The sequence below is a fragment of the Myzus persicae genome, unplaced genomic scaffold, assembly GCF_001856785.1.
Source record: "Myzus persicae strain clone G006 unplaced genomic scaffold, MPER_G0061.0, whole genome shotgun sequence".
Taxonomy (NCBI): Eukaryota; Metazoa; Arthropoda; class Insecta; order Hemiptera; family Aphididae; genus Myzus; species Myzus persicae.
The window spans coordinates 1,490-65,867 of record NW_019104018.1 but is presented as its reverse complement, the minus strand read 5'-3'; the positions used below and the strand labels follow the sequence as shown (position 1 = coordinate 65,867).

Below are 64,378 nucleotides of genomic sequence, written 5' to 3'. Positions count from 1 at the left end.
GGTGCCCCATTCGAAATTCTGCCAAAAACAAACACACACGTGTTCCCCCCTACCGTTCCAAAAAATATACAATACAAACTACAATACAAATCCTACTACAGCTAATGGCCTCAGTTGCCGAAGCTTAAGTTCAATAAAAAAAAAAATAATAATAATAATAAATCGATGAGTGATAATCGATAAAGATAACCAAAACAATTATCTATTATTATAATAGATACTTATTTTTGGTATTTAATAGAAATATTAAAATACTCGTTTTTCTATTTCCGATTTTATAATTTAAATGCAATAAAAATATAAGGTAAATATTTTTCTTAAACAGGTACTAATTAAACCATCATATTCCAAAACAGGAAATGTACATAAAAAAAATTACTCGTAATTTTAGAACCTATCATATACTCATAGATACCAGTAGAAAAGGAAAAATCAAGTACCTATATAATATAATACACCTTTCTAGTTAAATCCAATTATAATAACACAGATCAATCATTGAACCTAGTTACAAAAACTATACGTATTCACCCTATTTTTTCATTGATGTACTGACAATTGTTTGAATATAATTACTTAATGATTTCAGATTTCCAATGTATTTATTTAGTTGTTTGTTTATGTATATAAACTAAAAAATATTATAATTTTATATAACATAAAGGAACAAATATCATTTACATTTTATTCGAAAATCGTGGAGGCATCTATACGCACCTACCTATATTATGATGCATTCACAAATCACAAGCAGGTGGTCCCGTATTAATTCAAGTGTTCAAAAAGGTTCCAGATAAAGAGCCTGGAGCGATATTTTAATAATGTTATTATCATAATTATTTCACAAGTACCCACCTATATACAGAAGATATGTATACAAAAAATACATTATGTATTATAATCATGTTGACGATAGCCTACTATTAAAGTACCAAAATTATTACAATATACTGTTGTTTTTTTTCTTGACTGTATATAAAGGTATTAGGTACCTATTTAATTAGGGGACAGTAGTTGTTTTTCAATTATAGTTACGTTGATGAACCGACTATAAGATATATTGATAGCTAGAACAAAACTAAATGCAACTATTGTTAAAACCCTAAAAAAGTAAAAACACATCATTTTCGTTTTTAATTTTATAAATTATAATTAATAATTGTTATAAACTGTATTAGTGTTTTATAAATTGTTAATGAATAAATCGAAATGCACTTATCTATACTAGGTATACATTATAAGCGTAATAGTATACAAATTGGTTTTAAGATTATTTATGTAAAATGTAATTATATTTTGTTGGACGAGTGTAGACGTAGAGTTGTATATATTTTAATAAATTTTAGAAAAACATAATATAATATTTTAAAAATATTGTTAAAGTGTGGCTCTATGGTTGGCCTCAGCCACTAATGTGTTCTGGATCAAGTATCAACCAGCGCCACTAGTTCCCGGATGGGTGACCACCCAGATTTTTAATGATGAATCCTCGACCCCACTTACAACCCTCGTACAAAATGCCAATGCCCGTAATTGCAAATGCTTAAGATCAATACAAAAACAATTTAATTAAAATATTTACTTCATATTTTTTAGTTTAAGTTTTTTTACATGCATAAAATAACAATTTAATATAATCCATATTTAGTTGTAATTTTTCATGTCTAAATGTTTAAATTGTTTAAAACATAACATATTTTATTCTTTCTTCTTACTATAGCAACCAGCTATAAGCTAATTCCCAAAAAAAAAAAATAATAACAAGAGTGAATTAAATAAATAAAGCTTTAAAATATTATTACAAACAAAAAGCCATTCAAAAATATTTTATTTGGGTGTGGTTTTTTTTGTACCTATACCAGGTATAATTAAAAAATTGTGATTAACTGAAGTACTTAAATATAGAATTGCTAGAATCAATCATTGTTTTGTCTTGTACTTATTTACACATAATTTTTATATGCCTTATATATTGAACACAGAACGATAAGAAATTAAAAATAGTAAAAAAAACTTGTAGATAATATTATATACATATAATCATTATTGACTATTGTAACTATATAAATTATTATAAAGTTTCTGAAAATTACGTAAATTTTAAAATGTCAATGGATAAAAATAACTAGTGGGATATATTATTACCTATAGGTAAAATATATTATACATATATTACTTCCAAAACGTATTTTCTCTTATAGCTTACTCGAGGGCGTACTATGAAATAATTAGGTATCCTAGCTCAACTTTTATATTTTTAATCTATAGGTCGTACCTACAGTTATATGTTAGTCTTATAATATCGTATACATATAGGTACTACATACTACAAAAATATTATCTTAAAATAAATTAACCACAATATTATCTTTCAGTTACTTTTATAATTCCTATAAACTCAGCAAAATTTAGTTGACATAAAATATTATTAAGTATTATTAATTATGTAAATTGAACGATTTGTGGCACTTATTAAGAACAAAATGTAAGCATAATGTTACAGGACGAGGCTGATAGTGGCAAGACACAAAAAGATAGTACAATCTATGTACTATGTTCAAAAGAATATTGAAACATTCATCTTGCTAGCACGCAACTTGCAAGTCATGTTATAGATAAAAATCAATTAAAAATAAACCAAAGTAGTCGATCTGCTATATAGTTGGTCTTAAGAGTAGGTACCTCGTCATTGAGTATAACTCAGTTACAGTCAATACTCAGTTTGATAATATATGTGTTCAATTTGAATTCAATGATAGATAAATGATAATTATTATTGTATATAAAAAAACGATGCTGAGACATTGCGTGTCAACCTAGCTCTACAGTCTTTATTCCTAAAAGTATTTTATATTTTATTTATATTACTATTAGTAATTTCATGTATCTATTAGGTTGAAAAGTTGGATTAAACTTTGCCAAAAACAAATCAGATAGGTTGTTTTAAAAGTAAGTATACTTACTAACAATAATAATAGTATTATTTATTGTTTCATATAATTTAAATATAATATTTTAGCTGTATAAAGCATGAAATGCAATACCAATAACGTACCTTATAATAACGTACTAATAAGTGTCTATGTGCCGTATTATATTTGAAAATGGTTCATTGTAAATGCAATGAAAATAACTATGTAAGTAATGGTGAAACGTTTCAATACGTTTACCATCATCAAACCTATTTTAAATTTTTAAATCTACACAACATTCCTTCTACAGAAATAAAAAAAAAATGCACTGAGAGTAACAACATGTTTTACCATTCCTCTTGTAAAGACAAAATAAATATAAAATAAATAATAAATATTATCAAATATTAAAAATAAAGTTTCAATCATGCAAAATGTGTTTAAAAAAAATACAATTGATTTACAAATGGGTACCCACCGTGCAACTTTTGGAATTTATCATTCCCAAAAAAAACATTTGAATTCTGTGCTATAAATATCTGCAAAATGAAAAATTTTAAATACATTAATATTTATCATGGGGAACCTGGCGACCTTTTAAAGTAAGTATGTACTTATAGTTTCATCAGATAGTATAAATTCTTCTGAATTCTGGCTTTCTAAATATCTAAGTTGAGTGCTTCGGCACTTTCCAGAATATAGCTAGAAAATTAAAAACCTATACACCAAATATGTCTGTATATTATACAATGTACTCTGATATCATACAGAACTCTGCGGCGAGGCAAACAAAAGTAATGCAAAACACGTACGTACAATAGGTGCCCGGTACTCGTTTATGTGAAACCTTATTTACTTTGTGATTATGGATTTTGTGACGCCATTTTGTGGTAAGGTGTAAACTGAGTCGCATTATAATGCTATGCGCCGAATACAAATTCTAATGCAACCTAACATACAAGGCTTCTAAAACCACCACGGTCTTATGAAAAACAGTCACCTGGCTCTGGTCACCCGACTTCACACCCTCAAAATATAAGCCAAAGTATTTTTAAATATTAAAAACCTTTATTATGCTAGTATGATTAAATAATTACTATACAATCAAGATAAGCTGTGATACCGAATAAAGCTGTAAAGGTTTGTGAGTTCACACACCACAAAAACAATTAGTCCATGATTTATTAAATTTGATTATTTATACAAGTATGCTAGGATGACATGACGACATGACGTCTCCACTCAGAATCACTTTTCGTATTTATTGGTTTTTATTTATCATTGAATTCAAAAATAACACATCCATTACAATGGCATCGACGTACTCACTATATGTAGCAGAGCGATCTCACTTTTCACCTATTTTCCACTCGTGTATCTGTACTTGAATACTTTTCATAAGTAGGTACCTATTGGCTATTATATCTGTTACAAGACTTGAAGATCGATGCTTCAACTTCGTTCATAGTTTTTATTACACAGCGTATATTTATAATAAGTTATTATTTTAAATCTCTTAAAGCTCTAAGATTTTAGATAGGTAGCTAATAATTATTACAATAATAATAATACCTATTACTATTGAATTTAATACCTAATAAAAAGGTTTGATTTGAATATTATATTATAAAAATGTATTAATATATTAATTTTTACTTAATAAGTACATAATTTATCATAACTACTAAAATGTTTGTATTTTTAGGTGCCTAGTAGTAGTACAGTAGGTAGTACCTACCCAAACGGATTAATATTAAATGTTTAGGGAATTTGATTATTAAGTTAAGAGCCTGTCCCTAACTCACAAACACTTTAGTATGTAATAAATAAATAAATAACATATACCTAAGTACCTGGTTACACTTATATAGTTATAGAACTCTTCTATAATACGTTAAAAACCCATATTAAAAATTAAAATTACCATAACTAATAAATGAATAGAATGTATAGTCATGTTAAATACCTGGTTTGTGTCGTCCACGCTTCTTCACGACTCCACACTCCATAGTCGACATTCACGAGTGAAATAATAGTTATTAATATTAATCCCTTAAAACTTTAAGTAGTCCTGTAAACTTAGCTTCGACCATAATAGTATACATATACTTATGTGAAGATCTAAACATTTAAAGTTTAAATAACATTCCATTAATCCATTGATTAACGTTTAACGTTTCAAATTGTATCATGGTATAAACTCATTTTAATTTGACGAGGTTGGCAACACCATAGTTGTAGAATAACCATAATATTTAACCGCCCTATAACCACTCTTATCATTTTTCAGCTACAACTACCATGATTCTCTTTACTGCATCACCCTACTAACTGCAAAAGTGCAAAAGATAATATGGATGTTCCCTTCCGTGTTCCGTCTAAAAGTATACTAAGGCTGTATTGTAATTTATGCATAAAAAAACCTTATCAAAAACCATCCACGACTATAATCTTTATCAATTTATCGAATATTTATCAGTGGCCTTGTATATAAGACTGTGTATCGGTCGGTGTATGTTAGTAGTGTAATATTATAAATTATTACTATTATTATAATTAATTTTACTTACTGCGATTTTTGACATTCGGGTGCTGTCGTTGTTACCCTTTTTTTCTACGCGTATGTACGGCCGTGCGCTTGGCCGATATTGTTCGTGGCGCGACAATGATGTTACGTTAGGGCGGACGAAAGCGGAAGCGTTGGTAGTGTCTGACCCACTAAGTCGGTCATGTCCATAGTTTAGGCGGCAGACGACATGAACTGCCATCAAATACTGAGTGGTGCCTGTAATGCTGGCGACCGGTGTTTCGCCGTCGGCAGCGTGGAAGGCGTTCCATTCACCGTGAGTATTCCACTTCTGAACCAGAGAATGGCCCACAACACATCACTCATCGTCTGTCTGTGTTTAGGCTTATGCGGCTGGATGCAATATTGTGATATTGGCCAGCACATTTGAACGGGTGCAAATCATCCCTGGTGCGATACACAACTACATCCGCATTAGTTGTTTGGACTGTTCAACAGATACGGGCAAGATAGCAGCCGCTTATGATAATCAGATATGTGTCTTTGAGCCGACGCCATTGGTTTGCAAAAATTCACCCCATGCAAGTTCACTTTTAGTATTATTATATATTGTTGTTACATGTTTCCCCTAGACACACCCATATTCATTAATAACCGATAAAAGTTTTTCCTCTAAGGTTTATATTTAAATTAAACCCTTTTGTTATCAGTAGAATAATGAATTAATATTTCCCTTAAGTTACAATGCACATACCTAAATAATAATTTTTTTCTAAAGATTTATTTTAAGTTTTTTTTAAAAATATTATACACAATATGTTTTTGTATACCAGTAACATACTTATATAAATTATTTAAATATTTTTATTGATTAAAAATATTAAGTACAATATATTATTGTTATAATTGATAGTATATAATAGATAGTTTACCCATACATAAACAGTAAGTACATTATATAAAATAAAATATTATAGATAAGCCTTCGAAGAATATACAAGAATAAAATAATGATCAGACCTAAACTTATATGTCATTTATTAAATTTATTTGCCATCCACTTACAGTATTTCGTACTTAAATAACAGTGGAACATATTTCAAGCATGTTTAAACTAACTTACAGCATGAATCTTCTCAAAAGTACCTGTCACTAATTTTTAATTTTTAAACCTTTGTTTACTAACAACTCTGAAGATTTTATAAACTATACTAATATATAATTATGCTTTGATAAAAATAATGTTGATCTAATCTACTAGTATTAATTTTATAAATTAATATGATTTTATTCATATTTAATTATTTTGAATTTCAAAATGATTTAGATAGGTACTTCCTTTTCTAACATTAAAAGGTATAAACTAACTATAACAACTTATTGTTAATCATTGCTTGTGTATTTATTTACAACATAGATACACAATATACAAGATTTTATCAAACTAAATACACATTTTAACATAAGTTCAAGATTTATGAATGATTTAAAAACTTAAAATTAAATTTTCTCATATTTATATTTACAGTTAATTTTCAATATTCATGTTTACCTATTGATACAATGCATAGTATTTACATAACATATTCCTAATTTATCTGTGTATGTAATGTTATGATACTTTTAATAAACTGCATTATATGTATTTATGACTTAATTATTAAATAATAATATTAAGGCACTTTAAAATTAATCATTGATAGTTAATCCACTTGAAATTTTGTTTATCTTTATGTTGTACCATAGGTATAATAAGTAATTTCTTTGCAGGAAAAAATAGTAAATAAACTTTAATTTTTCTTAGTTAGAATAAATCATCTTAATGAAATATTACATATTACATACCCATTAGCAAAAAATGTGAATATTAAACATTAGTGGTGGCTTGGTGAGGTGTGGTCATACGCTCAATCTGCGGTAACTTTCTGAGCGTATGTACTGCCCGTCGTTTTTAGCACTTGGGTGGGTGACCACTCGGTTGTTTAGCAACACAATCTTTCCACACATACTAACATGTGTTTCAAATTGACCGTTTCTCCCTTCAAACAGCTAATAGTTGCCGGACTTAAGATCAATAAAAAAATTTAAAAAAACATTAGTGTTGCATTATCTAACTATATATTAGGTACATATAACATATGTTCTAAATATTTAATAAAAAAGCATAATATGTTGGTTTCCTTATTAAAAAATAATATTTTTATACATATTTAAAAAATATATGTTCTTAATATTTATACATACTCCTTAAATTTTCAATAAAATTAATTTATACTATTTACCCTTTGCCTAAATATTTAATTTATTTCATTGTTCTTTTGTAATTTCAGCAATTGGATTATAAATGGGTGGAGACTGCTAGTTGGAGAACTGCTTGTCGTATTAGCTGTTTGTCATGGAATTTAGAAGGCACTCGGTTGCTTACAGGGGGCACTGTCTTACAGCTTTGGCATCAACAATTACCTGATGAGCCCTTAGAAGAAAATACTGGTAAATAGTATTATTAATGTAATTTTTATACCTAATTAGTGACATATATTTTCATATTTTTAAAATAAAGTAAATATATTTCGTTATTTTTGTGTACACTTTAAAATCATCAAAATGTACATAAATAACTTAAAACCCCAATTAAATTCTGTATTTTTTTGAATTTATAAACTATTAACCCAAGTTTATAAAAAAATGTCTTTGTAATTATTAATTCTTTGGTTTTATTCTGTTATTAATTATATACTATCTTTGTTTTATATTAAGCATCTATTATTATTTGTTATTTTTACTTATATTCCTTTTTAATACAGGTACTATATAAGTATACCATACATTTTTGTAAATAATGTATTACCCTTTCTATTAGATTATGTCAATAATTAAGATCCATAAAATATCTATAAGAAACTAAATTTGCTCTACTTTTTTAACCCTGTAACAATATTTATGTTTTGTATAGGAATGACAAGTGATGGAGTAACATTTGAAATTGGCGAAGAAGCAATACCAATGTCATTAACAACATCATATAACTGTGAAGTCCGTGGATGGGAATGTGTTTGGCAAAAAGAAACTGCCACTCCGGTAGTACACATTGCATTTTCACCAGATGGAACATTATTTGCTACAGCTGGTAAAGATGACAGACTAGTCAAAATTTGGTTTGAAAATAAACAATGTGAGTATGATGAGTTATAATTACGGTTGTTGAAGTGCTATATTATAAAAAAATAGTTATGTGCCAACAAAATATATGCATACTTCATAGATAGAACCTACATTTTTATAATGTATGTAATCAAAAATGTTTTCTTCCAAATGGTCCTTAAACAAGAATAATAAACAAATTAACTGGAAACTTACCCGTGTTAGGACCACATGTTATGTGGATTTCCTAAAGTCTTAAACATTATTGTAAATTCTATAAAAAAAGAGAAGGCAATTTATATATTACCCACACTCAAATTAGCTACAGTGCTGAGGTGTATAATATTTTTTATTTGATATGTTGCTGCTAATAATTATTATGATGACCATTTATTTCTTATTTCAATTCTGTCATAATGCTGCTTACATCGTTGATTTGTAAAATTAAATAATAATTGATATTGATAGAATTTTTGTGAAGTCAGAACTTAAAACTTCAGATACTTATATCAGATTTTAACTATGAAATTTAATTTACCCTGTAGTGTTTTATTGATTATTGATACTAATATTCTTATTAATATTTGATCAAAGCAATAGATTTACAATAGTTCAATACATTTATTTTACTTAGAAATAAAATTCAAATTTTACTTGATGCTAATATTTATTAATAATTAATATAGTACTTTTTCCATCAAAAAGCGTTGATCAGAATTACTCAATGAGTGCTATTTCAAATTTTGGCGAGCCAAATTACGGTTTTGTGTACATAGCTCATCCTCGAGCTGTAACACAACTATCGTGGAGAAAAACTAGCAAATACATGCCAAAGTAATTTGTTCTTATTTACCTATTTGATAATATTGTAATTAAAATAAACTTTCTTTTTAGGGGATCTGTTTCTAATATGCTAGTAACATCGTGTCGGGATAATATTTGTCGATTATGGTCAGAAACTGTTTTACCAGACGATGGTTTAGTAAATATGAGCCATTTTGATCCATTAGCTGCTCATAATCCACGATTTCGAACACATAGACATAAGCATAGGCTTCTTCAACGTCTCAAACACATGAAGTAATTAAAAATTAGAATACTACTTAAACCATGAAACAAGATAAAATTATTTAACTTTCTTTTTTAAATTTTGATAGAGCTTGTTTTCATATACGAAGACATGCTAAACATCAGGGAGATCTTGGAACTGGTATGGCTGGTAGTACAAGTTCTACAATACCAACATTACCATCTACTTTCAGCGTTCATGATTTTCATAGTTACGGTTTTCATGGTACTGGAATTATTCCCGGACTTCATTTTCATTTAGCAGCTAGCATAAATGCCGAAACTGGTAATTTCAACAATTTTATTTAAAAAAACATATGCATAAATAATATATATTAAATTCACCTTTTTTCTTCAGACATTCCATTAGTGCCTAGTTTATCAAGCACTGACCCTGAAAGAGAACCAAATTTTGTTCTTCATTGGCTCAACAACAAAGAAATGCATTTTTCACTCCAGGCAGAAGCAATACTAAATGTAAATTAATTCATAACTTTTATGTAATAACTAGGGCTTAAAACTTAGTGCACTAAACAACAATGCAATATGTGCATACATAAACACTGACAAAATCTTCAATATGTATTATCATATTTGATTATATTTTTTATAAAATACTCATTATTTGTAGGTAATTCACATAAAAATTTATAATTATTCAAAAAGTATTATAAATTTATGATACTCCAAAAATAGTTTTGCACTATATTCGTTCATAATTATTAATTAATTAAAAACCAATTTATATTTTTAATTTAATTTTGAATATAGGTATTTACTGTAAAAAATATTTATTGAATCTATAATATGCTTCAAATATTGATTACCATACTAACCAAAGGGGTGCACAAGGGTGAAGATTTTTTAACAATTGAATTATTTTTCATCTTTTTTACAAAATATTTGTCAATGTACATAGAATCATTAAATATGCTAAACCTCTTAAACTTAATGAAAAATGTAACATACATTTTTGGATTTAAGTTGTATTATGATGCAAATTTGTGTCAAATCAGATTTTTTATACATAGATTTCTATTTCTTAAGAAATGCAAAACCTAATGCAAATGCATGAAGTTCTGAGCCCTAGAAATATCAAATTAAACTGTTATTATTAATATGTAAAATATTTGTTTAGGAATTAACCAAAAAAGTAGTTGAAAAAGATGATATGCTTATAAATGAACAATTTTTAATATCAGAACATCATGATGTTGAGTATAGTGATTCTAAACGTAAACCGAATAAGCTTGGTAAAAGTACATCACAAGATGAAAGTGTTAGTGATGAACACAGTTGTCCATCCACTCATCCTACACTGAGGTGATTTATATTCAATTTAATATTTACTGATATAAATAACAATGTTTTGTTATTTTTGTACTTTAGCAATACAACATCTGTAAATTCGTTTACTACTGATACAAATCATATAACCACTGATTCTCTTGATAATAAAATTGAATGTCTACTCCGTGACTGGCACCACAGTCCTGATTTGTTATTTGCTGTCCATCCTATTGATGGTAGTTATTTAATTTGGGTAGTTGATTGGTTGGATGAATACCATCCTGGTTCATTTAGACAAGCCCAAGTTTCTTTTTCTACTAGAATACCCAATGCCTTCCCTCTTGGAGATGCTACCACAATGTCTCATAATGTTTGCTTATATCATACATCTGGATCAAGTTTACAGCTAGCTTTCAGAGATGTAGTTAAAACTGCTGCTGCAGCACCAAGCAGATCACCGAGTGATGTTCATGGTTAGTTAATTATTTGTGTTTTTATACACTGCATACAGTAAACATTTTTTTTCTTAGGTATAAATGGAGATTTTGGTGATTCAAGTCTTCCTAGAGTTTTGGAAGAAGATGGTGACTCTTTAGCAGGTGACATTGATTTACACCATCAGAATGAATCAGTTGAACCATCATCATTGACTGAAAATGGAAAACCTAATCGAGCCAATTCAAATATGGGTGAAGATTCCGGAACATTTAACGATATAATATCTGCCCCGCCATGTCCTACTTTGTCAATGGTTACCAAACATACTAATGGAACTCTAAACTTGTGGCAACTAACATTTGCTGATAAATCTAAATTTTCTCAAGTCTTAAGTATTGGTCATGCATCACGAGCTTCTGGTCATCGGTTCCGTGTAAATGACGTGACCTGTCATCCTGTATTACCATTATTGTTGACTACTTCCCATCACAATTTACCTGATCAAGAAACTCCAGCTTCTCCTTTATCACCTAATCCACCTCCTATTGCTCAACCCCCATCAGTAAGTTTTATATAAATTTAAAATAAAATAATATTTTACAATTGTCTACAATAAATGCTTTTTTGCAGGGATTTTGTAGTGAACTTATATTATGGAGAGTTGATGCAGTTGGACCACTTTCTAAATCTGGTGGTGTTTCTGAACTTGCTCGTATAAATTCACTTCAAATATCAGCATTTTCAAATGTTGCTTGGATTCCCACCTTATTACCAAGGTTCTTCAAAAACTAATTTTTTCATTTGTATTGTTTGATTAATTTGATCTAAAATATCTAATTGATTTTTATTAGTACTACATTGGGGACATTATCAAATTCTCCGAGTGCTTGTTTTGTGGCATCAGATGGAGAATGTTTACGTGTTTACCAAGCTGTTATAGATGCGAGGACATTGTTGGCCGAAGTATCCAGTTCTGAACACCGGAGTCGAATGGCTGCAGTAAGAAATATAATTTTGGTGTACTTTTTTTTTAGTTATAATTTTAATAAATTATTGTAGGACTCGATGGTGAGTTTGTCAACCGATGTTTCTTCTGAAAATGATTTGAAACATAATTCACTGCACGATCGTATAAAAATTGTTTCTCAGCAATCTACTGCTAGACCAGGATGCATTATTCAATTGGATGCTATATCTGATGCTACACATGTAAATTGTTATTTAATTATATTTTCAACTATGAATAAGCCAACATTTAACCATTAATAATTATTTTCATTATAGGATTGGCAGAATACTCAATTTTTACATGTATTCCAAGAACAGTTGATGACTGGAGAAAGAGCTTCTGGTAGAGGCTTAGTGGACGCTATACCAGGTTTAGACAGTGAAGAACCCGATGATGATTTTGAAGAACCATTTTATTTAGTGGTACTTGAACGAACTGTTCAAGGTACAACTGTACATATGTGGCGTTTAATAATAGCCTCTCAGCCTGAAAATAATCGTATGTTTAATTTAGTTTTTAATTTCAATATATCACTATCATATATTTTTATTTTATAAATAGCTTTAAGTGAAAGTATGATGTATGTGCCTGATAGTCAATTGGTACAAGATGATGATGATATGGATAATTCGGGAAAATTAGGTGCAACAAATTTAGGTGGGGAAGAAACGACTCAACCAACATTGTCAGCTTTTGCCCCTCATGTTTCAATATCAACCACAAAGGTAAGTTTATACAATATGTGATTCTTATAATTACTTTTGTATTAACATACACATTTTAATAGTTTAATAAGATAGAAAAAATAAAAACGAACAATTTTTATAGTTAATTTACTTTTTTGTGAAGTCATCCATATAAAGTTGTTTGCTATTTAATTTTTAATACTGTTATCATTTAATTTTAGATTTGTACACAAGAATTAAATTTACCTGATGGTGTAGATGTGATTCATGCATCTCCTGCTGGAGGGCATTTAAGTTCAGCTTCCATTTACCCAGCTTGTTTTGCGCCATATGTATTTGTAACCGCGTGTTCAGATAGCACACTACGGTTTTGGAAATGTAAAATTTCAAAAACAGCTGATGAAGTTAATTACCAGTGGGTTGAATGGGAAATGATAAGAAAAGATCGCAAATCCATGATTGAAATATCAGGTAGGATTTCATCTACTATTAAATACCCAGCAAATCTTGATTAATATTTATTTTTATTTTTAGGTCAACCATTAAATATAAGTGCAGCATATAGTGGTCGTATTGCTTGTGCGTATAAATATGGAAAATCGTTTACTCGACCATCTAAAAAAGACCCTGAATCGAGGTATGTGAATTTATGTGTGGCAATTTATGAGTGCGAAAGTACTGGTGGTTCAGAATGGTTACTTGAAGACACAATACACATGAAAAATATTCACTTGCCCAAACTTCATATTGATCCTAGTGTTGATATGACGTATTTACATGATCAAACAATACTGTCATCTAAAAAACATAAGTTACAGTCTACAGTTTTAAAAGCCTTATCGTCAGAAGACTTGGATGGAACTTCTGGAAGATGTAATGGTAGAAATGGAGAAAATGAAACTAATTTAGTCAAAAGTAGTCATGGTATGTTAATTGTGTAAATATCTCATGAATAGTAGTACAAGAATTTATCAACTTTACACTTTTCAGGTTTACTCGCTGTTCCTAGTTTTAGTACTCTTCAATCATTAAGAAAATCTATTATTGAGAATGGTAATACTTGTCCACTAACTCAAAAACATATTGTTCAATTGGATTGGGTGTCAAAGGAAGATGGTTCTCATATACTGACTGTTGCTGTTGGTAGCAAGGTAAATTATTTTATGATGATATGTAGATAAAATGATAATTATATTTGTATTTTGAAAGATGATTAATTTTTGTTCTGTTCTTTGTTTATAGATAATGTTGTTCACGCCAGTATCTAGTGATTTAGCTCAAGCAAATATGAAAGCAATGAAAGAGTCCCAATCAGTAAACCGTCCAATATTACGAAAAGCTTCATCACTAGCTTCTCCCAATTTTGTTGATGAAATAAGGTGAATTTAAACTACAAATATTAACTACTATCTACATGATTTATTTAACATTAAACTCTCATTAATTCAAAATTTAATAAAGTTTTTGGAAAAAAATTATAATATTTTACAATTTTTTTTGTTATCAATTTTAAGTTTTTACTTTTTTTGAAAGACAAAATTCATTTTTAATTTAATATTTCAAAGCAGAATTTTATCTGGATTTCTTCAATACAATATAAAAATCAAATTTTGTTTGAGTAGTTAATTAATAATTAGTTATAACTTTATAAGTAGGTATTTAACATTAAAAATAGTGGAGTTATGACAACAATTTGATAAGGTACATCTATTAGAATGCGTAAGTTCTAACAGATGAACTACTCCGCTTATCTAATTTTTAAATTCTTATAGTTAGTAGTTACTCTTCCAATTATGAATTTTTATATATCCGAAATTCCCCAGAACTCCAAAAAATATTCTGCTTTGTATTAAGGAATGTGTATTTTCTTTAAAAAAAAAGTAGAAATTATAACAATAAACATATTAAAAATATCCTTTAGTATTTTAAATTTCCAAAAAAAAAAAAAACGTTGATAGCTTTTGAAATAATAAGTATTCTTTGATATCATATTTATCACTTCAATGCCAAATGTCATTAAGTAAACATCATATGCAATATGTAATGCATGTTTATCAAAGATATAATGATTAATATTATATTGATTACCTAAATTAAATTTTTTAGATGGATGAAACTCAGAAAAATTGATCTTACTACAGCAGATGGTTTGCCTCCACTTCCAATGCAAATATCTTGGGTTCGTGATGGTATATTAGTTGTCGGCATGGACAGTGAAATGCATGTATATTCACAATGGAAACCAAATACATGTAAGTAGTTTAGAGAATTATGTATCAACAATATCTTAAGCTATTTAAGTAATAATTTAATGTATGACTTAAATGTAAACTACTTTTAGATGTGATACAAAAGAATGCTTTGTTGTGTTGCAAGTTAATACATCAAGAATCTGATGAGCTTCAAGATACTAGAAATCTAAGAGATGAAGATCTTAGAACATTGGCACATGTAATTTCACATATTTAATTAATAAATAACTAAAAAAAGTATTTTATTTTGTATTGTTATCATACATAGGAAACATCCCAAAGAAGACTGGCTAATGTAAGTTCAATGCCTCATTTGTCTCGTGTTAGCTCAATCAATTTAAATATGTTAACTGCTGAGACAAAAAAAAAGAAATTGGGTATTCAGAATGGGGACTCTTCAAATAATATTCAAGATTCTTATATGCCAGATTATGGACTATTTGAAGCTAGTCGTATAGCATGTCCAGTTCTTCCTCAATATCACCCTAAACAACTAATGGAACTCTTGAATTCTGGAAAAATTCGTTGGGTGAAAGCGATTCTTGCACATCTTGTCCGGTAAGTCAAACATATTAGCTAAAAATTATTATACATTTTATTTTACAAATATGAAATTAAAAACATTTGTAGGTGTATTTCAACAACATGCAGTGTAAGACAAGGTGCTGTTGTGTGTTCATATTCAGAAGAAGATAATTTAACTCGTCAAAGAGGGTGGTCAAGATCAAGAACATTATCTGTGAGCTATGCTGGAGCTGGTAAGATACATAATAAAAATATTTTGATGGTATTAATTTGTTTATAAATATTATTATTATCATTATTAGCTACAAGTCCAATGGAACCCAGAGGATCCACTACAGCAATTCCAGAGGAACTGATGTTGGATTATGCAGAAATCACTTCAATTCCGCCTTTACCTTTATGGACACTATTGGCTGCTGATAAAGAAAATGCCAGTACTGCTCTTAAGTTAGCTGAAGATGAAAAAGATTATAACGAATTATTTAATGGAAACATTTCAACATCAGAAGACAATCTGGATGACATATTGAATGATGAATCAGAACCAGAAAGCCCTCGTAGGTGTGAGCGACAATCTAATGCAACTGAAAAACAACAATGTCTACTTTCTCATTTTGGGCCAAAACAAGGTCAACTCTTGTCTCGTTTGTTAACTCATACACATTTGCCTGGTTTATCAAGTTTAGATCAAATGCACTTGCTAGCCCTTGCCGATACTGTATCTACATGTAACACAGATTTTGCTGATAGGTTTGTTGATAAAACACAATTTGCTAAAGATAGTTCAGCTCCACATGAAGGTGAAGTGTGTTCAGGTTAGTTTGCGAGAGACAAAGTTTATGGTATACAAATTAATTATTATTATCAAAATTTTAGATTCATTGGATGACTGTGGTCTTAGATTTTTGTTGGCCATGAAGCATTACAATTATTTATTAAGATGTTTGGGTGTAGCTCAGCGTACTCAATTTCAAAAAAGAGGTATGTGTTCAGCAGATATTGCATGGGCATTCCACTCTGAAAGCGAAGAAGAACTATTACAATTAACACCTTCTTATGTCCGAGGTACTCCACGTTGGTCAGCATTAAAAGAATTAGGTGTTGGGTGGTGGCTCAGAAATCAAACATTATTGAGAACGTGTATTGAGAAAGTAAGTTTTTGTTTCAAGATATTAGTTTAAAACTAATTGTTATTGATTAAAATAAAATTTGTCTTAGATTGCAAAAGCAGCATATCAGACAAACCAAGATCCTTTAGATGCTGCTATATTTTATCTTGCTATGAAAAAGAAGTCTTTAGTTTGGGGATTATTTAGGTCTAAAAGAGATGAGCGAATGACTCAATTTTTTTCCAATAACTTTGCTGAAGATCGTTGGCGAAAGGCAGCACTTAAAAATGCATTTGCATTACTTGGAAAACAACGATTTGAACACGCTGCTGCATTTTTCCTTTTAGCTGGAGCTCTTAGAGATGCAATTGAAGTAATTATTTCATATTTTAAAATGCATTAAATATTTAAATATACATAATTTTATTATAAAACTTGTTATTTAGGTATGCTTAAATAAATTAGATGACTTACAATTAGCTATGGTGATAGCTCGGTTATATGAAGGTGAAATTGATTCTACACCACCCAGTCTTAAACGGCTTTTATATGAGGTATATTTCCAACTAACTGAATGCATTTTTATTGTTAATTAAAACACTGATTAGCTGATTAACTGAATTATGTTCATTCTTAATTTAACTTACATTTTGTAGGAAATACTTGGTTGTGATCAAAATGGTGAAAATCAAAAATTATCTATGGCTAATCCTGACCCATTCTTACGTTCTATGGCGCTTTGGATACTTAAAGATTCTACTGGAAGTCTTAATACATTAGTTCAAATGAATGTAGGTACAATGCATCCACAATATAATGACGAGGAAAAACAAGAAACTTCAGCTGGTATGTTCAAAAGTTTTAAGTACAATAAATATTTCTAAAAATATTTCATTCATTATTATATATAATATATACATATTATTTGTAGCGAATCCAAATGTGTTCAATTTCTATGTTTATCTTCGTACCCATCCATTACTGATAAGACACTATTTGGCATCCACTTATCAAGATAAAAAGAATCATACTGTAGTATTAGCTGGTTTTAGCTACGGTTCTGATGCTAGATGTAGAGAAACTTCTGATCGACAAGTAATTAAAAAACTTCATTTGAATTTGAAATTTGATGTTGATATGTGCCATTTTTTCAGTTAATGTTAGAAGATTCAATTTCTCCATTAGAAAGACAACTATATTTCAAAACTGCACATGCTCATTTTAAAGCAGGATGTCCTGCACTTGCTCTTGAAGTTTTATCAAAGTTACCTAGTAAAATAATGGATCCATCTACAGAACAATCTAATAGTAAGTACATTTATGTTAAATTCATATTATTAAATCATTTAACCCATTTAATCCGCAGTCAATCGCTCCGTGTTCAAAACAACTGTACTCTTTTTAATATATTTTACATTATAAACATTGATACTCAATATAACTTTAAAAAATAATATAATACTATTCTCAATACATTAAATTATAGAATTAATGAGATACTATTCATAATATACCTACAAATTTAAATAAATTCACATATTCCTATTTTTTATAAATATTATCCATTTGATGTATAAAGGAGTAACTTCTTGTAACAGTTCATTTTTTGTCATTGTAAAAAATATTAATTTGTTTTAATAGAATACAAAAAAATGTGCATGGTGAGTACATTTTTGTGTATACCCTCCCTAATAAAGTTTCATTTCAATAATAAAAATAAAATACACGTCTTTTATACTTAAAAATTATAATGCAGTCAAAAAGATCACAATGCGATTGAGGGCATTTTATATACTGATATACTAGTGCGACACATTAGGTTAAAAAAGTGGTCATTTTATTTTTTACCACAATACTACAATATCATATCAAATTTTCAGCTAAAATTAGAGAAAAATCTTTTTATTACTTAAAATTTGTATAAGTAACTTGGTATAAATTAAAAAAGTATAAGCATAATGTTTTATCTACCAGTAGTTAATTGATGAATATCATATAAACATTAAAATCTATATACTATTTCACGACACACCAATGTATAAAAAAATAATGTAGGAGGTATTTACTTTTATTTGGCTGAGATTGTCGATTATATTAAGAAATTATTAGAAATAGATGTTTAAATTATTTTATGAACCAGATAAAACCTAAGGTTTTGGAATATTTTTTGTCTACTCATCAAAGACGTTTAATTCTTTGAGTAAAGAGTTTAATTTTTGAATTGCTATTATGTTTGCTGTAATTAACTAGATGTATATAAATCATTTTATGAATGTTTGATTATTAAGAATATTTAATATGATTATTATAAAATTATATTTTCTAAAAATCAAAATATACCAACATATTTATGAATAATTATGGATGATAATTATCATATTAAATATTCATAAATATGTTGGTATATTTTGATTTTTAAAACTTTTTATTTTGAAAACTTATAAGATTGGAAAAAAATTGATTGTAAAAATGTGTGAAGTAAGATTAGGTTAGGTTACATTTTCCTGTATGTATTTATGTATATTTGTTATACTCTTTATGTTTTCCATAACTATGTCATTGAGCTCAACAATGCTACCCACTAGTGGATAAATACCAATCCTGCTTAGTGCACCAAAATATAAGGTCTCTCAAAATCAAATGTGGGCAGAAATGTTTTAATTAAATTCAATTTTTTCAAAACAATTTCATAATTATTGTATTTTTCATTTTGTGTATATTTGTATTATTTCTATCTGGTTGAATTTGCCTCTCATACTATCTCCAAGTACATATTTTATGTACATTCAATATTGAATACAATTATTATGAAATAACGTAATATTTCATTTTTATTAAAGTTTGGAATAAAGATTCGTAATTATTATTATTATTTTTTTTTATTTAAACAAAAATTTTTAAAAAAATATAGTTAAATGACACTTAACCTCCTCAATTTATAAATTTGAGACCCCTTTTGTTACAATATAAAAATGCATTACAATAAATAATAACATAACAGCTAAATGTTCATTGAAACAATAAAACATTGTGATCAATAATAAGTTACAATATCTTTTATGGTACCTATGGATTTAAATTGTTTGAAAGAAATAATTAAGTTAGAAAAATATTTATTTGAAATAAGTTTAATCAATGCTTAAATTTTTAAAAGAATGTATTTCATCCTTGTCATCTTCGCCAACTGTTGTGTCTACTTCATCTTTAACACTACCATTTCTAAATTTTTCTTCATCCAAAAAGTAATCGCGATTATCCAATAATTTTTGTTTTAAGATTTCTGTAAATATAAAACAATATATGTCAATCAAAAATGTCCTCACTATTTATGCAAACTTGAATTTACCATTGGTTTCGCTCATAATTGGCGCAAGACCACCATAGTCCTTAGGCACGACTGTTTGTGGCAATGTTTTTATAAATTCACTAGTCTTTGAAACTGATTTTATTATAACCTGCAATAAAAAATTGTATTGTCATACAAAATTATTGTATATTAGGTAAGGTGTATATTTTACTTTATTTATTAATGAAGAGCTCATGAACGGTTTCATCGTTGAGAATACTCTTTCAGTTCCCGAGGTGACGTTGAGAATATAAATTTTATCAATCACAAAAGGTGTACCTTCCTAAAAAATATATGTATACGTTTTACAGGTATATTGTGGTGTCTGGTAGTGTGCTTAAAAAAAATCAGTCGAATTTTACCTGAACGTATAACATTAAATTTCTTGCGTTTGATAGGGAGTAACGTAATGCATGACTTAAGCTAAAATGATTCGAATCCAGTACCATTCTGTACCCCGACTTAGTACCACATTCAACTTGATCGAGTTCGATTGCCATAAAAGTTAGTTTAGACGCCACAGTGGGATAATATTGTGATGCATCCACGATTTTTAACTGTGACCATATATAACTGTAGCAATTTTCTTCGTCCGGAATTATGTTTATATTACTGAACAAACGCATTTTGATTATTATTCGTATAAATTACAAAAATAAAACAGTTCACGTAAAACAATTATATTTATACATGCTTACACAACATCCAATTGTTTTTGATTGAAAGGATGTGCAGGGTCTCTTGCCGAAAAAAAGGGAGTGCACTTCTTAGCCCTTAAATTATAGCACTGACGTATTACCTTTTTCGTATATTCTTTATCGTAGTTACATGCGTGCAAAAACATTATAATCTGAAGATCTGTAGAAAATAATATGTTAATTTTTTTTAATTTATGTATTTATATGAAATATTAAAAAAATCTAATGCCTGTTTAAAGGATAAAAGCAAAATAATATATCTAGGTATAGTAGATTAAACAATATTTAGCGATTTATTTATGTTTTCTGGACCATAAATACATAATAAATATTCACAGAAAATAAGCTTGCAATAACAGTGCAAGGGTTTTTAGTTTTATATTATTGAAAATTCGAACTAATACTCAAAAAAGAAATCGCTGATTAAATCGAAATTACACATGAATATAAGTACGTGTCATAAATAGTATTTACTAAAATTACAAAATAAGTGATAGTTGTTTAAAATTTCCTTTGAAATATTTAGTAGAGTACATTATGGTAAATTGTACGTGTTAAAATGTTATTATATCAATTTTGCCATAATGTTATGATATGGAAAAATGTGTTTTACATAAAAAAATATTCATGAGTACTATAAAATATTAATTACATTATTGTATACAAAATGGAAAGACTTTTATTATGTAAGCTATGTATGATTTTTTTCTCACCTAAAGTTTACTGTTAAAAAATTCGTTGTTGACCTTAACCTAATAGTTAAAAATTGATTTTTTTTATAGATTTTTTCAATGAATTTTTGATGATTTATTACGACTTTACTTAAAAAAACTTGTTTAAAATATAGGTTAAAAATAATTATAATATATTAAAATCGGTGTATATTCTAAATTGAATAAGACACTCACCAATCAATTTCCCATATAAATTTATATTTTCGTCACTCCATTTTAGAAGTTCTTCTACATCTGTGGCAGATAATTGTGGATTTTTTTCATACTCTTGCTGAGCAGTAACTTTATAATATTTTTCTAAAGTTTCCATTATTGTTTAAAAAAAATTAAAATATTGCGGATTTTTTTACTAAAAATGTTAAGTATACAACGCACAAGTTAAACTAAATATTAAATTATTTGATTAATATTACATATATGTACATCATATTAGAGAGTGGCTGTTCACCGTTCGACCTCGTTTGTGTGACTACCTCTGGAAGTCAACTCTACGTGTCTTCTATACTACATTGTCCTTGAATAAAACTGGTCTTGCGTACCTCGTGCTCTGACGTATATGATTTGTTTTTAAATTTTAAAAATTTAACGATTGATAATAAATCGAGGTTTTTGGTGATTATTTCCTATCGTAAAAAGCAATGAATTTCTCTTAATAACCCATCAGTTTTAGTATTCTGTATTTTAATTTCTCTAGCTTATAGCATATTAGTATCTTACATTTCTATAATTGTTCAGATTAAATTAATTGAATTACATCTCTAAAAATTAAAGTAATCCTGTATCATAATATATATAATATACAAGTAGTCCCATTTATTTTGGATTTTAACAATTCGCTATCAATAGTTGTTGGACCAGGAATTTGTTATAAATGTATTAACTACTAACTAGTGATAAATATAAGATCACATACCTCATATAATATTTATATGATGCACTGTTGACCAATAAAGTGCTTAATGTGGTCGTATCAAACAATTTTTTTATTTGATTATTAATTATATAATAACAATTATTAACATATAATTAGATTTTACGAAACGTATAGTAATTTATTAATTACAACAAATCTCTCGTGTATAACCTTGTTGGTGATGTAGCCAATTACTGAATTCTTAATAGTGACTAGTTTCATTTGGAAGGAAAACTACTGCAATTCTATATTATTTGGTTAAAACTCGTATCGTTGAAAGTTATACGTAGTTTATGTATTAGCGCACTATTTGTTTTCCCTCTCTGGCCCACGCGCACACAAATTTGCGTTCAACAGAACCAGTATTGTTTTGTGTTGTTACCTGTTATACGACAATGAATCGCCATACTATATGACTTAAATGTTACATTATATGTGTTTTTACTTTTACTTTTTAATGATATTTCAATTTTTCTGAATTATACCTTTGAGCGTCTTTAAATCGTAATTTTCACTTACTCGTAATCTGCATAAATATTAAAATTTCAAGTACAAACATAGATAATATTCCTAAATTTATATTTAACTATAGGAAAATTATCTGTAATATTAAAGTTAATAACACGTAATTGGTTCTACAGAACACAAATTTTCTGTGATACGCGTTGGTCAAAAAAAGAAAACAAATAGTAGGTACTCTGTCATTCTCCTAACTGTGAAAGTGTGAAGTATGTTGTAAGATTAATTCAAAAGTTAAAACTGGCCATATACAAACTAATAATTTATTTATTAGTTTGGTTTTTTAGTGGTATGGTTACTATATGTTAATTAATGATAAACTTAACAGACCATGATTATGTGTAACAATTTCGGCATGAGTCAGTTTAGGTATGAACACTGAATTATTATGGTCTCCCTCGAGTACCAAATATCATAAATAATAATATATATATTACTAGTATATATATTATATACTACCCTAAACCATTATCAATATCATTTTTGTTAGGGAGCGCATTCACTCTGTATTGTTATTTAGCTACCTATTATTTGTATTTTATAGTATAATATATATAAAAAGTTTTCCCTCCTCCATATACATATTCGAATATCTCGCTTATGAATAAACTCGTTCATACCCGAACAATTTTAACATAACTTTTAATTTATAAAACATTAATACTATTAACATTAATGTTTGTCATTACATTATTTCTTTTAAAGTTGATATACTTACCAACTAATATATATTAATGATTAGTAAGCTATGTTAAAATGTTTAATTAAACCCGACATTTGGAGGAGGGGCGTGACCCAGATGCCTCCTCCTGTGTACGTCACTGACTTTTAAACATGATATTATATTATATGAAAATTCAAAATAAATTAAAATGAATTGTGCAAAAACGTTTATGAAATAATAATAGGTACTGACCAGGTCTGTACTAACAATATGTCATAAAAAAAACTTGGTAAATTGTAAATAGCACAAATAATGATGAGATACATATAAAAATATTTTACACTATTATTTTGAGTTTTATAATTTTTGTAAGTTGTATGGGGATATACTTATACAAACAACGAATTATTATAATGGTGGAATATGAATTTTCATTAAAAACTAACTTACCTACGCCTACTTTCCTGTATGCGTATTATTATTCATATCATTGTTACGTCTTTTAATTATTTAACTTTCCATCATTAACTATTAGTCACTAGTCACTACTAAAACAAAAATAATCTTTTATCATTAAAATAAAATAAATTAAATTAATGTTTAGGTAAATAATTATTATATTTATAACGGTAAGTTTTTTAGGTACAAACGATAACCGTAATTTAATGTATTAAATAAAAATATATAAAACGAATTTTATCAATAAAATTATGTTCAGTAATAGCATTGGTTTTAAATACCATATTATATTATTTATTACTGGTATTTGTAATTATCAATAGTGGCGATAACAATAATTTGTCATTGTGACAATTCTGTTATTAACTATTGTTCTGAAAAAAAATGCTGAACACAAATCGACTGTACAATAACTTATTATTACTTGGTATATCTCAAATGTAATACCCTGCTTAAAGTATTGCTAGAAATTTTTTTCTTTGAGATTATATGATAAATACCTACCATAATTTATTTATCGCAGTATTTCATAAGATTATAATATTATACTCAAACTGGCACGATAGTTACAGCTGCCTATAATACTATAATTATTAGTTTTATTACGAAATATAAAATCGATATTATCATAGGTATTATTTATTTTAAACGCTTTGAAAGATACTTCATAATAATATACGTGTATCGATATCTCATTTTATTTATCGTTAAAATAGCGTATAACTGTATCAGTTAAAATGTTTTCTCTGTCTTATACTGTGCTGTATTTAAAACAAAGTAAAGTCTTATCTTCGTGCCTAGTTATTAGTAATTACGTAATTTAATAATATATTAACTTATACCTAATATTATAAATGTATAAAGTTCTTACTCCTTATATTTCGTTAAAAAGCTAATTTCATTAATATTTTTTTAATTCTGTAATAAGCACTTATGGTAAACTATGTTCAAATCTGAGCTATAAAATGTTTATGCATTTAACTCCAAAATAATTGGCAAATACTCGGGATCATATCAACAGAAAAACTGCCAATACATTTTCGATATTTTTTAGTTGCTTAAAGTTGCTTATGACTTCTGAGAAACCTACTACGTTTTCAAGATTTTTGACGTACCTAGACAAAAAAATGTAAACAATTTTTCCCGAATATTTTGAAAAATATTGGATATTATTTCATCAAGGTTAAAGACTGATCTTTTCATAAAAAACTGAGAATTTTTTCTGCTTCTTTCCTAAAGACGATGGCAGAAACAAAAAACCCATCTTTGTGGAACCATACCAATATACGATTCTAATGGGCCAGTTTAGAATCTAAAACTAATTACAGCAGCAATAACTTAATTACTGCAGTATGCTACGATTACACAATAGGCAAACTACTGATTCGCAAATATAAAAGGTTTTTAATAATTTACAACTAATTGCTGTGATTAAATGTATCCCGACATCATTCTATATTCTTATATTCATATCCGTCATTTGCCGTAAGTCAGTACTCAGTGGTACCAATATAATATATTTAATTCGAAATTAAAAACCATTTTTATAATATGTATCTACCAAGTATAATACAGGCATGAAGTAGGTCTGAAGAATGCTTTTTTAAATTGTTTAGTTATAGTAGTAGCTTACGTAGGATTCTATTGATTCTGGAGATGTCACTACAACCTATGTCACTGTAATGTCAATACAGTCCGTAGAAATTGTTCAAACATAATATTAAACAGGCATACAGCGGTGATCCAAGTGCTTGTAGTCACTGATCATTAAATACGATACGTCATAATAATTTTTCTTAACTAATGCGTTGAAACAAAAAGAAAGATTCATCAACCACGGTGACAGTAAATCAGTAACCTCTATAATTGTAGTCGCTATATCTTCATTAATCTCATTATATACTCCGCGCTATTCCACTATTCATTCGGTTGATTTCAATTACTATTCCTCAAACATAATCTCAGAACAAATACGTTGGTACTTAAATGTCCTATATTATGTTGGGTAATAATTTATCGTAGTAACGTGCGAAGAAGTTCGTGAAGACCGAAGCCCCTCCCCGTGCGTCTCATTTTTCCATCGAATATAACTGGGAATCTCCCCCCCTCCCCTGCCAAGATAATGACCTAATGACCCATAGTGTAGGATCATTAATTTGACAACTATATACATTTTATTGTTTATTTTTTACCATATTAGTAATTTGTATATGAATATGATCAATATCTACAAAACAACTACAAAAAAAGTAAATACTCGCAAATGAGTTTTAGCCCCGTTTTGCTTGTACTGTTGGTGACTAGGGGGGTCAATAATGATATAAAATCATTGTAAACAAAAAACGATTCTGAGCAAAGACAGACGCTGAAGGTAAACCCTCATAAATAATGAATTTGACTTTCATGTAAACAAAAAAATTTTCGATATAAAAAGAAAATGTTGATATATTTCTAACTATATCAATTTTGACCTTTCAAAAGTACCAATTAGATTCGCTTTCAAAGCATGATTTTGACCACTTATCTTGTATACATCTAAACATTATAAACAAATATTTGTACAAACACATTATAGTATAATCAATACATTCTTCGCTCAGCTCAGAAGTCAAAATCTAAAATACTAGAAATAATAATTTATATTTTCATAAACAGCATATGACCGAAATGTAGGACGAGTTACGATATCAATCTTATCTAATGACAATTTTGGTATGCAACTAGGTTATAAAAAAGGTATACTGGGTCGCGTAAGTAGGCTATGACCTATTTTTGACTTTTTTGATCAGGATGCAATTTACCTATAAAATCAAATCTGATAAGACGCAAGTATAGTATGCACTAAAGTTTTCACGAAAAAATATGTAGACTTGATTTAATCTGTGTAACTGTGAGAGTTTCAGCCAAACACACTTAAAAAATACAGAAATAGCGAAGCATAAAGTAATAAAAACATGGCTTACTATTAAAAAAACAAATTATTTTATGATTACAACATAACTGTTATTTTAATATTAAATACCTACACAATATTTACCTACCATAATTTTTATGTATTATTTAATATTTGAATAAAATAATTTTGAAGGTGGTGGGAATCGTCCCCTTGCCGGTGTGTCCTCTGTATAATGTAATATTCAAGTTAGCTAGTAGGTACACATTTATAATTTACACGCCTTCAATCAATCGATTATGCCCTTAAGCATTCTCTTGACTCTTCTGTGCAACAATCAGTCCATGACAATACAATTAACAATGTTAATATAATACCTATACAAATGTTACTGAAATGTACTATACAAAATATTAAAAAATACTTTTAAATTATTTGTCATTGTTATGTATTGTCAAATTATTTACAATTTTCCAATATTTTATCAAGGTTTGGTCAGCACACCTACCCGAAGTCGTGATATTCGCATAGATACTGGTATCTTCATGAATTATGACATAGAACAAAAACCTGTAGAAGCCGTCAATCTAGATATAGTTGTGAACAATGCCGTAAGTGCTGGAGAAATAGATTGGTCTACACCGGTAATGAAACCTAAAGACGAGCTTGTACTGGACTGGAGCGATAAAGAAGACGACGACGACGACGACGACGATGACGATGAAATAACAGTGGAAGAACCAAAGAAAATTGCCAAACAAGAATCTGTGGAAAGTGAAAAATCAAAATCCGATTCAAAAGCATGCAATCTCGATGTAATGGCACAACAGCTAAAATTTGTTGCTTGCCTGAAAATACTTATGGAAGAACTATCTACTTTAGCTACTGGGTACGAGGTAGATGGCGGAGAGCTAAGATATCATCTATACTTGTGGCTCGAGAGAGAAGTTGATGCTTTGAGACACTTATGCAACTATAGTTCTAAAGATTCGATGATTGTTCAATGTAAGTATACAGTATGCAATTTATCATGATTTGCTCACATGTTTATCAATAAATTAATGTTAACAATGTTTTATTTCATATAGACGAGGGAGGCCTTGAAACATCAATCTTGGATAACCGGGAGTTTACGTCAACACCTACACTAAAGAATTCTGTTGACAAACCAACCTTGCATGATATTTTACTTGCTGAGAAAATTGATTTTGAAGCAAAGGTTCAAAGAGCAGCAAGAAGAAAAAAATGGCTCAAGGGTATTATAAATTAGTTATTTAGTTACAAATTAAAAATTTGACATATATTGTTTAAATTTTTAACACAGAAAACGAAACTCTTTTGCGAACATTACTAAGCTATTGTAGTTTGCATGGAGCTGGAGGTGGTGGTTTGGCATCAGTTCGGATGGAACTAGTACTTCTATTACAAGAATTACAACAAGAAAAAACTCAACAACAATTACTCTCTCCGTTGCCATTCCCCACTACTTTGCCGTTATTGTCAGCAAGTGTTGCTTGTAACAAAACTGTGATAGCAGATCCTGTTCGATACCTTCAGGTAAATTATTCAATATAGTTTTGAAAAGAATTTTTTTTTGTAATTTGTTAATATTTGAATAGTAAAATATGGTCACTTATTTTTATTTAGGCTCAAGCACACGATATGTTACAAACGGTCATTGATATTCGATGCCCTCCTTTGTTGACACGAATGGATCTTAGTTATTTGTTTGTTCTAAGGGATCTGTCAGTGGCTTTGTCAGCTTGCTTTTATCAATCTCTCTGCGATAGTGACACAATTGCTGAAAGTTATCAATCGGGTGCTGACAATCCAACCTATTGTAGCCATCTCATTGCAGCCAAAAATAGAAAACGTCGCTACAGTATAGATGAGCCAATTAAAGTGACCACTCCACCTTCAAAATGGCCTGGAGTTTCAAGCCTACGGGCATTATTGGCACATGATAAAGATGAGGACGCACCAAAGTTAAACACTTTGTTATGTGAAGCTTTTGTTGCTACTTATATGGGTTTATTAGTCTATGCATTTGCCACATGTGACTGTCACATATTATACCGATTAGTAGGACAGAAATTTTCTGAAAATACATGGAGCACTCTTTTTGGAGGTGGCGTTAAAAAACTTTTAAAAGTTGCACCTACAGCTCCCAAAAGTCGAGTAAGTAAAATTTGTAATTTTTATGATTCAGATGTTTAATTTAATCTATATTATTTGTGGTATTATAAAAATTGTATAGCCTAATAGCTTAGAACGAGAGAATAGTGCTAGCAGTGATACCGGTGTATGGACAGCAGTTACTAGCTTAACTAAACAAAAAGTACGTTTAAATATGAAACTTCTTGGTCAATTTGTCGGTTCTCCTGGTACGCCTACTATAAAAGAAGATAAACCAACTTACAGAGAACATTTTGTACCTCCTGAAATGTCCATGATATCATATTTTTTGAACAAAGTAAACAAACATATTATATTTATCTTATTTGGTTTTTGTCATCTATATTGTATGTTTCGCCAAATTTTTAGCCAAATTTGGCAAGTGAAGTACAAGATGTAGATTATGATTCGGCAGACAGTGCTGTTTCTGATTTGTCAGAAGATGAAGATGAAGAATGCGACATTTTTGACAATACTCAAGACAACAAAAGCAAAACTGGTAAAACTGAAAATACTGAACACTCAAATCCTTACAGTTATGCTTGGATGGTAATGCGATTAGCCATAATGCAGTTGGTCCAGGAGCAGTTGCATGCATTTCTTACAGTTGCAGCCATTGATCTCCAAGGTAATAAAAAATATAAATAAAACTGAATATTCCAAATCACTTTTTATTTTTTATTTGAATTAATTTATTCTACTAATCAAATGACTGCTAATTATGACCAATTATTTAAAATGTAAAAGCTTTACACAAATATTTATCATTAATGTAATATGATTTTAATTCATATAAATACAATTATTCCATAAATACACAATTGGGTGTTCAGAATTACCAGTCAGCAGCCCATTGATACATGGCACTCTCAGAGTAGTTAGCCAATGGCAAGAGATTTTAAAGGAAGAATTGGAATCCAAAGGACCCCCACCTGTTGATTACATACCTGGTTGTTTTGTGGAACAAGCTACCACGGGCCCACCAATTAATAAATACAGAACGCTTTTGGATAAATCAAATACCCCGTTTCAGTAAGTTCTCTGTATAAATTTAGATGTTGTACTATTTTTAATATACATTTTTGTTTAGCCCTCGCCATATGTCAGCAGCTCCAGCAAGACGATTGTGGAACTTTTTAGTTCGCCAAGAATTTGTTCAAGATCTTTTCATTCGTAGTATATTTAGTCGTCAACCACGTGCGGCTGGAAGTTCTACTTTACCAACTATGAACCAAGAAGTCAAATCGTGTTCTGGAAGTGAAACACCCAATCCACATTTGCCAGATCCTGTGAGAATTATTCATAAAGAACAAGACTCAATATCTGCTTTTTGCCTTAATTTGGTTTGTATTTATTTTAAATTTAACACATTGACTGCCATGCGGCCGCTAGTGTCCGTATAAAAATAATTAGGTATTGATAATTTTTAGTCCGCCGGCTGCCGCACCATATCATTCGTAGGAGGCCATAGCGAAATTAATTTGGATTTATATTATTAACTTTTCCATGGCGCTGCAATAGTGATCTAGAAAATGCGCTGTTGCGTAGCAGAAATAATTGAAATTTTTTGATGTATAAAACATAATTTTAACATTTTTTTTTTTTGTATTTTTAATCTTTTTTCAAATTCGATAGTATAGATACAAATTTATAAAGACACTGAAAAATGAACTTGGCATACAAATAATAAATATTCTTAAGGCCGACGGTGGCCGCATGGCAGTCAACGTGTTAAACGCTACTTAAATTTATTTTTAAAAATTATTATTTATTACAGGCAAACAGTAGTCTCCTTGCACTGGCGACTCCTCGGGAGATACAAGAAATGGACATCTCATTATTACTTGAATCGCCTTCTTGGCTAGAAGATGAATGCGAATTTGACCTTGTTAATCTCTCTAGGTTAGTACAACTCCTTTAAATTTATTATATTCAAGAGCAAACTGGTACAGGATGTAAAAATCAAATAGCACCAAGTATATATATTTTATACAGCCTTTTAATAATTTGTATATCTTTGGTCTAAATTTTCCAGCCACCACTACTGATTGTACTAAATTAATATTATTAATAAATGCTTTCATAATTAAAATAAACAGAGACCATGAACATCAACCATCTAGTTTCCTGGTAATTCAAACGTCTATTGATCGTCCTCTTCAAACATCTCCTGGTACCATTATTGTTAATCCACTGCCAACAAGTCCTAGTGTAACTGGATTAGCTGGCCAGACTGGACGAGGAGCATCTGTGGTAAGTCATCATCACTGTACTTTAGCTCTCAACATTCTATTTTTAACCAAATAGATGATTATATTGATTATTGGGGCTAAAGAGTAAAATAAAATTGTATAGTAATTGTGAATACAAAAGCGTTATGTGCAGTACGTGAATGTTTTGTTTTCTATGTAATAAGGTACAACAAAAGAGCATACAAAGTTACAGCGACGGAGGGACGAGAGCAATTAAAAGCTCAAAAAATATTATGTCGGTAAGAGGCTATTAATTGTTGCGAGCGTGGGCTTACATTACCATCTGCCGTGTTTTTCTTCTGTGTACAATAATTTGATCTATTATCTATTTGAAAATAATAATTTTAAATTTTCTCAACAAATATCTTCAGGTGCCAGAATAAAAAGCTTTGTATACTTTAAGCTTCCCAATTCTTAAGAGCTATCAAAATTTTGAACAAGCGCTTACAAACTTAAAAACACTTACCTCTCACATTTACATTTTGTTTTCAGCTATTTATTCTAATCAAGTAAATAATTTGCAAACATAGACTTCACTGATCTTACTCATACATAATAATAATAAAAACTTTTGTATTTTACTCTTACAAAAATGTATTTTTGCCTAAACATTGTACATAATAAAATAATAATAATATTTAATGTTATAATATTGTGTAGAGGTACGCCTGTTTTGTTTTTTGTTTGTTATTTGTTTTTGATTTATTTTTTTTCTCCAAAAGGCTTATCTCTAAAACACTGTTAAAATTATAATATTACTTGAATTGCATAAATGCTTTAACAATTCATCATTTGTTTTTAAAATATTGTCATTATTATTGTGTGTCACATTGCTATCAGATGAAGGGACTGAATTTCCCCGGTTGTCACGACCCACGTTTCTGTCAGTTTGTCTGTGACCGCAGTCGACTCCTGCTCAGACCGGTGCGTTGAATTTGATGAAATACATTTTTTTAAATCAATTTAAAAACTGAGTGTTTCTCCATTGTTATGATTTTATATGTGCGCATTTTAGAGCTTCAACATGATTTGAGCAACCGTATTTATAAAGTTGCTCTTGTTTGGATTTTTTATTTCTTTTTTTTTTCTGTTTTTTTATGTAGAATAGACAAGATTTTTTGTGTGTCGCTTGATGATGCTTGAAATGTTACAATCAACAACGTATAATAATCCTAGAAGTGTTAGCTAATATTATAATACCTGTTTGTCATAAGTAAAACAATAAAAAAAAAAAATACCTCATCAACGTTGTACATACACATTGTAAAAAAAATATCATTAACCATAATACTTAACATGTATATATATTTTATTCATTTATATTTTTGCCTATTTATCTAATACCTACTATTATTTGATTTTTGGTTTTTTTTTTACTTTTTCACTTTTTTTGTTTAGGTGATGAAACACCGCGTGGACAACATTCGGAGGATATGTCCACACCCTTTGTTACCTGTGTGTTAGTAAATCATTACACAGTTTATTCGCGTGACATTTTCGTTTAACCGCGTGGTAGAAAAGTAAATAATTTAAAACGAATGTATTCCGATTAGATTTGACGGGTTCGCAAGATGGTTCGGTGCATATTTGGGAATGGGGTCATCCTCAAACAGTGGCCGAACCTCGAGCAGCCGGTACGTTTGCAAAAGTCACGAGGGTGCGGTTTTCGCAACACGGCAACAAGTTCGGTGTAGCCGACGGCGACGGGAATCTATCACTATTTAACGTCGGTCTCACGTCGTCCAACTACAGACCATTTTATGTAAGTCTAATACAATACCGTCAGTTAGGTTTAGTTCTCCGTTCAGGATGCCTCGTACTTCTACTGCTGCCCCGATGTGTAGCTTCGTTTGATCGAATCCCGAACGATAAGTCCGAGCTCACTTTTCGAGTCAAACGAATAGTCTTAAAATACAAATTACCTTTTCACTTCACTAAGTTAAAATCTTATAAACAATCAAATGTACATATATCTATTTAATTGTATTATGCAATATCATATTATTTGAATTTTATTCCTTATATCTACCTACTATTTACAAACACATGTTATTGTTCCATATGAACATTTTAAAAATATAGTGTTTACTTCTATAGTCTACACTTCTATTGGATAACTCGAATACAAAAGAGTCAATTCTAAATCAGAAAATACAAAATTAATAAATAATAATTTTGATTATAACTAATAGATTATCTAAATGTACCTATATAAACTGTTAAAGTACACGTGATTATTAACTTCAGATTTTTATACTTATTCACAGTACCTACACCTACCTGGTGGATTTCCATTATGTATTTTTATTTTTTAAATATTTTTTAAATGTTTGTATGGAACAGTAATATATTTTGTAAGTATTAAGGTATAAGGAATAATTATTAAATTTTGTTTGACTCGACACTAAAAAAAGAGTCCGACTTTTCGACCGATTAACCTATCTGATCGTACTTAATTTTTTCCCCAAGACATTCCAATGCCATAATAAAGTTACCAGCGACTTTGTGTTCCTCGGCTCGTGCAGTCTCATCGCCACGACCGGCCATTCGTCAGAAAACAGAAACGTCGCATTATGGGATACGCTATTGCCGCACAAAAAATCACTAGTCACGGGTAATAACACAATAATATTATTCCGAAACATTTTTTAAAAAGCCCCGAGGCCCCAAAACAACTTGACTGAATGTTTGTTTGTTTTGCAATTTTTTTGTTTTTGTTTTTGATTCCATCGTTAGCGTTCGTGTGTCACGAGCAAGGGTCGACGTGTATCGGATTCGCTCCACAGCATCAAGTGATAGTCACTGGCGGACGAAAAGGTGACATATGCATATTTGACGTCCGCGGCGGAAGTGGTTCGATAAAACATCGATACTTGGGTCACGATTCGTGTCTTAAATGCATGACCATCGACCCGCACGAACAATTTTACTGCACCGGAGCAGCAGACGGAGACATCAAAGTATTAAGCGCTCGCCACACTTGTTGCTGCCATTGTGTGGTGACTGGTGAACACATTTTCTTAACCGTGTATTTTTCAGATTTGGAATTTGTCCACCCATCAGTTGATGTACACATTCCCCGCCGAACACGCTCGTTCTAGTTTCTTCAAGCACATCGGTCAAGGTGTCACGCAGCTACAAGTGGACTCATCTGCGAGACTGTTCTCGTGCGGAGCAGACGGGTCAATGAAAGTCAGACAGCTGCCGGACAGGTATCATTAATGGGATTTTATTTGAATGGTTTGATTTATTGCAGCCATAACTGTTATCCAAATGTTGGAATCTAATAGATTCTCTAAAAATTAATAATTAAAAAATATGTAATCACACATACCACAGAACTAGTCAAAATAATACAATTCTGAAGGGAAATATTGCTTATAAAACAATTTTCTGTTGTTATATTTGTGTTTAAATTATAAACTTATGTGTATTAACGAGATTCATCGGAAGTTATAATTTTTAGTTCTTATTTTTACTAGTAAAATATTAGGAAATATATTTTAAAAAACACCATATTATTATTAAATAATTTAGAGAAATTGTAACTTTGAAATGTGCAATAATAATGTATTCATTTTTTTTGTTACACTTCGATAGCTATTACCTTTTAATTACCTATCAGCAATAAAGAAAACATATTTTAAACTTTTATAAATATATATTGAGATTACTTCATTAGTAGTTCTCCTTTAGTTAGGCGATAATATTTAATACTTTATAATCTTAACAACCAATCTTTAACCAATCTAATATTTTAATCCAGTATTATAAAAGTTCTCATATTTTAATACTTTTATCTACTATATTGTCTCTATTCAACCAAAAATATTAATTATTCAAAAGATAATAATACTTTAAATAATAATCACTTATTTATATTATTATTTGAGTTATTCAAGTATTTTAATAAATGCATAGCGAAGGATTGATATGTTATTCAAAAATTAGAGGTATAATATACTATTTTAATAGAAACGTAATTTTATGTTACATATTATTATTATTATAACTGAAAAATCAAATATATTCATACAAATTGTAAAAAAGTCATAATAATTGATAATAATTTTAGCTGTATAATTATCTACGGTACAATTAATAATGTACCTAGTGCAGGTTTTTTATTATTATGTACGGGTCTCTGTGATTTTTTTAATTAATTAAAGTTAGTTTGTTTTTATTTATCATGTAGTTTATTATGCAAGTTTGAGTGTTTCATTTTAGATCAAGACTTTTGACAATAAAAAGAATAGTGACCATTTGTTAAAAACATTATGCAATTTTACTTTATTACTATCAAGTTTCATGTATACTATACAAAAGTATTTCAAAATTATTTTATCCTGACAAATTTTTTTGGCTTCACACAACATATTATTATGTTTTATCCACCTCAGCTTCTATTTTATTTTATGTAATTAAAAACAATGTGTGTTACTACCATATAAGTTATTATATTATTATTATTATTATTATTATTATTATTATTATTACTTTTAAATAAAACATAATTATACCATGTTGTTGACTTATTTGAATTTGTTTTTATTTTGCTTTAGGGACAATTTTTCATGTTCAATTATTTTCCTATCCATAAATACTGGCAAATAATTGCTAATATTTCATGCTTTTAATCAGGTGGGTATAGTTTGAATTCAAAAATTGAAACAAACAGTTACATGTTTGAAACATTTCTCTAAACATATCAGATAAATAAAAAAACTGAAAACAGAATGTCTCTATCAAGAAATTTAGAATTTACATCATTTAAAAATGTTACTTTCTTTGTAATTGAATTTACCTACTAACTATCCTGTACCTACTTATTATCTACTTTCCAGAAATCAGTAATAATTCAATTTTTTTCATAATGTTTTATCATCGGCCTAAGTGTGTGCCAACCATGTCATTCAACAGCTACATGATAAAACAATATCCCACATTTTATATAAAAAAAAAATCCTCTTCTCAAATATGAGGTGCAGCAGCGTAGCTAGAAACTTGGTGGTCCTAGGACCTATAAGAAACAAAGGTTCTTGTTAACACAGAAATTAAATTATAAAAAACCTATTAATTATTAAATAGTGATTATAAGAGCCGTATATTATAATAATGTAATGTTTAGTATTATATACTTAAAAATTAATTTTTTGATCCTACATTTGGGAAAATTTGTCAATGACTTCTTTCTAATTTAGTGGCCGTGCCTGCTTATTTTCAATGGAAATAATTCACAAATTACTCAGCCGTTCCTTTGCAATCATACTCCATAAATAATTGAAAACAATCTCTCTACTATTATAAGTTATAACTGTAATGGGTAAGTACTCGAGGGTTGATTGTCATACAATTTCTTAAGCTAATATCTTAAATAATCAATTAAGTTTAGTCTACATAATTCATATAATGTATAAATGATAAATATTCAATGAAAAAAATTATAAAAATGCTGTAGACGCCAAAACTTCAAAAACGCATAGTAAAAATGTTCAGTTCTCTGACATATGAAACAGACATTGTACTTGAGAAGCTATTGACTGGGGTCCAAAAAATCATGCATTCTACATTCAAATTCAAGCCCTACTATTAAATGAAACCCACTAAACATTTTTTTTATTAAATCAAATTACTATCAATATATATATATATATACGTCAATTTATATATAATTTAAATAAAAATCAAATGTTTGTACTTTCAATGTTTATACTGTAATGTCATAATGATAAAGGACCTATGGCCCGCAACTTAGACATACCTTGTGGGCCCTTGCCTAAATACACTATTGATGAAATACCAGCACAAACCATAAATTATTCTAAATTTTGCATTGCAAGTAAAAAACACAACAACTTTAGATTCTTCAAATCAATTTTATTAAATTAAAATAAAAAATATATGTGTATAAATAATATTGTAATGATTGATAATAATAATGACTATAATGTAAAAAATGTAAATATACTGTGTTATCCGTTAAATTTAAATAAATTATTTTTGTTAAAAATTCACTAAAACATATGATATCAAAATTAAATAAAAATTACCTATTGTCGGCAACGAGCATTTGTTCACAATACATCAATACATGAATGCTGATGTTCAATTATAATTTTATGAAATTGTGTAAAACATAAACAAATAAACAAATAAACCAACTAATAGCATCCATACTCCTTGGGTTTTCAGTGTCAATGGAGTTGTGTTAAGACTCATCAATACTGGGGCATTTGCTTGAGAACAATACAAACTAATAACTATAAATGGAATTAAATTTTATTCTAAGGGAAGAATGATATAGGCCAAGATTAAGCACTTTGGTCCAGTAGATTGTTTTTATTACGTTTTCCGACTGGTGTACCACAGGCTACTGACGCTTTCATTTTTAACGTTTGCAACCGTTTCATAAAACCATCGGCTTCGCTAGTGGCAGCAGACTCCGGGTTTTGCAGCAAAAGTGGCTTGGAATTATCATAGACTCCTAAATAATAAAAACAGATTCAATCAATTTTGTCAATTTTAGTAGTACATTAAATGTCCAAAAAATGAATAACTATACCATTGTGTTCGACTGGACAGCTTTTTAAATTCTCTTCGATTGCTGATAGTCGACGGTGAATACAGTCTTGAAAATATTTTGTCTTCTTAGAAATGTAAGGCGATATGTCTATACCTGGATGCTTGACTTTGAATTTGTATAACTGTTGAACAGCCTGTTAAACAAACAAAAAATTAGGTATTCAATGGTTTGATTGTTTAGAATTTGAAACAAAGTATCCAAAAACAATAATCGATGTTCACAATAAAAAAACATTGATTTTCTACATGAACTGAGATGCTTTTGTTTCGAAAATATTACTACATTTCAAATACTCACTTCGTCCATCATTTCATGTTGCCCTATCAGTTTGAATATGTCAGCTAGTTCATCATACGGTGTTCTGTATTTACCATTATTCCTTTCTGATCTATTATTCAATTGCTAATAACACATGTCAAAATGTAATCATCTGATTAGCGATTATTGTTTAAGCATTTTTACCTTTAGAGTCTTGAGTATGTAATCAACCATTATTGAATCTTTAGGCAATTTTAGATTGGTCAAACTCTCCAATACTTTATCACTGCGTAATTTTACCATTGTACATAAAATAGTTTTACATGTTCTCATTGGAATGTCGAACGATTGTTTTTTCCAATATTTTAAATCAAATTCCTAATTTTAATAAATATAAGAGTTCAACAATTGACATGTGGTGCAACACATTTTTTAATAGCATAATGAATCATATAATTTACTTCCAAGATTTTGTGTACACGTTTAAGTACAAGCTCATAACATAGATCATCTCCCCACCTTTCAAAATCTGTTGTACTTTTCCATATACATTTCATTACCAACTCTTTAAAATGAGATGTCGAGTTTTGAGGATTTTTGACAGTGTCATGAAGTATGGTTAAACTAGCACTGTAAATGTATAATATGTACAATTTTGATTTAACGTCATTGATTTAAAGAAATATTGGAATGTAATATTCGTACCATGTGACTGTAGTATGATCGCACAGATCAAGAATTTTCATAATGAGACTGTTCACACATTGCCAAAACATTTTAGTGTCTGAACTATTCTCTAGTTCCTTTGTAGATAGAAGATACAACAGTTTTAAAAGTAAGTTGTACACGATTTGTTCGGTTAATATTAACATGAATTCTTGATATTTACACAGCTAAAAAGAAATTTATCAAAGATATTAAATAAAAATAATTTTGTTAGTTTGGAAATTGCACAACAATTTATCAGTCAAGCCAATTATTTGATTTGAGTGATAGAAGATTCTCTCTTGCATACCAAATGTAGAACCGTTGTAATACTACTTAGATTGTAAACCAAACTTCAAATATTTCAAACTGGTTATTATGAAACGCCAACAATGAACCAGTTATTTCTAAAAATATTTTCTTCAAAAAGAAATAATGTTTTTACACACTCCTTCGCTGTACTATAGTTTAATATAATATTAGCTTAAGATTTTCTGATAATTACAAAAGTGATGTATATACAACACAAGAGGTAAAAAATATCAAGTTTACATTGTCCTAACCTATGGTTGTCCTAACTTTTGGTAATGATTTTTAACTGAGAACTAGTATTCTTTGTTTTGAATATCAAATAAAAATCAAAAAAATATTTTATGTTTTCATAACTATAAATTCTTGTTCTAAATTTTGAAAAGTTTAGTGAATTATCTTTTAAAATATAACATTCAAAGGTATATAACTACTAGATAAGATAATGTTATGTAGGACTTACATTAAAACATAAATGGAATATATTCTTATATCTGACAGTGTCCGTACATTCAGATAATATATCAAACTGTCTAATAATTCCATTAAAAAGTGACAACACTTTTCCATCTTCTAAAAGCTTTGATCTTGTCTGCAATAAATAAATGTTCAGAAAATCAATAGTAAAGATATTAAAATATTAAACATTATGCTTACTTCGGGTTCTATTAACATTTTATCAACCACTGTTAACGCAACTTTTGATGTTTCTAAATTTGTCGATGTTACTTGATTTATCAACTGCGTAATAGGATCAATTGAGACTGGTGGATTTGGATTTTTACATTTTACAATGGTTGCAGTACTATATGGATTCACATTTAGACATGGTCTACGCAATGTCAAACCATCAGGAAATAAACGTGTAAATATGAAATACTCACTTATCTAAATGTAATGTTTTAAAATATAAAAATGCATACTGTGATTTATCTGGATATATTTGTCCAAAGTTTATTTCCTCGTGATCTGTGGTCCAGTTATATGGCGTTAATACTAATTGTGGTGTTTCAATCACTTCTGACTCCAATTCCTGAATAAATTTTTCGTCTAAAGCAAAACGAGTTCGGGTCACCTGAGTTTTATCAGTGATTTCCATGTTAGGTGTTCTAAAATAAAAGTGCATACATTTATTAATATATTTTAATAATAAAACTAGCAGGCCAATTTCAATATAATAGAAAAAATGAGCAGATTAACAAACAATGATTTTAATTTTTTTTTGTAATTCAAAATGTATAAATTACGGAAACTTAAAACATTCCTCTTTAAAATTCTAGTAATAGTGGATTTCTTAAATTTTCTATACTCAACTAATATTTAAAAATAACTAGACTTAATTTAACATACATAAAAATATTTGAAATAATCAAATTTATTTAGTTTTATTTTCTCATGTTGATAAAATTATTTCGGCTCAATCTTAAAGCTTGAAAAATGAATGTGAAAAGATTCCACAGAGTATTCTTCTAGAAATTTAAAAATATATAACTAAACATTTTCAATAAGGGTTGGAAGATAAAATTTGGAGAAATCAGATATTTAAACAAAGAATACCAATTTGTAGTTATTTTGATGTAATTCAAAAATATTTCTCTTAACATAGATTAAATATATTAGTATAGGTATTTAATCTATGCTCTTTAGTACTTGCAATTTTTTTATATATTATTATATTAAATACAATGACATTTTCAAGATATTCTATTTAAACCGTTCTATGCTAAGTCATTATTAATTCCAAAGTTAACAACAATAATATAGTATGATATGATAAATATATGCTCAGTAATCAGTATAGGCAGCCTGTCTTTGCACGGAACGGAATTGATTCATCAGATGAACCCCCTCCAATGTTGTGTTTAGGTTAAAACTATATATAATAAATAGAAAATTATGGATCATACAAAATGTATACCTAATAATACATGGGACCATACTAGAAACATTAAAATATTTTTATTACCTGAATTCCATATCTGATGTGGGTGAATGTTCTATAGTAGTAGGAATAGTTTCTGATGTGCGCGAAGAAGAATTCGCAGAACTAGAAGGTGAATTATTTATATTTACTTGAAGATTTTGTTCGTGATTAGATTCTTGTGAAATATTAAGCACAGCATTATTTTCTTCACAGTCTGAATTATATTCTTCACCATCAACCATGCCTTCTTCTACGTCAGTTACATGTTGAACAGGAGGCAAAACAATTTTCATAGTTGGATGAATAGTGGCAACAGGCACTACTCGATTTTTTGAAGCTCTTTTTAATCGTTCCTTCAAAAGACCCATATCTTTTTCAGGAATCTGGTTAAAAAGTAACAATTTATTATTTAAAACCCAATTAACGACGTGTTATCTGCTAACTACAGAATAATATATCGATATCCCTAATGATTTTGAAAATATTAAAAATATTTCATGATATTTTAGATATATCATGTAATTATAATATACGTACAATTATTAAGAGGAAGCTACACAAACAATATTTGTTGTCTCCATCTTGCAAGTGCGTAACATAGCAAATTTAAACTCAACAGATCATGTTTAGCTTCTTTAACAACAAATGCCTATGTAAGTTCCTCTTAATTTATTTTTGAACTTAAGACCTAAAATTAGTTATTATATATTCTATCAAATATTAATTACTAGAGCAATCTATCTACTTAAAATTATAGTAACAAACAACTCTGAAAAGATTACACCATTGCATGAGTATTAATAAAACATGCATGTTTGTATTTTATTAACTAATATTTCAGTCTTTTTTAAATTGTCTACGTTTATCACAATATTATAAACTATTAATAAAATATATTCTCACATGGCCAACAAAATTGAAAAGAGCTTCTCCGTGCAAAAAGAATGCAGCAACAAAACAATTGAGTGCTGCTGTACGAACAGAATTATCTCTATCTCCAATGCTTTTAGCGATTTCTTTACAAGCAACTGCAACACTAGGTTGAAACACTGAAGTACCATAATCTTCTACCATGGATGTCAAATGCTCCAAACATTCTACATGTACATAACACATTTTCAAACTATGATCAATACATTTATAACTATTATAATTTCTTTATATTTATATTTAATAAAACAATACATAAATATTTAATTAGAATTGTGTTGCTTACAAAAAAGACATTATAACATAATTTTGAATTGATTTAGCTTTATATTCTTGTTAGAAGTACGTAATTTGGAACTATATCAATTCAAGAAATCTTTTTATTTAAATAAATAAATATATATATATATATATATTAATTAATAACACTTACCTGAACGCTGTCTTGAGTTTTTTGATTTTATTCCTTCCATAATATATTGAAATATCTTTGAATTAGGGAATACAAATGCAATTTGTTTTAATATGGCTCGGACATTGTTCCTTACTATATCTTTTGGATCACCCAACTGTATTGTAAATAAAAGGAATAAATTGTAAAATATAATACTCTATAGTTAGGTGATATTTGTACTCACTTTTTTTATTAAATACGGCACAAAACTTGACGCTTCAGTATCGTGAAGAATATATTTTTCGGCTACAAGTATATTAAATATGTGTTGTAAATATTCAAGACCTTTTAAAAGTACTGATGGATTAGTATCGAAAAACCTTAAGGTTATCCATTTCAGGATTAAGTCTAGATTACTAATTAATGGTAAATAATTATCATCTGCTGTATTAAAGTCCTTAATAGAAAATTAAAAATAAATTTAATTTCCAACAACTTAAATAATTTAAAAAAAATTTATTTATTTTCATAATACCTCTGTAAGAGACTCAATTGCTTTGAGATGGTATCTAAAATCTGAATGAAACATGTTTGTAATTAATACCTTGTTAATACCGGCTGTTAACATTTGTTCTCGAAGTTGATCAACAAATTCTTCTCGTGGAGTAACAAAATTCCATTTTAAAGACTATATTATGCATCAAGGAAATTCAAAATATAAATATTTAAAAAATATATGAATACCTAGTTAATTTTATTATTATTATTATCATTTATTTAAAATCTAAACAGCTTAGTACAATAAGTAAGTACTATAATAGAGAACTGAATGTTAACATAAACATACATTGATTACTTTAATGTTTAGTTATAAAAATCTTATATCTCCATATTTTTAATTAATACTTACAGCAGTCTGAAGACACTACATACCTTCAATTTATGTTCATCAATATCACGTTGATGCTTTAAATTATTTTGTTGAAACAGTGATTTATTATCTACTTCTTCTTTCTTTTTTCCAATTGCCACATGTGCACGGGAAATTATATTTTCCTTTATACAAAAAAAAATAAAATAAAATAAACACAAACATTAGGGGTTGAGAAGGCCTCTTTGGTTTGTTTTAATTCATGTAGTCTGCCTGTCAAACAATAATCTTGCCATTTACCTGACTTGGAAACAGGGCAACAAAATCAAAAATTAATTTATTCAACACTATTATTAAAATATTAACCTGAATATAATATTATAATGTGATACAGGCAAATTTACTAGTATATTAATATTTAATAATGTAAAAAGTATAAACTAATACCTTGTTTACTTTTGTAGTGGCTTTAGATGCAAGTGTTTTTGAACCTTTTGATTTAACCACTGTCCCGGCAGGAACACAAGATTTTACAACTTTAGGCTTTTCGATTGGTAAGTTTGGTCTTTCATTGTCCAATTTCTCTCTACACAACTTGACTGACATAGGCTATAAAAATAAATAATATTATTCTTAATTGAAATAAATTATTTATTTATAAGTTGTACCTTTAATTTTTCACAAGCTCCATACATAGAAGCATAACCTAAATGCATCATAAACCCAAGAACAGCCTTTTCGGAGGCACTACGAACACTGGCGCTTTTATCTTCAAGATTTGTGTATAAAACAGGTAGTAAACATTTTAACTCATCAGCCGGAATTGTCTTCAAAGGAACTATATAAAAATAATAAAAATGAACAAATATAAACATTTAGCAGTACTTCAAACCATACTAATAGGCAACTTGTCTGCAAGCCAAGTCCATAGTTCTGATCGTAGTGTTACTGAATTGTTTTTTAATGCATCCAAGAGTATATCGGCTCCAAAAAATTCTCGATAACCACATGTATCTCCAAAAACATTCATACATTGACGGGCGCTTTGACATTTAAATGTCTGAAAAATATGGTACATTAATTAAGGTATTTATCTAACTAAATTTTTAAATATATAATTAATCATAATATGATGTTCTAACCTTTGAATCACCTAAAGCATTTAATATGCCAGGTAAATAACCTTTTATATATACTTTAAAAGATGATCCCATGGCTATAGTTATTAATTCCACTAAATTGATCGCATTTGAACCAAGACGAGCATTTGAATCACTTACCCTAGTTAGTAATAATTGATAATCAAACAATCAATTAATAATAATAAAAATATTTTTTACTGTTTTTAAACATGTATAATATAAATAGTTTATACCTATCTTGCAAAGCTTCTCTTAGTTCACCCAATTTATTAGTTATGAATTTAGCCTCCGTTATAATGTTTTTCACTTTAGTTAATGCATTAGAACGAACCTATTTAAATGTTAATTTAATAAAATCAAAATTGTACTTTATATTTAAGAAATACTTATTTATAGACTTTTTGTTTACCTTCCAATCTCTATCTGAAAATTCATTTATCAGAGCATCAGTTATTTGAGGTGTTATGTCTACTCTAGGGACAAAATCTCGTATGTTGACTTCATTTTCAGGCTTTTCATCATCACTTGATGATTTAGTAGATCCTTTACTTTTTTTTCCACGTACTGGTGTTGGAGGAACTTCATCTTGGTGCTGTTAGCAATATTATTAAAATATGAGTGTAAAAGTGTAATAATAATATTATATTATGAACATTATAACAAAACTAATCATACCTTCTCAAATTCTGCATTTATTTGTTGCAATAAAGTTTGTTTTTCATTCTCAAAAAACAAACTAAGTTGAGGACCCACATACAGATACATAACACCCAAAAGAGAAATAACCGCCACCCTTACTTGAGGATTAGAAGCACTGATACCTTTTTTTACATACTCTATTATATATTTAGGTGTAATGCTATAATGTAAATAGATAAAATAAAAAATATAATATTTGTACAATTTAAAGAATTTGATTGTCAATTGTGAAATTAAAAACTAAATAATAAACTTACTCAAATCCAAACTCTAAGATTGCACCTGAAAGCCAGTTGAGGGCATCAATCTGAACTTTTGGATTTTTTTGAACAGAAAATGCATATTTTAACACAACATTAGATACCAGATCCAGTCTAGTTGCATCAGCAATTGCAGTTAATAATTCACTAGCTAAGTTACCATTCTTAGTATCACCCAATAATGAAGAAACATCTTGTATACAATATTCCATGTTACTACTAAAAATATTTCATAGTAAATAAGTATACCATTGACATAAATAAAAAACACTAAATGATTTTAAACGTTCTACAATAACAAAATACCCGGTTATAGAAAACTTCTCAATAACTTTTTTCAAACACTCAAGTCTCAACTTTTGAATTCGCACATTATTGTCTTTGATTCCAGGTTTCTTGATCAATAATTTGATTAACACTTGACTGCTAACTGTGGATGACTCAATTTCATCAATTATCTGCAACAATTAAAATAACTGTTAAATAAACAAAAATATAAAAGAAAAATAACACTAAAAATCAACACGTGCTTGAGAAAATTCTTGAACTTTAGACAAACGAGTTTTCCAATCTGCATCAATCATTCCGCTTAAGATTTCAGGGGACAAAAATGTTAAAGCTAAATCTTCCAACTCATCATCACAGATTTCTTTTTCACTATCAATTGGAAGATGATTATTTGATGATAATGCTTTACAAACACCTGATGATTTACAAATTGTATATAAATTTAAAACATTATTGTTTCAGATAATTTTTCAACAATTACCAGAAGGGTTTTTGGCATTACTACTAGCTGCAAGATTTCTTTTTAAAGTGGTACTTTTATTAGTCGTAGCAATTGCTTTTTTTTCTACATTAATGGTTGAAACACTTTTAGGTTTTGAAAAATGTTCTTTAACAACAATTGATTGTTTTGCAATAATAATAGCCTTTTCTGCTGCTTCTTTAATCTATAAAATTTTTTAAAAACTTCAGCTTATATATATTGATCATATATTTATTAAATTTAGTTAAATGGAATCCATGAAGTTACTTTGGAAAGTTTTATAGCATCAACACTGGTCAAAAAAGAAACAATATTTTTTTCTGATACAACCTTCCATGCAGTACCAAGAGCTTCAGCAGAATTATCTCGAACAATTGGATCTATGCAATAAATATAAATACCAACCAATATTAATTTTATCATTGGGACTTCCTGGTTATCGAAGCTACTTTATTTTTATATTTTACATATATCGGTTAGTTATTTTGACTACCATAATAAAAAATAAATTAAGTTCCAAAACTTCCATAATTTTTATCAATTATTATTCATTATAATTTCCACATACAATAGGACACTGATGTGTTGTATCAATCCTACAAAAATCAATACAACATACCAAATTAGCTTTAATAATTAATATTTTAGTGAATTAAACCACTATAAAAATTAAAGGTAAGAATATTATCTAGAACACCTCATAGGATTGAATTAATATTTATTATTTTAATTTTAAAGTGAGTTATAAGTTTATCACTAAATGAACAATATAACAATTTAATAATGCTCTTAACTCACTTTAAAATTTAAATATTAATAAAAGCCTATGAGATGCACTAAATAGTATTCTTAACTGGAAGTTTGACTATAAGTCAATTCTTTCTAATGTAAGCTAATACCTAACACAAAATTGATTCTAATTAACACATTATTGCTATGTGGTACATTTGTAAAAGTAAAATGGAGACCACAAATAAGCGTCATCTTAATAGCTACATGAAAAATGTTTTCAATTAAGTCTACAATCAAAGTAAAATTAAAATAAATATAAATATAATTTTTAAAAAGTTACATATAAAGCATTTCAAATTTCAAATCTATCATATTAATAGAGTTTAATACTTAACCTGATTCGTTTAATGTTTTAATTAATGTTGTTGTAAAAATTTTCAACAATTTTTTGTTTAAAATAGCAGGTGTACATTTTGTAAAACATCGAGTTAAAAATGAAATTGATTCAGCTTTTACTGATGGATTTTTATTGTCTATTGCTACTAAAATATCTTCATGAATAGATTCAAGTGTCATCTGAAAAAATAATTTTTTATTTTATTAGTATTAGTCTAATGATAACAAGTATTAAGTATTTAAATGCTTGAATTACACTTAAATAAATAGCATCGACAGCATCTCTTAGAGGCAATACAATATTTTGTTTTTTTTCCTTGAATTTCTCAAACAATGCTGGTATACAAATAGAAGCGTAAGTTTCAAATCGTTTTTTTAATCCATTAGCTAACAAAGTCATACATTTAGCAGCAATTCCCACTATTACAACATTAGTGTCTTTTGTAATTATCTGATAAAATTGAAACAGTTAAAAATATAGTGTTGAAGTAGGTACATACAAGCCATGAACAAAATATGATTTATTACTTTTTTTTATTTTAGAAATAAAAATATTAAAAAACAATCGCGCAAGAATTTAGAATAAATAATAACATATACTTTCTTACTTTCTTTAATGCTCTCACTAATTCTCCATATTCTCCATTTTCTATTTTCAGAGCTTTGGATAGTACTCCTTCTAACATATCTATAGCTTCTTTGCGTTCTTGCCATTTCTTCGCTTCAAGCTTTTCATAAAAGTCTTTATTTAATTGGCAGAGTATATTTACTGGATCAATATGTTCTTCAATATCATTAACTTCATCAGTGTCTTCTTCCAACTCCGCAACTATTATTATCAAGTGTTTAATGTTTTATACATACAATTTACATGTAACCAATTACTAATTATTAAGTTTACCTTCATTAGCAGCATTCACTTCATCCATTTCAGCAGCTTGCATTTGATGGGAACGTAAGAAACGTATCGGTCGTGGCTTGTCACCAATAACTTTTTCAAATTCTTCCTCTAACTCTTGAATCTGATTTAAATATTAATTGTTTTAATTAATCATTCCAAGTTTAAAACTGATAACTGGATATTTATACTTGTATAGGTTTTAGGCTTGACAAATTAGCTTTAACTGGTGTGGGCCCAATCCAAGAATAAATTTCAATTGTCAACAATTTTGCTTCATCCCTAACAGTTTTATCCCTGTCTTCTAGTATCAATTGTAATTTTTTCAGCAGTGGTTTAATATTCAAAACTTTTGATCCATATTCTCTACATTAAATACACACAAAAAAATTTAAGAATGAATCTTAAAATACTTAGTATACACCATAATTAGATTCTAATTATGGCACTGAATATTTGATAAATATTATATTTTTTAAAAATTAAAATTGTATTTTAAAAGTGTAAATTTTTTAGTTCTACATTTAAGGAACTATATTTTGTAATACTGTAATAGTCATTTAATATGTTGGAACTTACTTAATTGCTTGAGTTGCAGCTTTAATACAAGTTGAAACAATTTTAGGAAATTTATGGTTCAGTCCTTTAACTAATTCTTCTATTACTACATCTTGCTTTTCGATTTCAATAAACATTAATGTTATTTGTATAGCAATATCTTTAGTTTTTGATTTTGGTGCACCATAACATTTTGTTATCAATCCAGCCATGACATCTCCAGCCGTACTGTTAGTAAAATGTATGTGCAACATAATATGACATGATATTTAAAATGAAAATAGGTACACTCAACTAACCGTCCAGCAATAGCAGAGTTTTCTACAAAAGCCAAAGTGGCTTCAAGGCCTTTTTCCTGTGCAATCGCATTACTGTCAACAACAAACTTCTTTATGATCTCAATATATTTGTTCCATTCGTGATCTTTTTCATCCAGTTGTCCAAACAATTTAACAGCTTCTTCATAACCACTTATCCTGGCTTTCCACAACTTAAAATAAAACATGTATAAGGTTATCTATATTACATATTGCCATAATTATAATTGTAATGGGTACTTTTTACGCAATACCAGCATCGAAAATCATTAATACGTAAAGGTAGTTAACAAACACACATCAATTTTCAATTTTTTAGAATGTTAATTAATCATTCTATTATTATACACCAAAAATATAATACAAATATATTAATATATAATACAAATGAAATTGAAAAATTACTTTGTGTACACATCGTTCTTCAATAGGCAACTTTGAATATGAGGTGTCTTCTTCTGGAGCAGCCATATTTTGTTTATTGAGTAGGTATGTACAGTCAAAAGTAAGTATAAATATCAAGTTTTAAGTTGATGGTTTTCTTTAATTCATAAATAAACTGAATAAATATTTCAAATAGTAGTATTTTACGGTTTCATTTATATAAAATCAATGGCCTTTCGAGCCTAACACAAAATTCAACAAAAACACCTATAATTGTACACCTTACACATCTGTGACGTACCCAGTTGTCGGCAGTGCAGTTAAATAAAAAAAATTAACCCAATAACGGACACATATGATAATTTTTTTTTTTAATAAACCCAAATCCAACTAATATCATCGCTTTTACATTGAATTATTTAATCTGTCAAGACGAACCGATAGATCTACAGAGTGCAACCTATACAGATACAATCATCGAGAATCACATGACCGGTCGGCATTTATAGGATTAGAACCGAGCGTTTAATAACAAAAACTAATGAACAAAATGCAATATTGCAATACGGAGAGACGTATTAAAGTAGTTTAATAATAAAGTTGATATCAAATAATCAACGGAACCCACGATAACAATAATAATCCCCAATCGAGATCTAAAATTATACACCGTCTCCGTTGAACGTGAATAATGTCTATAGTTAAAATAATCAAAATCTATTAGGTAATTGATAATTAGGTGCCAATAGGTGGGTGGGCCGCCGTATGCGAGTAGGACATTATCAAACATTTATTGGCAGGGGTTTTCGAAGTTTTCGATTATTACTTGTCGACTTGTCGTCACTTCAATAATGAACAGTCCAACCATCCGAGTTGATGAGTTCGTCGTCCGATCAAGCCGGATACTTGTAGAGCACTCGGGCAATTTCCCCCACTGGTGGAATTTTGGGGAGGTGAATTTGAATAAACTTTTTTTTATGCATTAAAGGGGACGCCGCAGGATGTAGTCCAAGCACTCCGAGCTAGGCAACCAAATGTTCAAACTACAAAGAGGAAAACATTCTTACTTTGCAACGTAGTTTTTATTTTTTCGATACCTATATCAAATACTTAAAACGTTATTCAAGTTTCAAAAATTAAAAAAAAAAAAATGAATTTTTTAACAACGAGAACCTAGGTTATGTAATCACCTTTTTTTTGTACTAGCTTTGTTGTAAAATCACGATATATGATATGTATTTATGATGTATTTTAGATACAATCTTAAATGTTAAATCGTGGGTAAAACACAACATAATAATACCAATAAATATGTTCACTTTAATTATACGTACCTAACAGCATTGATAATAAATACTAATATTACCAATCTAATATAAATCTAATAACTGAAAATTCAAAATGTGTTCCATTAAAAGTACATTATAAAAAAAAAGGGACGAGCAAGTTAGGCGAATCTCCTTGTATATTATACATTTTACAATACTTCTAAAATTGAAAAAGTCAGAATTATTAAAGAAAAAATGGCTGAGAGTGCACTTGGTAAATCACCTTGTATAATTACCGTGCCATAATGTTGTACTGTTGATTGTTACATTGTATTGATAGGTAATCAAATAGATACATTTCGAATAGCCCTTTGAATTTAGTTTACTTGGAATTTGGATCATTTATGAAGTTGTGCAATACGTCATGTATCATCAATCATCTATGTGCCTATGATGTATACAATATATCCCGCAGATGTACCTATCTATAATCAATACATTTAATTCTATAATTTAGTCATAAAAATACCTGTTGTGGATACCTTGGGCCTTCAAAACAAACTTTAATTGGTCACCTGGGGAACATTTAAGTGGGATATAAAAAAATAAAAGTATTATAAATCAGCCCGAGTCGATGAAAAATAATATTGTAAGTAGGTATAATGATATTGATTTATATTATGCAATTATATTTCGCGAAAATGATACGGGTATTACATGGGGTTTTGAAAATCTGTTTTTTATTTAGTTCATTCGTGTTCAGGGTACACCGTCGGACTTGACTACTTGAGACGTATAACATATAATATTACCTGACAGTCTAACTACCTACTCAAAGATACGTCTATTAGACGATTAGACGCATAAAATATTGAAAATACGTACATTAAAAGGAAGAAACAGAAGAAGTCTCGGAAAACGTATTTTTTTATTATTGTTATTTATTATTGAAATATTCAAGTACTTATCAAATTGCCTCTTTCCGACCATTATTTATTATATTCACGGTCCAATAATTTATTGCTATTTACGCGGGTAGGTAGTTATCATCATTAATATTTCTTGGTTACATCATAATTTGACTGTCCGCGAACACCGCCGGGACTGTACATAAATCAATTGGCGCATACCTACCCATAAGTAGATGGCGAATTTTTTTACCATCCGGTTATTATTACGCACAACCATCAGAGTACCGGACTAAGATATTATTAAGTACTCGTAGTAAAGCACGTTGTGTGGCCTATGCCCGTATGAAAGATGAATCATCTTATGATCTTATGATATTAATTTTGCGTTTTTATATATTTTTGTAGTTCGAAGACCGACGTCCGAAATACACTTGGCGAATTTACACTCCCGTCTTCTCGGTGAACCGTCGGGGAATAATTTATAGTTAACTTAAAACGATAAATTTCCGGCAGTCGGTGTCGGTGCAACCCAAACGGCTCCTATATCCACACTGTCTGTTGGTTCACAAAACGGCTCCGGTAAACTCGACAACAAAAATTCTTTATAATTTACTTTGCATTTACAATATTATAAAAATCACCAATCCATTTTCAATTTATGATTTATAATTATAGCTGTGATATTTTTATAAAACGCCATTTTTTATGATTTACTTTTGCATATACCTAGGTACAATTTAAATAAACTCAAACCCATTTTATGATTTACGATACTGTCTATGTTTTTTTATATAAAGCGAAATTTTATAGTTTACTTAGCATACACAATTTAAAAAAAATACTTACACACGTTTAACCACGCTTCTTTTGAGACAGCCCTAAGTTGTATGAACTGGCAAGGAATTTGTGTCGGCCAAACCGACGGTCGTTTGGGAAATGACGTATTTGTACAATTTTCGGAATTATTGAACTTTTTGTATAATGTGGTATAATGGGAGCCAATTGGGCTCGGCGTAACGACATCTTGCTGTTTAAAATTGTTTATATCACTTAATTCAATATCCAGATTTGCAAGGAATGCCGTCGGACGATAACCATGTATTGTAATATTATCCATATAGGTATATAACAATAATAGGTAACCGTTAAACCGCTATTAGGTACCTAACCTGTAATTTTTATGAGAAAACTTTTTAAAGGTAATTTTACTAAAATAGTATCCCGTTAATTGTAAAAATTAATTTCGTTGCAGTAACGAGTAATGTACGTTACACATTGTATTATCGTAGCTTCTATCCACTATATATAGGTAGACAGGTAGTAGCTAGGTATATATAGTATGTATGAAGTATGCTCTACGCTGCAATATGTTTGTTAATTATATATACGTAATGCCGATTTCGTAAGGAGTTATGTTATAGTACCGGTTTTAGCACCTATATGAAATGCGAAAAATTTTGACTTGATTATTTGGTAATTCATTTGTAGTTTCAATCCGATAACACAAAAAAAATATAAATCATTTGGCTTAAAACGCGTAATGTACTAATGTGAATAATTTTCAGACATCCATTTTAATTCTAAATCAAAGAATGTCGTATACAATTTTTTTCTAAATAAAAGATACATACATTATATATTTATATACACATATAAAATACAGAACATCACAAGTTGTCGTTATAATATACTTACTTCTTTATAATTTCATGGAATGCCGTTATACTAGTTTTTATAATATAAAATGTACCTATACATTAATACATTTTAATATAGACAAGATAACATTATTTTTCTAGGAAAAACTTAATATTCATTGATCTAATAAAATATTATACTAATTATGTATTGGATAATATGCATACGTGTACATTATTATTAAATATATATAATATGTGGTGTGTGTGTGTGTGTATTTGAGTGACGTTGTCGACATAAATTTGTAATTAAATAGTTGAAATTTAAAAAAATAAGACACGGTTAATTATTAAATATTATTAGATATAGCCATATAGGTATACAATTATAAATTATAATTATTTTTGAAGATAATTTAACTGTTACTCATCCATACATTTTAAATTTTGAAGCTATTTCAAATACCAAAACTGAAAACAGTAGTTTCCATTAAACTTATTCAAGTATCTAATTTAACTAATTTAGTCTAATTTTTGGAACTGAAAAAGATTGAAAAGGTATTATTAAGTATTATTTACAGCCTCATTAAATTTTAAAATATTTTCTTCGTTTTCTTATCAATGTTACAAACTGTTAAATCAATATTTTTATATCTGTTAAAATATTGTTCATACTGAACAATAAATATATCACCCATATTCATTTATATTCAAAACAAAACAAAAATGTTTATATTGTAAAAATTTCATATTTTTGATGATATGATTTATTCAATTATCCAAGTTTTTCAACTGTCGACTGAATCGAATTATTATTAGTCATGGGATATGTAACCTAAATTAACTATATTAAATCCTGTACCAGTCAAATTTCATTAAGTTAAATTTCTGGAATATTTACATAAAAAATAGAGGAATTTTCTTAATTTTCAAACTTTTTAATATAATTTCGAATGAACACTTGACATTTTTAATAAAACATTGACCAATTTTTGGTTAACCAAGCTAAAAATAGTTACTATAGAATATAATACATCTTATATGATCAAATTTTTATTAGTATGCGACTATCTTGTTCCAAATATTTTCGAATATGTTCCAAAACAATGTTATTAAATACAATTTAAAAAAAATAAAATGAAATATGATATTATAACTTGTAAAATTATATTTTTTCGATGTTGACTCCAACTAACCATTTTCAAACAAAAGACTTAGTTTATAGTGATCACTTAAGGTACCTATATATTATACCGACATTACAATAAATTGTATACATTATGGGCTAAATACCATTGAACTCTGGATTTTTGCCAAAAACGATTCGTTATAGAATTTCTGAAGACCCTGTTGGCCTGTTACAAAACATAGAAAAAAAATTGGTATAGGTAGGTATACCTAACTTTATAAGTAGCCTGATTGGTTAAATTTTACATTATTTTTAAGTCACCAAAGTTCACCATTAATATATAGGTAGTTAAACAAACAAAAGTAATTAGATAAACTACATAAATTAGTTTTTTATTACCATAAATCATCAAACTTTCACATGGCTCTGACGTCCAGAGACAAATTAATTAAAAGCACGTAAGTATGTCGTCTTGTTATAACGGACCCATACTATATTAGGTTCTCTTAAATTAACAAGCCAAAATATGTATTATTTGTTTTAGTATTAGAATGTTCAATATATGTAGGTATTTATATTATTTCTACGAAGCAAAAAGTGTTTACAAATTAATAATAGCTGTATGTCTGTATTGGAACAATTGAACAGTAACAGGTACATATAATATAATAATAAGTTATTTGTTAAATATAATAATATCTTACTGTACCATTATGGATACCATTTTTACATCGATATATATTATTTATTATTATCTATACGATTATTTCGTAACCCACTAACAATGGTTAAAATAAAGAAAATACTATAATTCAGACTTCAGTTGGATACTTCGGGACTCGTGTCCGACAGCAGTCCGAATATAACGACTTCCGTAGTTCCGTGATAACCCATAATGATCTTATAAACATGTAATTATTAGTATTTTTTGTTCATAGTTAGATACATCGCAAGGTACCTATTAAATAGTATAATATTGCTTATATAAATATTTACTCATTGACATAAAAACCAATTCATCATTTTTTATACTGAGGTCATAATTCGAAATTGTCGTTAAATAAATTATCAAATTAACTTTGAAGAAACAAAAACGACTTTGTTCAACTTAATTCGATTTTAAGTAGTTAGCAAAAAAATAACTGAGCTTATTTAATGTTTGATTATATAATATTACAACGTTTGTAAATCGACAGTAGCAGAAAAAAATATGGTTTGAAATGAAATTATCATACCTATCATCGATGGAAAACTTGTCTGAAGGGAAATATATAAAAATCCATATTGTTGAAACCGGTTGTTCTCTATTTAAGTACAATTAGCCGTAAGTAAGTATAGGTATGTGAAAATGATATCAATTTAGAATAAAATTAATGTCATAAACATATTTAGCGAATTACTATACTTGTGTATAACATTTTGTTTGCATAATAGAGTAGTATTAGGAATAGCAATTTAAAAGTGTACTTGTGTTTATGTTATTATCAATTAAGCTTATTGTTCAATATTGTAACAGATAGCGTAATAAATAAAATTTTGTTAAAAAAAAAAAAGTGTACTTTGATAGATATTATTTGGCTACATTATTTTTTAATTAAACAGTGAATTAAATATTCTAAAAAAATTGTGGGTATTCATATAAATTTTAATCTTTACATTTACATATTTTTAGTCATCGATGTATTTGCGAACCTGCTGAATATTATGATCATAAATAACGTACCGTGATGGCGTGATGTATAGACTATAGTTTAACTGACAGTTTAGTCATGTATTAAAAATTTAAAGTACACACGTCAACCGATATGAAAATTTATGGATACTTAAGGGCAAATGTAAACTGGGCCCGAAGTTACCTTTTTTGTTGTAAACTCGGCCCGAGAATTTTAGGTAGTAAAAATAGGTAGATTGTAAACTCGGCCCGGAAATTTCAGGTAGTAAAATAAATCGATTGTAAACTCGGCCCGAAAACATCATAGGAGAAGATTCTATGTTTCCGCCTGAAATGTGGGCCTGTGCATCAGTTGAAACGTATTTAACAACAAATGCATGTGAATCATTTCATGCGCATTTTAATTCGTTTTAATTCCACTCACCGCAATATATACTCCGTCATTTCAAAATTAAAAGAAGTACAAACAGAAACGTACATTAAAATCAACAGCCTAGATGCACCATTTAAATTCCAAAATATAAAAACTAAAAAAAAAAAGAACTCTTAGAAAGAACACTTACAAAATATAAAAATAAAGATATATCAGTGAGTGAATATGTAAAATACATATCTTTTTACTTAAAAAAAACTAGATTTATATATTATTATACTAAAATTTTTCACTCATTATTTACACTACAATTTTACTTATTTATTTTTTATTATATTTTTACACATTTTTACACTTATACATTTATATAAATACATTTATTATTATTTTATTATAAATATTATAACATTTTAATTACATTATTCATGTAAATAACGAATTTCATACTATGAATAATAATATGAAAATGAAAATAATTTTTGGAGGATAATGAGAACCGCCTCCTCGTAATGTCCTCTGGGTAATGCTAAATGTTTCTCAAAAATATTATAAGAAAAATCATGGTTTTTACATCTAAATAATTTTTACCTGAAAAAAACCCGGGCTGAGTTTACCATCGACCTTTTGAAAATGTTTTTTCCTCGGGCCGAGTTTATAATCTCCCATACTTAAAATAATGGAAAGAACTGAGAGATGTAGAACTGAGTAACTATGTATGTTCAAGTATAATCAATAATCATCTTATTTGTTATTATCTTAAAGGCCGAACCAAAGAAAATATAGATATATAAATACAAACCAACTTTTAAAAATATGTCTCGTGTATTATATCTAAGGTCTAATAGATATAACATCTGCCGTCATCCAGTACCAAAGACATAACTAGAGCTAGCTAGGATTTTAATGACCTAAAAATACATAATAATTCGCTAAAAAAAATGCAAAAATGATCTAAAAACTCTAATAAATGAACTTAAAGAACTTAAAAATGACCAAAAAATGTACTTAGATGAGCGAAAAAATGTATTTTAAAAATAAATATTATTATTAATTATTCATTATGAACATAATAGATTTGTAAATGTAACCGCTCCCTGATATAATTATTCTGAAAAATCAATAAAAGCATAAATTAAAATAATTTAGTGAAAAATATATATTTTCTTTTCATCTGTACACATATTATTGCAAGATCGGTAGAACCACATAGGTACGTGTCGAATTCACTACTAAAGCTTATTGTATACCTAAATAGTTATGGGTTCGTTCGATATTTAATCTTATCGGATAAATCGACAGTTAATTATACTACTATTTCAAACTATTTCAATATCAATGGACTGGAGTAGGTAATTGCCTACAGCTATTAATTGGGATACCTTTACAACACATTAAAAAAGCTTAAAATAAACAAAAATTAGTTTACATATACAAAATGAACGTAATATTTGTAATATTACGTAAAAATGACTTTAAAAATGAAATAAAATGCATTTAACACAAAAAATGCAAAATTTGCAAAATAAAAATTACATATTATTTCAATTTGTTATATAACAAAATAAATTTAGTTTTTGGTTAGAATTGTATAATACTTAGAGAAAAAAAATGCAAAAGTCACCAAAATCCTAGCTCTAGACATAACATAGTGTACCTATACCTGCTATCCGATCATATTTATTTCTCTATTTATTTTTCGATTATATTCTATATACCTATTTTTTTTTTAACATTTGTATTAAAATAGTTGCCTACAGGGGGGTGCTGGGGGGTTCCACCCTTATTATTTATTTTTTATTTTTAATCTACTGTTTATACAATTTGTACATCAAAAAAAGTACAATAAGCATAAAGGATGTTTTAATTATAATATATACATATAGCAGCTTAAGTATCTTGAGGGAAGAACCAACCACCGGAGGCACTTCGGCGTAGATTACTTTTTGTTGTTAAAAATAATTAAATTATTGAAACTGACATTTTTTTCTTTTCAATATTGAAATCTGGATAACAATATAGCAGTTATAAGCTCAAATATGCAAATCAGCATTAATAACTTAAATATGGAATAAGAAAATCATATTTGAATTCTAGTTCATATGAAATAATAATATGTTTTACTAAGATTGTTTTAATCAATTGCTTCGACAATAAACATAAAAAAAAATACAAATAACAAACCCTTGGTCATCGCATTCACGTTCAACTGCTAAAATATGTACGATAGTCGACAATAAATTGCATACCTAAATCAATTAAGTTTTTTAATAGCAAAAAAAATAAAACATTAGTTATAGGTTAACAGAAAAACTAATAAATCTTCGATTGATTAACCGCAGACAGTTTAAAATACCAAGTACAAAAAGTACGATACACTGCAACATACAATATTGTAAAATAAAAAGTGCAAAAAGTCGTATCGTTTGATGCAGCACTGAAATCTAATCACGAAATGTAATTATCATACTTGTTGATTAAAAGTGATCGATTTAACACAAAACGGACTAATCGGTTCTTCTTATTTAGTTTTCAATTAGCACTGCTATTAAACCCTTAGATATCCAAAGAATCGTATAGCTATCCGTGGAAAGCTTAATTTATCTCTTTGGATCGACGATACCGCCATCATACGAACGTTACGCGTTCTACGAGTGATTCGATGATTCGGTGATTCAGTGATTCTTGTTTGCATTTAAACACTGTTTGGTATTACGTCCTCTCTTGAAGGGCAGGTAAAAGTATATTGTGTGGCAACGGCGGGAAGTGAGCTACTCCAGTCACGGGCAAAGGCCGCAAACGATGGCCGCATTTTGCCCAACATTGAAATTGCCTTCCTGCACGAGCCACATAATATGATACATCCTAATTTTTTGTTACGCCTCTGCGTTCATCGATCACGGCAAAAGTAATGTAGGGATCTATGCAACGACCAGACTATTCTACGAAAACAATTTCATGAAAGATAAACGCGTTTGCGCGTCGTGCAAGAAGGTTATAAGATGTACCCAATAGTTTATGTTCTGTTAGGACCATGGTATAGATTTCAGTGTCTGGTTGTGCAGGGTATACACCCGGCACTTTTGGGGATTTCCATTTTACCGTCCGGTACTATGGGGATTCCTACTTTACTATCCACTGGGCGGAAAAAGGTCGATTATTGCCATCGCTTCAACCGTTATTGAAAACTTAACTTTCGGTGCAAGCGTGACAAAAAATACTATACTTTTAATGTATGTATATTATAATATAATGAAAACTATATGAACCGTTCTTTTCAAGCAGACACCCAATTTTTTTAGATCTATGTACATATTTCAACTTTTTAACATTAATGAAAAAATTTAAAAATCTCCTAAAAAGATGTCTGATATAAAATACAACTGTAGCATATTTGGGATTATTGTTATTATTATTATTATTATTATGAGCAATTGAATTACGAAGAAATCGAATTTTAAGCATTTTCCACATTATATGCACAATATACAATAAAACAAGTGCAATTTATTGAGCAATAAATGTTTAAACACACACATTTTATTACGTTTTAAAAGTCAAGATATAACTACACGAGTGTCATCACGCTTTCAATAGATACACGTAAATATACGTCGCAGATGAAAATAATTTAATACGTTTTTATTCTAGACTCATAAAAATCAACCAAAACGTTTAAGCTAGACTACAAATTCTGAATTCACATTATAAAAAATGATTGGTCGACACCTACTTATATATAATTTTGTACATTATACATCTATGCGGCTAATAATGATGATCTTGAAATAATTAAATAATAAAATATATTGACTTTTGCATAGTTACACTTATTTGCAAGTTTAGGGCTAGGAGTTTGGACTATGAATTACAACAGAAATATAAAGTTCCGCACCAAACGATAATAAATCACATATTATTAAGTCTATTGATCAAATCCAGAAACTATTATATAACTATTAAACATTTATTTGAAGTTATTAATAATAATTGTATATTCGCCATACCACCAAATCGATTAAAATAAAATGTTATGTATTCAAATAATAAATAACGGGTACGAAGCTTTAGAGAAGTGTGGATTAAGATAAAAGTGACATTAGAAAAATTCGTAATTTTTCTTCAAATTCCTTCAGCCGGATTAAAACCACTAAGGTGTGATAGAGTGTTTCATAATATTTGTTTTGAATTCATATCCAATCCCAAGCCCTAACACTTAGAATATATTATACACTTATAAGTATCACTGTGATACTTAACGACATATTATTTATAGTAATTATATGGTATAACTCTACACACATACAATATTAATATCAGCTACATTGAAAACCTCAAAATCGATCATTTTGAATCCGGTTATAGTGCTATTCGATTTATAGTTGCAGGTGTTGCAGCCACTGTAAATATATACATATATATTATATATATACACACACATGTGAGTGTTATGTAGATTGTAGACGCATAATTCGCAACACACCAAATCTTGTTCTTCTAATATTTTTTACATACGTATAATAAGATTTCCAAAAAACCCAACAAACTATACAAATTTGAAATTCCTTAAATGTATTAGACCAAAATTGAAAATGTAATTATTTATAAAAAAATATGTACTATGCAGCAATATCATTGATTAAATATACCAAAATATTGTTTATTTAATCAATGATTGTATTTACTACACTAAATGCTTTAGGAAGTAAGAAAACTTATTATGGCGTATTAGATCATTATAGACAACCATTCCTACGACTAAAAATATAACATTATACGAAGACAGTTACCGTCCGCCGGGCTAGTTCAGCGTTGTAAAAATTGTTTAGAAAAATCATTGAAACCCATTTGATTTTTTTACATTCTCATGACTGCTGTACACATTAAAGTGAACCATACCTATTTCTTTGAAACATATTTAAAAAATAGATAACTTACCGGGTCAGAATATATAACTATTTTACACACAAAAATTAATTAACGATAGGTATTAAAAATGAAAACAAAAATATTATTTTGGAAAATTCTTCTTTTAACATAGTTACACTTCACCTTTACTACAAATTAATATTATAAAAATATGAAATAGGTAATTAACATTTTAACGCAATGAGATAGGATGTCTCATTTAATGCTGATTCCTGATTTTTAAGAAATTTATAAACAATAATAATTAGTACAGTTTTCATTTATTCAAACGAACGGGGAGAGCCCGTCGATGACGTCAACGACCCGTATTGTAGAGATGGGTCGTTCGCGAACGAACGGGTTCGTTTTGACCGGATCCCTCTATTTAACGAATTGATCCCGATACCAAATAATAAAAAGGTTGTTCATCGTTCAATTTTTTTATTATTCTAGTTTCACTGCTTCGGTTCGTTGGACCCGGTCAGTCAGTCAGTCAGTCAAAATCCATGACCATGGTTGTGTTTTGACTTGTGACACATTACAGAATACGTATTACTGATAATATAATATAGTCGGTAGCCGATACCACGATGTAGAGAACTAGAAAAGAATCTTCTCTACATCGTGGTCTATTATATACACAATATCGGTTCTATCGTAGTGTCGTCACATAATTCAATTATAATATTATATATAGTAAGTCAATGAAACATAATATTTTTCAAGCAATAAAAAAAATTGATAATAGTATAAATTAATTCAGTTATAATAACATATAGTTGAATTTAGTATATATTTGTCAATAATACATAATATTTTTCAAACAATAAAAGAAATTGGTTGACAGTATAAATTAAATAGTTAACATATTATTAGGATTTAAAAATAAAGTTTGTGATATATTTTTAGACGGATCCAGATATTCGGCGTGGTCATTTCGGCGTGGCCATTTCAGCGTAGTCACTTTAGATTTTTTCATAAATTGAAATCCCTGTACCGTTTCGCTGTAGAAGATCACAAGAACTGCAGGCCCCGGCGGCACCCGACAGAGAGCCTTTGGCCTATACAGGACGATTTCAGCCAACAGTTCAACGGGCGGACAGTGCAACGGGCCAGTTTTCGCGAGTGGCACGGTGAGGACCGGACGCTGCCGGTGGTGCTGTGCGATCACGAGCTCGTGGGCGGCACGCAAGAACCCATGCAAAATGTGACGTCACAGCGACACGACTTCGTCACAAAGTGTCTGCCTGAGGCCAAACGACAGCGGGCCACCGTGCCGCCGGAGACCATAGGCGACAACTGCGGTAGCGGCGCGTGCGCCATGACGGGCAAGACCACCACGGCCGACGCGTTCGGGTCACCGTGGACGGACGGATGGCGGCCACTTGCACGGCCGTGCACCGCCGTCTGGTCGCAGGGCCCAAATTTGCTGATGGCCAAAGATACGGAGACCAGCTCAAGTTACAAGCAGAGGGACCCGTTGAAATTGTACCGTCCACGGTCGCTGGCGGCGTACTGCCCGTCAGAAGAGCGCATCAACGGCCGTACCGTGTGCGCAGCCTGTTACCGTCCGCCCGGCTTGTTTCGCGACCCATTGCCCCGCGAATAACCTCCGGTCGACGGTTACGGAAGCGGCCACAATAAGTCCGCTGACGAGGCTTGAGACCAAAAGACCGTTTTACCCCAGAGCGCACGATTACAATTTTCAGTAACGTACGATTTAAATGGGGGTAACTTACTTAAAAATATCGTGTGCAAAGTGAATATTATACGAAAGTACAACAGGTGTATGCCCATCCCACATCCATTTGATTTGTCTTTTTCATTTTATTTATTTATTTCTATTTTGTTCAATAGATTAAACATCAAAGAAATATTCAAAAATAATATTTTAAGTATCCAGAAAATTTCTAGTCTACATAAATACATAATTATATAACTACTTGCTGATCCCGTGCACTTTGTTGTCCGTTAAAAATGCTAACTCTATATGAGACTCGACGGTGATAATGCGAGCAGTATATTATGCCTAAATGCTGTGTATTATTGAAATAATATGTTTTATATTTATTTTGATTGCGGACACGCCGATGAGAGGCTATAAGTGCAACTCAGCCACCTTGGTAGGCAATGTGTGAAAAATAAATTGTATGCATGCATATACCTGATCTGCCCGATGAATCATTGCAGGCAACCAAAAAAAAAATTTCCAATTTCTACTAAATATTTATATTTCTCCTATAACCAATAGCAACCGTATATAAACAAATATTTTCTTCATAAATCTTAAAATCTCTGTTTGAGCAACTCCCCGGGCCGCACCTATCAGGTCCAATTGTGAATCCAAACCATCCAGGATTGTGTCTTGTTAAATTAGTAAAGTAAAATAAACTAAAATTGTAATCGCGCAGTTTTTCTGGAAACGCCAAGAACGGAAAATAGAAAATGAAGTCGTAATAATCGAATAATCATATTTCATATGGATAAAACCTAAATTTTATATTTGCTATCGACTATTGGGTCCTATGTAAAGAGAATATTACGGCTATAAATAAAATCGAACGGAATAAAAACGATACGAAAATTATAACTCTACAAAATTTAAAATTTACTTTATATAGTGAAACATAATACTAAAACCTAATATTCAGTGACATATTTCTCCATGTTGATCCATTTTTTTAGTTTTGGCCTGGGGCCCCATTTTAACGATTAACTATGTCATATGGACAATTGTATAAGCT

General features: G+C 29.0%; 3 protein-coding genes across 8 annotated transcripts; 1 reads left to right on the top strand and 2 right to left on the bottom strand.

The window, feature by feature from the left end:
• Positions 1 to 5,285: 5,285 nt before the first annotated feature.
• On the top strand, positions 5,286 to 34,975 carry LOC111037646 (dmX-like protein 2). 4 transcript variants are annotated; one of them, XM_022320323.1, is made up of 48 exons: positions 5,286 to 5,755; positions 5,823 to 6,020; positions 7,770 to 7,929; positions 8,393 to 8,611; positions 9,267 to 9,414; positions 9,475 to 9,660; positions 9,738 to 9,934; positions 10,007 to 10,125; positions 10,787 to 10,971; positions 11,038 to 11,411; positions 11,469 to 11,938; positions 12,007 to 12,152; positions 12,228 to 12,375; positions 12,436 to 12,585; positions 12,661 to 12,883; positions 12,947 to 13,110; positions 13,293 to 13,542; positions 13,606 to 13,995; positions 14,062 to 14,222; positions 14,314 to 14,450; positions 15,178 to 15,323; positions 15,413 to 15,522; positions 15,592 to 15,881; positions 15,954 to 16,081; positions 16,151 to 16,663; positions 16,725 to 16,999; positions 17,067 to 17,330; positions 17,404 to 17,511; positions 17,614 to 17,803; positions 17,889 to 18,052; positions 18,112 to 18,265; positions 27,673 to 28,188; positions 28,272 to 28,439; positions 28,508 to 28,740; positions 28,831 to 29,361; positions 29,441 to 29,656; positions 29,728 to 29,986; positions 30,192 to 30,390; positions 30,449 to 30,701; positions 31,136 to 31,260; positions 31,458 to 31,611; positions 31,775 to 31,849; positions 32,451 to 32,534; positions 33,009 to 33,069; positions 33,164 to 33,372; positions 34,080 to 34,224; positions 34,347 to 34,570; positions 34,650 to 34,975. In XM_022320323.1, the coding sequence occupies exons 1-48, from the start codon at positions 5,669 to 5,671 to the stop codon at positions 34,830 to 34,832; spliced, it is 10,089 nt and encodes a 3,362-aa protein (XP_022176015.1). In that variant the 5' UTR covers positions 5,286 to 5,668; the 3' UTR covers positions 34,833 to 34,975. The 4 variants fall into 4 exon arrangements, with proteins under 4 accessions (XP_022176015.1, XP_022176016.1, XP_022176017.1 ...); XM_022320324.1 differs by lacking the exon at positions 31,775 to 31,849; XM_022320325.1 differs by lacking the exon at positions 32,451 to 32,534 and having other exon boundaries at positions 5,287 to 5,755.
• LOC111037648 (SEC14 cytosolic factor-like) lies at positions 20,054 to 24,376 on the bottom strand. Of its 3 annotated transcripts, none has more exons than XM_022320329.1 (7): positions 24,282 to 24,376; positions 21,910 to 22,032; positions 21,002 to 21,161; positions 20,666 to 20,915; positions 20,476 to 20,586; positions 20,304 to 20,412; positions 20,054 to 20,237 (listed from the first exon to the last, which is right to left on the bottom strand). In XM_022320329.1, exons 3-7 carry the CDS (start codon positions 21,145 to 21,147, stop codon positions 20,086 to 20,088), a joined length of 768 nt encoding a protein of 255 aa, XP_022176021.1. In that variant the 5' UTR covers positions 21,148 to 21,161; positions 21,910 to 22,032; positions 24,282 to 24,376; the 3' UTR covers positions 20,054 to 20,085. The 3 variants fall into 3 exon arrangements, with proteins under 3 accessions (XP_022176021.1, XP_022176019.1, XP_022176020.1); XM_022320327.1 differs by lacking the exon at positions 24,282 to 24,376 and adding an exon at positions 23,168 to 23,195; XM_022320328.1 differs by lacking the exon at positions 24,282 to 24,376 and adding an exon at positions 22,159 to 22,530.
• A 2,611-nt stretch (positions 34,976 to 37,586) lies between the features above and the next one.
• LOC111037651 (protein mini spindles-like) lies at positions 37,587 to 50,289 on the bottom strand. Its single transcript, XM_022320333.1, has 36 exons — positions 49,761 to 50,289; positions 49,338 to 49,528; positions 49,060 to 49,266; positions 48,672 to 48,846; positions 48,484 to 48,604; positions 48,191 to 48,411; positions 47,839 to 48,033; positions 47,582 to 47,762; positions 46,722 to 46,834; positions 46,455 to 46,638; positions 46,216 to 46,388; positions 45,992 to 46,143; positions 45,683 to 45,904; positions 45,402 to 45,585; positions 45,136 to 45,318; positions 44,960 to 45,057; positions 44,727 to 44,865; positions 44,482 to 44,644; positions 44,253 to 44,422; positions 44,032 to 44,193; positions 43,647 to 43,769; positions 43,249 to 43,401; positions 42,958 to 43,170; positions 42,753 to 42,888; positions 42,293 to 42,486; positions 41,432 to 41,772; positions 40,389 to 40,574; positions 40,123 to 40,297; positions 39,929 to 40,057; positions 39,157 to 39,344; positions 38,913 to 39,081; positions 38,656 to 38,829; positions 38,491 to 38,595; positions 38,173 to 38,326; positions 37,957 to 38,094; positions 37,587 to 37,870 (listed from the first exon to the last, which is right to left on the bottom strand). Exons 1-36 carry the CDS (start codon positions 49,824 to 49,826, stop codon positions 37,728 to 37,730), a joined length of 6,021 nt encoding a protein of 2,006 aa, XP_022176025.1. The 5' UTR covers positions 49,827 to 50,289; the 3' UTR covers positions 37,587 to 37,727.
• Positions 50,290 to 64,378: the final 14,089 nt, after the last annotated feature.

Excerpts from the sequence above, each read along its gene's own strand:
- LOC111037646 (XM_022320323.1), top strand. The coding sequence starts at position 5,669 with ATGAACTGCCATCAAATACTGAGTGGTGCCTGTAATGCTGGCGACCGG. Across the intron at positions 8,612-9,266 it reads TTGGTTTGAAAATAAACAAT|TACTTTTTCCATCAAAAAGC; the intron begins GTGAGTATGATG and ends TAATTAATATAG. Across the intron at positions 15,882-15,953 it reads ATTCTTGCACATCTTGTCCG|GTGTATTTCAACAACATGCA; the intron begins GTAAGTCAAACA and ends AAACATTTGTAG.
- LOC111037648 (XM_022320327.1), bottom strand. Across the intron at positions 21,162-21,909 it reads TTTATATGGGAAATTGATTG|ATCTTCAGATTATAATGTTT; the intron begins GTGAGTGTCTTA and ends TATTTTCTACAG. Across the intron at positions 20,238-20,303 it reads AATTATGAGCGAAACCAATG|AAATCTTAAAACAAAAATTA; the intron begins GTAAATTCAAGT and ends TTATATTTACAG.
- LOC111037651 (XM_022320333.1), bottom strand. The coding sequence starts at position 49,826 with ATGGCTGCTCCAGAAGAAGACACCTCATATTCAAAGTTGCCTATTGAA. Across the intron at positions 48,412-48,483 it reads AGTGAATGCTGCTAATGAAG|TTGCGGAGTTGGAAGAAGAC; the intron begins GTAAACTTAATA and ends TGATAATAATAG. Across the intron at positions 45,319-45,401 it reads TAAATGCAGAATTTGAGAAG|CACCAAGATGAAGTTCCTCC; the intron begins GTATGATTAGTT and ends TATTGCTAACAG.